This window comes from Pongo abelii, chromosome 14, assembly GCF_028885655.2.
Source record: "Pongo abelii isolate AG06213 chromosome 14, NHGRI_mPonAbe1-v2.0_pri, whole genome shotgun sequence".
Lineage (NCBI taxonomy): Eukaryota > Metazoa > Chordata > Mammalia > Primates > Hominidae > Pongo > Pongo abelii.
This window is the reverse complement of record NC_071999.2, coordinates 99127438-99199526: the sequence shown is the minus strand read 5'-3', so window position 1 is coordinate 99199526 and position 72089 is coordinate 99127438. Positions and strand designations below refer to the sequence as shown.

Here is a 72089-nt window from a genome sequence, read left to right as displayed (position 1 = left end):
CCAAAAAAATAAAGAAACACAATTTTTAAAAATGAAAAAAAAATTCACTTAGATTTTGACTGCTAAGCTCTCTGAGATTTTAGAGAGTAGTTTTAAGGGAGTGGTTGGAATATTGTCCTTATTTAATGGGTTGAAGTTCAAATGAATGTCAAGTGCTAGAGAGAGATAGCAAAATTGTATTTTCTAAAAATATTGCTGTTAATAGAAGGAGAAATAGGGTGATGGCTAGGGATTTAGGTGTGTTAAGGGAGTCATATGTAAGTTCAAGGGAGGTTTTCTTCTCTGTTCACAGTACTGTGCTTGCCTTCATATGATTTTTACTGCTCCTTCTCTCTCTCTCTCTCTCTTTTTTTTTTTTTTGCTGGTCTCATTTCCTAAAGATATGGCAAATTATTTTCATGTAAAATCTTATGTATTTCTCTAGTAGCTCTTCTTTCAGAGTTCCCCCCCACCACCCACCACCATGGCTTTCTTCAATATAAACTTATATCTGCAAAACAAAACAAAACAAAACTCATCTCAAATTCTTATCCTTGATCCTAGCCTGCTTTCATTTTATATTTCATAGTGTGAACTTTTACATTTGGATAATTCTTTTTTTTTTTGAGACAGAGTCTCACACTGTTGCCCATGCTGGAGTGCAGTGACACAATCTCAGCTCACTGCAACCTGTGCCTCCCAGGTTCAAGCGATTCTCATGCCTCAGCCTCCTGAGTAGCTGAGATTACAGGCACGAGCCCTGCTAACTTTTTGTACTTTTAGTGGAGATGGGGTTTCACCATGTTGGCCAGGCTGGTGTTGAACTCCTGGCCTCAAGTGATCCGCCCGCCTCTGCTTCTCAAAGTGCTGGGATTACAAGTATGAGCCACCATGCCCGGCCTACACTTGGATGACATTTTGGCAGTACTAATCTAGTAGTCATAAAATGGAACTTGCCCATAACCCCCAAGATATTTGATCTACCACCTTTGTCACTTTTCTGATTTGGGATAGTAACTATCCACTTCTGCCAAGTCACCAGTCCTTTACTTGTTCTTTGTAATGCCTTTTCCATCTGTCCTGTTTCTATTTTTTCTGTTGTCACTGCCTTATTTAGTTTCTAATCTTCCTTGCTAGCATACTATAATTACCTCCCTGACAACAATCTCAAAAATAAAAACAATCAGAAAGATTTGCTGGCCTCTAATGCATTATTTTGATTATACCTCTTTTTCATTTGACAACCTTGAATGGCTGACTATGTATAGTACTATGTATGTTAAGATTAACCTCAAAGAAGTTAATTATATCCAATGATGAATAAAGGTTTGATAAGTAACTTAATCAACAAAGAATCATAACCTGTAGTTACAGAATTGGGCCCTGGAAGAACAGCAAATGGCTCAAGGTTTAAATAAGCATCTATTTTAAAGAAAAAAATAGATTTCAGGTAACAGTCATTTACCTGTAATCACATTAAGTACAAAGAATTATAAAAATTTCCCTTCTGCTAGTATTAGTATATTTCATTTGATTAATTCATGAAAACCTGCCAGACAATCCTCATTGTCAAAAAAAAGAAAAAACAAAATGAAGTGTTAAAATGTGTGTCTGTGACTATCTGGCTCTTCACTCTTTACTATTTTAAGTTAGTATTCATGATCTCTAAGACACAGTCATCCGAGTTTAGCTTTCAAAAACATCTGGCCAAACAAGCCCATGTCTAGTCGTAGTCACTTCCTCTCCATTCCTACTATTTCCTTCAGACTTAAATTGCAACATCAACTCCTTCCTGGCTGGGTTTCTAGTTTGACAGCTTTCAGACTTGACCTATAAGATTGGCTCTTTTCTGGGTCTGCAGCCTGATGACCTTCAGACTTGAACTGAAGCATTATCTCTTCTCTGGGTTTCTACCCTGCCAGCCCACCCTATAGATTTTGGATATGCCAGCATCCTTAATCACATGAGCAATTTCTTAAAATAAGTTTCTTTCTATATAAATACACATGTCCCATTGGTTCTGTTTTTCTAGAGAATCCCAGCTAAGACAGATTTTGGTACCAGGAGTGGTTGTAGAGAAACCAGTATCTTAGAGATATGTTTTCTGAATTGATTCTAGGTATCTGCATTTGGATCTCTAACCTTATTAGATTTAAACACATTAATGACTCTATTGCAGTCATAAAGAGAGCACTGATAGTCTATAATGTGATGTGGCAACATAGATATGAAAAACGTCACCAAAGAATACTCCTCATCAAACATTCATAAGAGGCAAAGGTATGATTAACAATGTATATGATACCTTTAAACATTTTTGTCACACTAATGAGTAAGGAAATTGACAGCTTATTTCTAATGTTGCTGGAGAAAGTGGAGAAAGAAAATAATAATTTCAGGGATTTGAATTCCTAACTTAAGTGCTGTATAAATGACCTGAAAGCATGTACCCTGAAGGACAGCTTTATCTTCTGTAGCTGCAGGGCTGGGATTGCTGAAAACTAAGCCTAAAATCTCATCTTTCCAGTGGCTAAAGTACAAAATAAATTACATTCCCATCTGTCTTAGTCCATTTTCCTGATGCTGTAACAGATTGGCACAGACTAGTTAAATCATAAACAATGTAAATTTATTCAGCTTGTAGTTCTAGAGGCTGAGAAGTCCAAGAGCATGGCACTGGCATCTGGTAAGGGTCATCTCATGGCACAAGGCAAGAGGCAGAAGTAAGTGCTTGAGACACAGAGAAGCATCAGGGGCTAGTCTTTCTTTTTAACAACTTTCTCTGGTGATAACTAACTCACTCCTGTAGTAACGACATCAATACATTCCTAAGTGTTTCACCCTCATGATAGAGTCACTTCTTATTAGGCCCCAATATTGTTGCACTGGGAATTAAGGCTTCAACACAGAAACTTTTGTGGAACACATGCAAAGCATAGCACCAACCTTGCAGGGTGTCTGTCGTTAAAGTCAGGGCATTGACTGGGAAAGAAGGAGATTCTAAAAGTTGGAATGAAGACATTTGGGAAGACCCTGATGAAACTGCAAATACTGAGCCTCTAAATTCTAACAAGTCTTCTTTGCCAGTAGAAGAAGCCTCTCCATCCATATTTGAGGAGATCAATGCCTCATTGCCTGTGGAAATGGTAATGACTTCCCCTGAAGCAGTTGCCTTGCAAGAGAATGCTGATTCTTCTTAGGTCCACCCCCATAATCCATCCTTGCTTCTAGACCTATAATAGACTCAAGTGTCATCAGGTTCCTACAGTGAGTTACAATGTTTGACCCATGAAGAAGTGTGTTGCATTTCAAAAGATCTACTTTATTTTTCTAATGTATACAGATAGAAATCCTAAAAATATGTATGAGAATGGATATTAAATGTGTGGGATTATGTTGGAAGGAACATAAAGGAAGAACAGGTTGAATTTATTCATATGGGCCCACTAAGCAGAGCTTATGCATTTAACACTGCAGCTCAGGAAGTTAGAAAGAGTTATTGTGTTTCCAGTTTTGTGCAAGATAGTTGTGTCATGTTAGATGGAAATATGCCCTCCCTTTCACAGTAGTCAGCCTGGAAGGCTAGTGCTTTAGTTGAAATGTGTTCCCTGAAAGTTCATGTGTTGAAAACTTAATCCCCAAGGCAAAGTCATACTGTCTTTATCTGGAGATTAAGTATGGTTTAAGGAGATGCATATGAGTGAAAGTTTACAAGAAGTGGTCTTGTAATGGTTAATTTTATGTGTCAACTTGGCGGGGACTTGGTGCCTAGATATGTGGTCAAATATTATTCTGGAAGCTTCTATGAGGCAATTTTTGATGAGATTAACATTTAAATTGGTGGATGTATTAGGGTTATCTAGAGGGACAGAACTAATAGGATGTATGTATCTATGAAGGGGAGATTATTAAGGAGAACTGACTCACATGATTATAAGGTAAAGTCCTACGATAGGCCATCGGCAGGCTGAGGAGCAAGGAAGCCAGTAGTGGATCAGTCCTAGTCTCAAAGCCTCAAAGTAAGGAAACTGATAGTGCAGCCTTCAGTCTGTGGCTGAAGGTCTGAGAGGCCTTGGCAAGCCTCCAAAGTCCAAGAGTCCAAAGTTGAAGAACCTGGAGTCTGATGTTCGAGGGCAGGAAGCATCTGGCACAGAAGAAAGAAGACGGCTGGAATACTCAGCAAGTGTGCTCATTCCACCTTCTTCTGCCTGCTTTTTTTAGCTGCGCTAGTAGCCAGGTGGGGGATGGCACTCACCCAAATTAAGGGTGTATCTACCTCTTCCATCCCACTAACTCAAATGTTAATCTCTTTTAGCAATATTATGCATACACCCAGAAACAATACTTTGGATTCTTTAATCCAATCAAGTTGACAGTTAATATTAACCATCACAGTGGACCTTAAGCAAAGCAGATTGCTCTCCATAACGTGGGGAAGGGGAGTATCATTCAGTCAGTTGAAGGCCCAAATAGAACAAAAAGACTGACCTCCCCTGAGCAAGAGGGAGTTCTGCAGCAGATGGCCTTTGGACTTGTAATACAGCACCAGCTCTTCTCTGGGTTTCTAGCCTGAAACCTACCCTGAAGATTTTGGACTTGCCAGCCTTCTTAATCTCATGAGCCAATTTCTTAAACTAAATAAATAAACACTAAAAAAGTGAAGTGTATGTGTGTCTGTGAGGGCGTGTAATCTTTATCTCATTGGTTCTGTTTTTCTGGAGAACAGTGTCTAATATAGTAAGCAAGAGATTTTGCCACCCAGTAATTGTATACACAATGAAGGTATGCACAGGTTCACCATACTTACAATCTAATTTGTTCTGGGACAATAGTCACAAGATCATGTTTGTAAGTCAAAAATTTTCTGTATTGGTATTTGCTGTATTATTCTCTGCCCTTGCCCTTTCCAGTCCATCTTGCACAATGCAGCCAGAGGAGCTTTTTAAAAGCACAAATATGAAGATTTTATTACCTCCTTTTGTAAAATCATTTAATAATTCCACATAACCTTTTGAAAAATCCAAACTCCTCAGTGTGTTCCACATGGCTGTGTGCCTCTCCTGTCCCTTCTGTCCTCATACCCCATGATCCCACTGAGGAGAGCTATCTGTTGTGTTCTACGTCCACCAATGATGTATTTCCACTTGTAGCCCTTTTTATCTTCCAGCTGTTGCTTTTGCCTGGCATATTCTCCCCTGATTTTTCTACGTATCTTTAAAGTCACAGCTCAAGTAGTCCAAAGGACATCTTTTCCTTCTTGTTTTGGGTAACACTGAATATTTTTTTACTCTGTGTCCCCACAGAGCTGTTATAGGCAACTAGGGCTCATGGCATCTTGATTTCCCTCTCCTATCCTATCTTTCCATATACAACCCTACATCCTGTACTAGAAGTGGTGACAAGTACTTATGTTTACCACTGCCTAGGGACACAATGTGGATACCAGTCTCAACAATGGCTATTTCTAAAAAAGTCTTATTCTTGCTTGATCAAGCAGAGACAATCCATACACCACTGAAACAAACAATAAATTTAACAAAGGCATTCTGTAGGTTGCAAAGACTTATGAAAAACCATGGCAATACAGCAAATAAAAAATGTTTTCGACTTGAGCAAAGAGAATTAGATCATGTTAAGAGAGAACTGCTGATATGACAAAAGAGTTCACAGTGAATTGCAAGTATCTTCAAAGCAGATTCTAGAACTGGGATCTCTGATGATCCTCATTCAGAAAACTTGCAAGTTCGGAGTCATCTGTACATTATTCACTCATATGCGTTGTAAGATTTCCTCCTACTGTTTTTGTAAATAAATCTGTTTTTCTCTAAGAGAATGACGGCTCTCTTACAGGAAAAAAACAGTATCTGAAAAGAAGGATCGTTGAAGAAATATTTGGTGAATAAATGAATGAAATAATGGAAGCAGACAATAAAGGCTTACCTAATAAGTCTGTGGTTGATTGCAATAGTAATTGAGAATCTGCAAAATGAGCCTCAGTAATCTCCAGGGTGGAGAGAATTAAAAGAATGAACATCTCCCTGTCTACTATTGATTGCCTGCTCTTGTCCCGCCTTGGTCAGAGGCACTTAAAGTTATTTCATTTGACCTTGGTAACAAAAATAAGAGGTAAATATTATTACTTCCACTTTATAAACAATGGATATCAGTCTCAGAGGAGCCAAATAACGGCCAGGGGAGGAGACGGGGTGCTATTATTCCCCATATGGCTCGGGCGGGGGGCTGACACCCCTGCCATGTGGATCGTAATGGCCGGGGGTAGGGAGAGGGGGGTTCTATTACTCCCCATATGGTGGGAGGTGCCTGGCCCCCCCTGAAATGTGGATCCTAATAGCCAGGTGGGGAGAGGGGGGTAGCCATTCATCCCCACATAGCGGGGGGTGCCTGAATCCCCCTCTATGTGAATCGTAGTAGCCAAGGGGAAAGAGGGGGCCTATTTCTCCCTATAGGGCAGGGGGTGTCTGAACCCACCCCCCCCGCCCTGTGGATCATTACAGCCAGCGGGGGAGGGGGGCGGCTATTGCTTCCCATAAGGCGGGAGGTGCCTGACCCCCCAACCCCGCCATGTGCATCGTAATAGCCAGTGGGGGGAGAGGGGGCTCCTATTAAGCCCCATATGGGGGGTGCCTCACCCCCTGCCATGTGGATCGTAATAGCTAGGGGAGGAGAAGGGGGTGCTGTTACTCCTCATATGGCTGGGGGTGCCTCAACCCCCTGGCTGTGGATCGTAATAGGCAGGAAGGGAGAGGGGGGTGCTAATACTCCCCATATTGTGGGGGGTGGTCCCTCAACATCTTGCTAAATGGGGAATAATTGTATTCTCTCCCCTCTTGGATATTAGAAACAATTTCATAGGGTGTGTGTACACAGCCTGCTATATTGAAACTAATATCATCCTCTCCACCTCCGGATATTAGGAACAATATCCCAAAACGGCTCTTTGCGAGATTTGGAGTTCTATCACGCTGTGTTTCCCTGAATATTCATAGAAATCTCACAGCGTGGGTGTACACCCACTATTATATTGGGAGTATCTTCGTACTCTACCCCCTGAAAATTAGGAGCCATATCACAGAAGGGGTGTAAAGCCACTGCGATATTTGAAGTCACATCATGCCCTCCCCCGCCACTTATTAGGAACAACATCACAGGAGGGTGTATACCTCGGCAGTATTGGGAGTAATATCATCATCTCTTCCTTTAGATATTAGGAACAGTATCAAAAGGGGTTATACACCCCGTGTATTATTGGAAGTAATATCATTCCCTCTTCTTCTAGATTCTAGGAATCATATCACAGGCAGGTGTACCCCCCTTGTTATATTTTGAGTAATGTTATCTTCTTTCAACCTGGATATTAAGAACAATATCACATGGGGGGTGTACATCCTTTCAATATTGGTGGTAATACCGTCTTTTCCCTTCTTGGATATAAGAAACAATATCACAGGCGGGGTACACCCCTTGCAATATTGGGAGTAATATCACCTCTCCTCTTGTGGTTATTAGGGACAAAATCACAGGGTGGGTGTACACTTCCTACTTTATTGGAAGTAACGTCATCCACTCACCCCCTGGATTTCAGGAACCATATCACAGAAGAGGTGTACACCCCCTGCGATATTGTCAGAAATATCATCCTCTTCTCCACTGGATATTAGGAGCAATACCATGGGCGGCGCGTACACTCACTGCGATATTGAAAGTAATAGCAGCCTCTTTCCCGCTGGATATTAGAAACTATATCACAGGTGTGCGTGTGCACCTTCTGCGATATTGGGAGTAATATAAGCCTCTAGCACGCTGCATATTAGGAACAATATGCAGAGAGAGTTTAGACTTCCTGCGATATTGGGCATAATATTATGCTCTTTTCCCTGTACATTAGGAAATATATCACAGGGGTCTGCACACCTTCTGTGATATTGGGATTAATGTTATCCTCTCCCCCACTGAATATTAGAAACAATATCACAGAAGGGTGTACACTCCCTGCGATATGGCCAGTAATATCATCGTCTCCTTCCCTGGATATTAGGACAATATCACAAGGTTTGTACACCCCCTGCGCTATTGGGAGAAATATTATTCTCTCTTCCACTGGATATTAGGAATAATATTACAGGCGGAATGTAATATCGTTCTCTTTTAACCTGGATATTAGGAAGAGTATCACGGGGCATGTACACTTCTTTCGATACTGGGAGTAATATCATCCTCTCCACCCATAAATAGTAGGAAAAATATCAAAGAAGGTGTGTACACCACTTGCGATATTGGGAGTAAAATCATCCTCCCCTCACTTGGGTATCAGATAAAATATCACGGGGGTGGTATACACCACCTGCAACACTGGGAGTAATATAATGTTCTACCCCCATGGATATTGAGAACAGTATCACAGGGGCGGTGTACACTCTCTGCGATATTGTGAGTAATATCATCCTCACCCTCTGCCCCTAGATATTAGGAACAATATCACAGGCGGATTATACACCCACTGCAACATTGGGAGCAATATTATCCTTTCCCCCCTGGATATTAGGAACAATATCTCATGGGGGGTGCACAGCCCATTCCATTTTGGGAGTAACATTAATTTCTTCATTGCTGGAAGAAACAATATAACAGTGGTGATGTACACACCCTGTGATATGGCCGGTAATATATCATGGACTCTCCCCGGGGATATTAGGAACAATATCAAAAAGGGTTGCATACCCCCAGCAATACTGGGATTAATACAATACTCTCCCCCCCCCCGGATATTGGGAACAACATCAAAGAAGGGGTGTCCACCCCTTGCCCTATTGACAGTAATATCATCCTCTCCCTGGATATTAAGAACAATACCACAGAGTTGGTGTACACCCACGGCGATATTGAGAGTAGTATCATCCTCTACCCCCGGGATATTAAAAACAATATCACAGAGGGGGTGCACACCCCCCGCAATATGGCCAGTAATATCATCGTCTGCCCCACTGGATATTAGCAACAATATCACAGGGGTGTGTAACACCTCCTGCGCTATTGAAAATAATATCATTCTCTCTTACCTTGGATATTAGGAATAATACCAGAGGTGGGGTGTACAAGTTCTGCGATATTGGCAGTAATATCATCCTCTCCCAACCCAGATATTAGGAACAAAATAACAGGGGGGTTTACACCCCGTGCGATATTAGGAGTAATATAATTATTTCCCCCACTTGACATTAGAAACAATATCCCAGGAAGGGTGTACATACTCTGAGATTTTGAGAAAAATATCTCTCCCCACCTATATATTAGGAACATTATCACAGGGGGTGTGTACACCCCTACGATATTGGGGGTAATAGTATCCTCTCCCTCCCTGGATACAAGGAACAATATGAAAGGGGTCGTGTACACCCCCTGTGATATGGGGAGTAATATCATTCTAATCCCCCCTGGATATTAGGGACAATATGATGGAGGGGCTCTACACCCCTTGCCATAATGTGAGTCACATCATTTCTCTTCCCCCGGATATTAGAAAAAATATCACAGGAGGTGTGTCCCCTGTGATATTGGAATTAATATCATCCTCTCCCCCACTGAGTATTAAAAAACAGTATCACAGGGATGTTGTCTACCCCTGCTATATGGACAGTAATATTGTTGTCTCCCCCACTAAATATTTAGAACAGTATCACAAGAGGGGTGTACACCCCCTGCGATATTGGGAGTAATTTCATTGTCTCTACCTTTGGATATTAGGAACAATATCACTGGGGGGGGGGGGTGTACACTCCCCTGCGATATTAGGCATAATGTTATCCTCTCTTCCCCTGGATATTAGGAGCAATATCCCGGGGGTATGGGGTGAAAGTACAACCTCTTCGATATCGGGAGTAATAACATCCTTTCCTTTCCTGGACATTAAGAACAATATCACAAGGTGGGTGTACAGCCCCTGAGATATTGGGTGTAATATCATCCTGTCTTCCCTAGGATATTAGGAACAATGTCACAGGAGGGGTGTACAGCCCCTGCGATATCGGGAGTAATATCATCCTATCTCCCTCTCCATATAAGGAACAATATCCCAGGGTGGGTGTACATCCCCTTTGATATTGGGCGTAATATCATCATCTCCCAACGTGGATATTGGGAATAATGTCACGGGCGGGTGTACACCTTCTTCGACATTGGGAGTAATACCATCCTCTCTCCCCGGGATTGCAGGCAAAATATCAAAGGGGTTTTACAACTCGTGCGAAATTGGGAATAATATCATCCTCTCCCCACCTAGATATTAGGAACTATATCACAGGGGGCTGTACACTTCTTGAGATATTGGGAGTAATATCATCCTCTCCCATCACGGATATTAAGAACAATATTACAAAGGAGGTGTACACCCCCTGAGATATTGAGAGTAATACTATGCTCTCCCCTTCGGGATATTAGGAACAATATCGTAGGAGGTATATACAGCCCCCGCGATATTGCCACTAGTATCACCGTCTCCCTCCCGGGATATAGGAATAATATCACGAGGGACTGTATACCTCCTGCGATATGGGGAGTAATATCTTCCTCTCCCCCGCTGGCTATTAAGAACAATGTCACACAAAAGGTGTACACCCCCTGCTATATTGGGAGTGAAATCCTCTCCTTCCCTGGATATTAGGAACAATATCACTAGGGACTGTACACCTCCTGCGATATTGAGACTAATATCATTCTCTCACCACCTGGATATTAGGAACAATATCACAGGGGTGGTGTACACCCCCTGCGAAATTGGAAGAAATACCATCCTCTCCACCTTTGAATATGAGGGACAATATCAGAGGGGAGGTCTATGCCCCCTGCGATATTGGGAGTAATATCATTCTCTCCCACCCAGGATATTAGGAACAAGATTAAAGAAGGGTTGTACACCCACTGCAACATTTTGAGCAATGTCATCTTCTATCCCCTGGCTATTAGGAATAACATCATAGGGGGTGTACACCTTCTGTGATATTGGGAGTAATATCATCCTCTCCCCCCCGATATCAGGAAAAATAATATTAATAAATATAATGATTAATAGAAATCATTGATATTAATAATAATGATAAAAATTATTATCAGTCATAATGATTACTATGAATAATTGATAGTAATATCATGAATAATAAAATAATATCAGTAATGAATGTGACTTAATTAAATCAATAATAAATAATGTTGATAATAAAATGAATTAATATTAAGATTAATAATTATTATGGAAAATAACATTAATATCAATAATCAATTATAACCATACAGAATCATGTAAGTAAAATAATTAAGTATTATTAATATTATACTAGTAATTAATATTAACATTGATATTATTAATGTTAATAATTAATGATTAATAATTAACATTATTACTCCTAATACCGCAGGGAGTGTACACCTGTGATATTGTTCCTAACATCCGATATTGTTCCTAGTATCTGGAGGGGGAGAGGATGATAATAATTCCAGTATTGCAGGCTGTGTTCACCCACCCTGTGATATTGTTATTAATATCCTGGCAGGGAGAGGATGACGTTACTCCCCATATGGCAGGAGGTGTACGCCCACCCTGGGATATTGTTCCCAATAGCCATGGAGGGCAGAGGCTGATATTACTCCCAATATCGCAGAAGGTGTACATCCACCCCGTGGTATTACTCGTAATATTCAAAGGCCGAGAGGTTGATATTACTCCCGATATTGCAGAAAGTGTACACCCCCGTGTGATATTGTTCCTGATATCCAGAAGGGGAGATGATATTACTCCCCATATCGCAGGAGGTGTACACCCACCCTGTGATATCTTTCCTCATATGCATGGCGGGGAGAGAGGTTATTCCCAATATAGCAGAAGGTGTACATCCCCCAAGCCCCCGTGATATTGTCCTTAATATTCCAAGGCGGAGAGGATGATATTACTCCCAATATCGCAGAGAGTGTACACCCCCCAGTGATATTGTTCCCATGATCCAGGAGGGAAGAGGATGATACTACTTTCAATATCACAGGGGGTGTACACCCCCCAGGGATACTGTTCCTAATTTCAACGTGGGAGAGGATGATATTACTCCCAGTATATCAGGGGTTATAAACACTTCTTTGACATTGTTCCTAATATCCAGGGGGGAAGAGAATGATATTACTCCCAATAGAGCAGGGGGTGTACACCTGCTATGTGATATTGTTCTTAATAGCTAAAGGAAGAGAAGATAATATTGTTCTTTATACTGCAGGGGGTTTATACCCACCTGTGATATTGTTTCTAATATCCCGGGAGGGAGAGCATGATATTACCCCCAGTATCGCCGTGGGTGTACACCCACTTTGTGATATTGCTCCTACAATCCAGGGGTAGAGTATGACATTACTCCCAATATAACAGTGGGTGTACATCCACCCGGGGATATTAATCCTAATATTCAGGGAAGGCAAAAATGATATTACTCCCAATATCGCAGAGAGCGTGCAACCCTTCTATGATATTGTTCCTAATATCCAGAAAGGGAGACGATGATATTACTTTCAATATCGTAGGCTATGTATCCCCACCCTGTGATATTGTTCCTAAAATCCAGGAAGGGAGAGGATGATATTACTTTCCATATAGTAGGAGGTGTACACCCACGCTGGGATTCTGTTCCTAATACCAAGGGCGGGGGAAGCATAATATTACTCCCAATATTGCAGTGGAGGTGCACAACCCCCTGTGACATTGTTCTTACCATTCAAAAAAGGAGAGGATGACATTACTCCAGATATTCGAGAAAGTGTAAAAACCTCGTGTGATATTCTTCCTAATATCCAGAACAGGAGAACAGGATATTAATCCCCATATCGCAGGAGGTGTACACTCACACTGATATTTTTCCTAATGTGCAGAGGGGAGAGGATAATAATATTGCCAAAATCGCAGGGGTCGTGTACCCCCCGTGAGATTGTCCTTAATATTCAAAGGCAGAGGGGATGATGATATTACTACCAATATCGCAGAAAGTATACACCCCCCAGTGATATTGTTCCCACAATCCAAAAGAGAAGAGGATGATATTACTTTAAATATCATAGAAGGTGTTCACACGTCCAGGGATATTGTTTCTAATTTCAACGTGGAAGAGAATGATATGACACCCAATATCTCAGAAAGTACAAATAGTCTTGCGATATTGTTTTTAACATTCAGAGGTAAAGAAGATGATATTACTCCCAGTACTAGAGAGGGTGTACACCCGCGTGTGAAATAGTTCGTAATTTCCAGAAGAGGAGATGATACTCACAACATGGTAAACAGGCTGTGAGTCCACCGTGGATCCTAATAGCCCGGGGGGGAGCGGGGGCTATTACTCCCCATATGGAGGGGGGTGCCTCACCACTTTGACATGTGGATCGTAATAGCCGGCTGGGAGAGTGGGGTGCTATTACTCCCCATACGGAGGGGGGTGCCTCACCTTCTTGCTATATGGGGATTAATAGCATTCTCTCCCCTCTTAGATATTAGATACAATTTCACAGGGTGTGTGTACACAGCCTGCGATATTGAAACTAATATCATCCTCTCCACCTCCAGATATCAGGAACAGTATCCCAAGATGGTGTACACTCTTTGCCAGATTTGGAGTTATATCATGCTGTGTTTCCCTGAATATTCATAGAAATCTCACAGTGTGGGTGTACACCCACTACGATATTCGGAGTATCTTCGTACTCTACCCCCTGAAAATTAGGAGCCATATCACAGAAGGGGTGTAAAGCCACTGCGATATTTGAAGTCATATCAATGCCCTCCCCCGCCACTTATTAGGAACAACATCACAGGAGGGTGTATACCTTTGCGGTATTGGGAGTAATATCATCTCTTCCTTTAGATGTTAGGAATAATATCAAAAGGGGTTATATACCCCGTGTATTATTGGAAGTAATATCATTCTCTCTTCTTCTAGATTCTAGGAATCATATCACAGGCAGGTGTACCCCCCTTGTTATATTTTGAGTAATGTTATCTTCTTTCAACCTGGATATTAAGAACAATATCACATGGGGGGTGTTCATCCTTTCAATATTGGTGGTAATACCATCTTTTCCCTTCCTGGATACAAGAAACAATGTTACAGGCGGGGTACACCCCTTGCAATATTGGGAGTAATATCACCTCTCCTCTTGTGGTTATTAGGGACAAAATCACAGGGTGGGTGTACACTTCCTACGTTATTGGGAGTAATATCATCCTCTCACCCCCTGGATTTCAGGAACCATATCACAGAAGAGGTGTACACCCCCTGTGATATTGTCAGAAATATCATCCTCTTCTCCCCTGGATATTAGGAGCAATACCACGGGGGGTGGGGGGTTGTAACCCACTGTGATATTGAAAGTAGTAGCAGCCTCTTTCCCGCTGGATATTAGAAACTGTATCACAGGTGTGTGTGCATCTTCTGCGATACTGGGAGTAATATAAGCCTCTACCACGCTGCATATTAGGAACAATATATAAGGGGGGTTTACACCCCCCTGCGATATTGGGTGTAATATTTCTTTTTCCTGTAGATTAGGAACTATATCACACGGGTCTGTACACCTTCTGTGATATTGGGATTAATGTTATCCTCTCCCCCAATGAATATTAGAAACAATATCACAGACATATCACAAACATAGCAAAGCTCCTAAGCTCACACTCTTTCCAGTCTGTTTTTAAAGACAGGCCCACACCTGTGTAAAGTCTTCAACTCACGTTGGATTGATCCAGTTAGCTCTCCTTGGTGCTTTTGTATCTACTATTCCCCGCCTCTCTCTTGTCATGTCTTATCTCCTCCATTCTCCAGCACTTTAGTAAAATCCTTTTCATCAAGCAGCTTAGCTTCATCCCTGTGTTTCCCAATCTTAGCATGATTGACATAGTGGGACAGATAATTCCTTGCTGTAGGGAGCTGTCCTGTGCTTGTAGGATGTTCAGCCACATCCCTGGACTCTACCCACTAGATACCAGTTGTGACAACCAAAAATATTTCCAGGTCTTGCTAAGTATCCCCAGGAGTGCAAAATTGCCCTCAGTGGAGAATCCCTGCTCTGGTGTATCTTTCCCTACATACTAAAAAAATATATTTCAGAGGCTTCCTTGAAAACCACAGACTTCATTGGTTATCTCTTATCGGCAATTAACTATATTTACATCCCTAAATCCTCTTTTTCATAATTTTCTTCATAGTTTTAGTTCTTTGTTGATATTTAACTTTTCACGTAAATAATGATCTCTTCAACTTTTCTAAAAGCTTCTTTGAAATAGAAAAAAAGTCCTTACTCAATCTTAAAAAGCCCTTAATAAGCCTGTTTTCTACAGACATTCAACTATTTGATAATTTGATTATGTTGGGGCATGAATTTGGATTAATGTATGATGTGAAATTGTTTAAAACACCTCATGAAGCTCAGCAGCAGCTCAAGTCACATGACAGTATAATGACAAACATCATCCACTCTTCAGTTTCCACCTGTGCACCAAGTTAATCTCTTAAACAACAACACAATTTGGGTTTCCACCTAGTTTCTCTATTGGAAAAAGCAAGAGATAAAAAGTTGAGGTGAGCTAATAAATCCTGAGATGTTTGGTGTTTATATATTAGTGCAAGTGCAAAGTCTCTGTTTGCCAGAAAAAGGTATAAAAAAGACATTTTGTAAATATGCAAAATTTTTTACATTAGATAATGCAAATTATCTTAATAATTTAATTAATTAATAAGTTAATTAATCTTTCAACATTTTCTAACATCTTTCAAGTGCTTGGGTCTTTGCTCTATTTTAGAAATCTTGAGTTTAGGTAGAAATCGTGATATTGTAGTCTCATAAATCACCTTAAATATAGTTAATTTGGTGAAAATTCTTTAAGGGCAGGAATAGAAGACTTCTATTAAGTTTATTTATTTAATTCAAAAATTTTAAATTGTGGCAAAATATACATAACATTTACCATCTTTTTTTTATTTTTACAGTTTTTAATTTCTATGGGTACAGAATAGGTGTATATATTTCTGGGGTCTATGTAATATTTTGATGCAGGCCTACACTGTGTAATAATCACATCAAGGTAAACGGGTTATCTATCATCACCTCAAGCATTTGTCATTTCTGTGTGTTACAAATGTTGCAATTATACTCTTTTATAATCCCATCTTAATAATTTCTAAGTCTGCAGCTCAATAGTGCAAAGTACATTCACATTGTTGTGCAACCAATATCTAGAGCTCTTCATCCTGTGAAAGTACCCATTAAACTCTGTACCCGTTAAACAACTCTCCACTCCTTCTTAGCTCTTTGTAAGTGGCTTTTCTCTTGCACTAGCCCCTACAGATAAACATATTATACTTTCTGTTTCTATGAATTTAACTACTCTAGGTACTTCATTTAAGTTTGATCATATAGTACTTGTCTTTCTTTCTGTGATTGGCTTATTGCACTTATCATAATGTCCTCAGGATTCATCCATGTTGTCGCATGTGTCAGAATGTTTTTCCTTTTTAAGGATGAATAACATATAACACATTTTGTTTGTTCATTCAAATGTTGCTGGGCACTTGCACTGCTTCCACATTTTGGCTATTGTCTGTAATGCTTTATGAACATGGCTGTGCAAAATATCTCTTTGAAATCCTGCTTTCAAATCTTTTGGATAAATAGCCAGCAGTGGTATTGTTGGGATTTATGATAATTCTGTTTTTACATTTTTGAAGAAATGTCACACTGTTTTCCATAGCAGCTGCACCATCTTACATCCCTACCAACAATGCTTAAGGGTTTCAGTTTCTCCATATCTTTGTCAACAGTGGTTATTACCATTTATTGTAGTAGCCACCCTAATAGATGTGAGGTGGTATCTCCTTACTCATTGTGGTTTTGTTTTGCATTTCACTAATGATTAGTGATGCTGAGCTTATTTACATGTGTTTGTTGATCATTTGTAGGTCTTCTTTGAAGAAATGTCTGTTCAAGTCTCTTGCCCATTTTTTAAATTGTGTCATCTGTTTTTTTTGTTGTTGAGTTGCAGAAGTTCTTTATATGTTGTAGATATTGACTCCATTTCAGATGTATGATTTGTAAATATTTTTCCCCCTTTCCACAGGTTGCCTTCTTGCTCTGTTGATTGCTTCCTTTGATGCCCAGAAGTTTTCAATTAGAAGTCTAATTTATCAAGTTCTAATTTTTTGTCTGTGATTTTGCTGTCAGATTCAAGAAATCATTGCCAAATCCAATGTCTTAAAGGACATCTATTAAATTATCTTTCTTACAGAATCTAGAACTCATAAAATACTTTCTTGTCGAGTGACTGAATGATTTCAAAATTAACCACCAACCAAATCATAGTTTCCCTACTACAATTCCATAATCTCTATGCACATTTTTTTAATTGTAAAAACTGGGGGAGTTCTTTTCTTTCCTCTTTCTCAAATGAACTTTCACTCTCTGCTCTAGATATTGTGGTCTTTCACACAGTGCATACTCTTTATTTTCATTTAATCTTTTTATTATTATTATTATTATACTTTAAGTTTTAGGGTACATGTGCACAATGTGCAGGTTAGTTACATATGTATACATGTGCCATGCTGGTGTGCTGCACCCATTAACTCGTCATTTAGCATTAGGTATATCTCCTAATGCTATCCCTCCCCCCTCCCCCCACCCCACAATAGTCCCCAGAGTGTGATGTTCCCCTTCCTATGTCCATGTGTTCTCATTGTTCAATTCCCATCTGTGAGTGAGAACATGCGGTGTTTGGTTTTTTATCCTTGCGATAGTTTACTGAGAATGATGATTTCCAATTTCATCCATGTCCCTACAAAGGACATGAACTCATCATTTTTTATGGCTGCATAGTATTCCATGGTGTATATACGCCACATTTTCTTAATCCAGTCTATCACTGTTGGACATTTGGGTTGGTTCCAAGTCTTTGCTATTGTGAATAGTGCCGCAGTAAACATACATGTGCATGTGTCTTTATAGCAGCATGATTTATAGTCCTTTGGGTATATACCCAGTAATGGGATGGCTGGGTCAAATGGTATTTCTAGTTCTAGATCCCTGAGGAATCGCCACACTGACTTCCACAATGATTGAACTAGTTTACAGTCCTACCAACAGTGTAAAAGTGTTCCTATTTGTCCACATCCTCTCCAGCACCTGTTGTTTCCTGACTTTTTAATAATTGCCATTCTAACTGGTGTGAGATGGTATCTCATTGTGGTTTTGATTTGCATTTCTCCGATGGCCAGTGACGATGAGCATCTTTTCATGTGTCTTTTGGCTGCATAAATGTCTTCTTTTGAGAAGTGTCTGTTCATACCCTTTGCCCACTTTTTGATGGGGTTGTTTTTTTCTTGTAAATTTGTTTGAGTTCATTGTAGATTCTGGATATTAGCCCTTTGTATTTTCATTTAATCTTATAAAACTAGTGTAGCTATTTTGAATAAGGTGTTGTCTCTTTATGCCACAAAAATGCACACAATATTATGGTGTAGATGTTAATAACTCAGTCGAGTTAAATCCAAAATCTGTCACTATGTTAGGACAGGGACTATGTCTGTCTTTTTCACTGCCTGGCACAAATTAAGAGCTTAATAAATTTCTGTTGAATTAATAAAGGTATAAAATGGATAAGATGCTTAACTCATCTAAATCTTAACCTGTGAAGGGACTAAAACTATCAATCTTATGAGTAAAAACAAGTTAATTATACTCATCACCTAAAATTTTTTGAGGATTAAATGGAGAACAAAATGTATTTGTGGCTTAGCAATGTTTGACAATAGTGATTCCTCATGAATTATGTTGATCAATTATTGCTTAATAAGAAATTAGACTTGCAGGGCCCAGAAAGTCCTTAAAAGTTGCAAAACTGATACTAAATATATGCACGACACTGTCAAAAAGAAACCATGTAAGGATGTTACACTCTTCTTGGGAAGACAAGGTTAGATAAAAATGTGTACATAAAAAGAAACATGATCATTGGTGAGTGAAGCAAATATTCATGCCTATTGGAATTCCAAAATAGATTTCAATGGAACTGAATAGCCAGATAAAGCTTCGTAGAGATGATGAGCTTGAGCTGTTCCTTGATAGACAGCTGAATTTAGATGACCACACAGGAAAATAAGGACATGCCAGGACAGGGAACATTTGAAGTGTAGTTTGTCCATCAATTTGTCTTCAGAGTGTGAAAGCCCTTCAATGTCATGCTATGGATTTTGTATGTCATCTTCTAGACTAGGGGTTGGCAAACTTGTTAACTTGTTCTGTAAAAGGCCAGACAGCAAATATTTTAGGCTCTGCATATTCCTCTTTGCTTTTTTCTTACAGCTATTTAAAAATGCAAAAAGCATTTTTAGCTCCCAGGTTGTATAAAAACAAGCCACAAACTGGATTTGGCATAGTTCACCGACCACAAGGATCTATTAAAGATTTTTTTAGCATTTACTTGATATAACTAGAGATACATTCTAGGAAAATGCCTAAAGGAAGTGAGAATCACCTTACTTATCTTTCTTTACCTGGACTATTTATTGTCAGAGAAAACATGTTTTCCTATTTAAATACAGGGACAAAGCTTCATATTTTCTTGTTAAGTATATACAGAAGAGAATCCTACCATCACCAAGAAAATTATAGTATACAGGTTATTTGGATATTTTCATCGCCTTGCAGTCTCTTTTTGCTGGTTAGAGTTGGTATCATAACTGCTATTAATAACACTACAAATGGGTACACTGTAGGCACTTAATGGCTACTTTAAGAATTGAATTTAGGAGGTGAAAAATGCTTTATGAACTCTATAATGAAGTTTTATGGGAGCTAGTTAAGAAACGAATGTTATGAGAAGTGAAAATTCTTCTAGTATGTATCATAAAACATGACAGTCTTTATGCTAGCAACTTAATTCTACAAGCCTTATGTGTTTGTGTTTAAAGGTATTTCCATCAAAATCAAGATATGGAACCAAAGACATATATTGTCTGTTTACTAATCTCCTTATTAATGTTATAAAAGAGAATTGTTTAATTGTTTGGTTTTTGAGATGGAGTCTTGATCTCTCACCCAGGCTGGAGTGCAGTGGCATGATCTCAGCTCACTGCAACCTCCACCTTTTGGGTTCAAGTGATTGTCCTGCCTCAGCCTCCCTAGTATCTGGGATTACAGGCGTGCACCACCACACCCGGCTAATTTTTATATTTTTAGTAGAGACAGCGTTTCGCCACGTTGTCTAGACTGGTCTCTAACTCCTGACCTCAGGTGATCTGCCTGCCTTCGCCTCCCAAATTCCTGGGATTACAGGTGTGAGCCACTGCACCTGGCCTAACAAACAGAACTGTACCAGCCTCCAAGTAAGATTGATTAACTATGTTGTTATATGAACAAATTTAAGTCTCTTCATCTTTTAAAGCAGTATAGGAGAACCCAAATGCTGGGAGTGTATGATGGTTAATGTTATGTGTCAATATGGCTAGACCATCAAACATCAAACATTATTCTTGATGTTTGCGTGAAGATATTTTAAAGAAGAGATTAATATTTAAATGAGAAGAATTTGCATAAATCAGTTTATTCTCCATAATGTGGATGGGCTTCATCCAATCAGCTGAAGGCCTTAATAGAAAAAGAATAACCTCCCAAGCAAGATGGACTTCTACCAGCAGACTGCTTTTGGCCTCCAACTGCAACTCTTCTCTGGGTCTGTAGCCTGCCAGTTTATCCTGAAGATTTTGGACTTGCCTCCACAGTCACATAGCCAGTTCCTTAAAATCTCTCCGTTTCTGTCTCTGTCTGCATGTGTGCTTGTGTGCGTGTGTATGTGTGTGTATATATATATGTGCACAAATATACGTGTCTTGTTCACCGCCTGGCACATAGTAAGAGCTTAATAAATATCTGTTGAATTAATAAAGGTCTAAAATGGGTAAGATGCTTAACCCATTTAAATCTTAACTTGTAAAGGGACTAATACCATCAATTTTATGAGTGAAAACAAATTAATTATACTCACCACCTAAAATACGTGCATATATATACACACACACGCATGCAGAGACAGAAGCAGAGAAACTTTATGTATGTATGTATCTATATGTATGTACACACACACACACACATCCTGTTCTGTTTTGCCAGAGAACCCTAACACTGTGTGTGTGTGTGTGTGTGTGTGTGATTGTGGGTGTGTGGTGTCAGTGTATAACTTGGAATCTCAGTTGTGTGGTATATACAAAGTTAACTTATGGCAATAGGTGAATGAGCTGGTAGGTAAGAAGGAATCTCCCAGCATGACTGAAATAAAGACCTACTGACATGCATTCTGTATATAGAAAGCAAATGGACAAAAAAATAACTGTTTCAGATATAAGTCCTTAGAATGAAAGCCATGTGAACTGATGCAGGAGCATTACAAGCTTTGATATGACACCAGGTATTTCTCATGGAGGGTAACTAAGCCATTTGCTCTTCAGGGAGTAGTGCAAGGATTTATTCATTGATATATTGATGGTTCATGACTCTCCAAAGCCATCCGGTAAACTTAAAATTTTTACTTTCTACACTAACTAGTCGTAATCAGGGCCAAGGGTTCTCCTTTAATTATACACAACTATGGACTAAATTTGAGGTAATTTGGTTAAGTTCAACTAACAGTTATTGAGTAATTACCAAGTGCTATTATTAGGTACTGTTCAAAGATATGTAAGAGGCTGTTCCTTCAAGAAACAGTGTCATTGGGGTTAACAACAGCTCCTAAGGCCTTAAAAGAATGTCAAAAGAAAGAAGGAAAGAGAGAAGAAGAAAGAATATGTGAATAAAGAAATAATATAAATAGTCTAAATACATTATCTTTCCTGGAATAAGGGAGATGCTTATTTTAATCCCAGTGTCACATTGATTTTTAAATAGAGTGCCTAAAAGAAAGTCACTCAAGGTGGAATTGGAATACCACTATCTGACATGTTCTGAGGAAACAAAAGGGCAGGTATGCTTTCATGAAGAAGAGAGACAAGTAAGGATTTAACAAAATGGCATGTTCAGAATAACACAGTGACAAGATCCATTTTGGGGACATCAGGCAGATAGAGATGGATCAAGTCCCCAGACTTGTGAAGGGATGAAGGAGCAGAAGTAGGTGAACAAAATTGCTTCTGGAGATTTTGCCTTCTTTGTGGTCTTGTCTAGAGTCCTTCAAATAGTTTTAATAAGCAGTTACTTGATGAATGCCTAAAATGTCTCAAGAGTAACCTAAGTTATAACTAATGTTAAAAATAGGAGGGTTTTAATTTTTTGCTACTTGTTTCCTTTGAAATGGTCTCTGCAGTTGTGATTTTCCAAGTGTTATCTATTCTTGCTTCTTAGGTGTTATAGTTTTTATTTTTCAGTTAGAACAACTAAATTTCACTGATAGGGTCTGGAACACTTAAGGGATTTTTACCCATAGAACTATCTTGTATACAATAGCCTGAAAAGAAGTAACAGCATTCTGGCATTTTACATTGTGAAAGGAGGAGCAATTTTATTTATTAGAACATCTAAGCTATTGGCTTTCAACACAATCTAAAATAAACTGTCTTGCTATTTAAACCATGGGTACGATGACCTATTTTCTACTTCTGTTCAGAGAAAATTCAAATAATTGTGAAGAAAAAATATTGAATGTCCAAGTGCATTTGCCTTTGCAGAAATAGTATGAGGTGTTATTGATGAGGATCTGCAGATAACCACGATTTTGCACTGTTCAACATTCATAAATAACTACTGGCTAAATCAAGGGAGCAATTTCTGCTCCTATTGTGTCTTGCATGTGAAGTGTACATGTTATCTCAACATCAAAGTGTGTGTAGTACTAGCAAAGAAAGGAATAGGATGATAGAAACATTTTGAGCCACAAGTTATCAGTAGATCGCTTAGTGGTGTGGCGGTGTTCCAACCAGGCATAGTTCCTTTTGTGATGCAAACAAAGGTTGTTCTTTTGCCCATGTTTGAAATCCAACCTGATATACATGATTTGTTCCACTAGGCTACTGGCTGATTTAAGTAGGTACATATTTCTTTTAATTAATATTGAGAATATATAATTATAAATATATTATACATTTGTATATATTACTATATATTACACATATTACTATGAAAAAATATATATAATAGTCTAAAAGTTTGTGCTGCCCAAATTCATGTATTGATATTCTAACCCTCAAGGTGATGGAATTAGGAGATAAGGTCTTTGGGCAATGCTGTGTTCTGAATGTTTGTGTTTCTCCAGAATTCATATGTTGAAATCTAAGCCCCAATGAGTTGGTATTAAGAGGTGAAGGCTTTGGGATGTGAAAAGGTCATGAGGATGGAGCCCTCATTAATTGGATTTGTGCTCTTAAAAAGAGGCCCAAGAGAGCTTATTTGCCGCTTTCACCACGTGAGCAAGAAGCACCGTCTTAGAAGTAGAGAGTGGGCCCTCACTGGACACTGAATCTGCTGACACCTTGATCTTGGACTTCCCAACCTCGAGAACACTGAGAAATAAATTAACAAATTCCTGTTGTTTATAAATTACCCAGTCCAAGGTATTTTGTTCTAGCAGCCTGAATGGACTAAAATAACACACACACAAACACACACACACACACACATTTACTTGTTTTTTTAAACCAGTGACTTGGAGATAACAGTACTTTTCTGACTGTATTCAGAAGTCTAGTTGGTGAGTGGTTGGGGAGAGATTTCTTTGTATTAATCAAATATTGATGATTACTTGTTAAATTATCGTTTTTCATATTTATATTTTGATGTTTCAAGCTGGAAATTAGCAAACACTAGCTGCCATTAGTTAAAATGTTCCTGCTGATGGCCTAGGTTACACCAGTTTAACTCTCCAGCAAATATACTCAACCCAAAGTGGTTTAAGCACATACTTTTTTGGACGGATTCTTGATCGGACCAACATTTGAATTTGAGTGAGATCTCAGATGCTGAAACAGTAATTTTTCTAACCTGAAGCCCCTTTACAAACAATGGTTTTTACTTCTGATTTATTTTTCTCTGTTTTAATTTGTACACATAGTTTTCCAGCTTTCACTGCCACTACTAATGTGAGAGGTTGCTTGAGGCACAGGCTGCAGATCATTGAATAATGTAATTATAGTCTGTTGGCTGGGCTCTTAACTCCTACTGAAGAGAGCCTCCCAAAAGTGATGACTCACAGCTACAGCGCAGTACAGTGGACTATAGAAGGGTCAAAATTTGATCTTAGTATTTGTGAAATACTAAATAGTTTACTTCTTAGTATAGCTAGTATTTGAGCTAAGGCCTCTTATTCTCCAGTAAAAATTCTTAGTATTTGAACTTAGATTTGTGATGAAACTCAAATTTGATAAATTCTATAAATAAGAATTATAGAAGAAGTGAAAAATTGTAGAGCTACAATGTGATATCTCATATTCTGGTATCATATAATTGTTTAGATAATTATAAAGCACCAAAGAATATTTTGATAATGAAAGGATATTTTGGATAAAAATATTTTCTCCAGAAATTCTTGGTAAATTTTATGGCAATCATAAATGTTCTTTTGTAGTAGCTTGGATATATATTGGCAAGAGTGATTCTGAATTCTACTCTCTTTCTTTAAATATTAAATGGGTATTTACTGCATGCAAAATTTTACATATTATATAATGAATTTTCTGCTTCTTAGGGATGAGCTAAGCTTTATATTATTTTCCAATTGCTTTTTCTAATCATCATCTATATATGAAACTATATGGAATAAACTATAAACTATAAACCAAGAAAGGTATCCATGTAAGAAGTTGAAATGGGTAGACTTTAGGGAGAATAGAGTAAATTACAATATTCATAAGTATATAAATACACATAAGTTACATAGTAAGGGCCTACCTTCAAGTAAGTCCCATATAAGCATGCATAAGGGTCCTGTAAGGAGAACTCACCTACAGGGACTAGTCAATATTAATGACTGTAATAAAATTAAATCTAATTACCAGAGAATCAAGAGTTTAGCTTTGATTTAAATGACATTTTTCCTGTTATTCAGTGCCATAGATATTTTAATCTCCAATCCAACACACTACCTACTAGCACACAAAAGTAGGAATCAGAAGGGCCATGCTATGTGTACCACTTCTTCAGTGTTCCTTAGGTGCCCTACTGTTTGGTGGAAAACTATTTTTTTTTACTGATCTTCCACAGTACGTTTCTGCGGAGATACATTTGTATATACATATCAACTTTTGTACTATAGTCTTTTTGTCAGTTACCTTTCTAGTCCTTTTTATCAGTTCTTCATTCCTTCCTGTGTTGGAAACATGCACCATGATGCTTAGTGTGCCACTGATACGAATCTAGTCTGCTACTTGCCTATTAATAACAATATTTTAGGGATAACGAATTGACTGAAAAGAGACAAAAAACAGCATGAATAGGAATCTCAAAATATTCTTAGCTTAAAAAAATTTGATATAGTTTGGATTACTTATGCAGGCCAATGGATTTACATGTGATAACTTCTAAGAAATTCTTTGATTCAAACTACCCAATGAGTTGCTAATTGTGTGCTTTAAAAAAGCATAGCATAATCTAGGAATTATTAGGCTGAGTGAATATAGCTAGAATAACTTCAGAGTTGATTTTAACACCTTACACTTCTAGGGTTGTAATAGAAAAAGGTGAATTGAGAACATTTAAAGAACATGATTTGAATGAGATCATCTAAGAATGGTTCAAAGAAAATCAGACAGCATTGGGTGGTGATTGTAGAGCGAAAGAATGAAATAAAGTTTAGACTATAAAATAGACTTCGGAGTGGATAGCTACTGTACCCCTTAGTAATTTGAGGTTGAAATCTAAAGGACTTTAAAATTTGGAGGTCTGCTTTAATAGCATCAGTCTAATATAATTTAAAGGAAAGGGAATAGATAAAATTTGAATTTTTTTTTTTTTTAATAATCAGGAAGCTAGACTAGAATAAGGAATGCATGAGTCCTCTTTATTTTAGGTGCAAGATACACCAATCAGGAGGGAAGAGTGTGAGATTCAGGAAAGAATTAGGTCTTCTCAGGAAGCGTGTGTATTTTTTTTTGTTTGTTTGTTTGTTTTTTTGAGACGGAGTCTCGCTCTTTCACCCAGGCTGGAGTGCAGCGATTTCGGCTCACTGCAACCTCTGCCTCCTGGGTTCAAGAGATTCTCCTGCCTCAGCCTCCCAAGTAGCTGGGACTACAGGCGCCCACCATCATGCCCGGCTAATTTTTTGTATTTTTAGTAGAGACGGGTTTTCACCGTGTTAGGATGGTCTGGATCTTCTGACTTCGTGATCCACCCACCTTGGCCTCCCAAAGTGCTGGGATTACAGGTGTGAGCCAACACGCCCGGCCATCTTATTCTCTTAAAATGAAACAAGTAAATGTCCTTGGGGAAAGTTTTTCTATCTTAAAAATCATTATTCGTCAATATAATCTCTGCCTTCATGGCTCAGTACATAAAATTGGGGGCTTTATTTTTTGATTTCAGTTCTTTTATCTCTGAGGACATTCTTTCTTTCAGGGATTCACAGATTCTGATCTGATTCTCTGTGAAATATATCATCATCCATGCCAGTTTCATGTGTTTGCATGCTTTGGCAGCGAGAAGTCATCATCAGCTTCTCAGAGGTATCCATGTGCCCCTTACAGAACCCTGCTGTGTAGGACACAGATATCTCTGAGATTATCCAAGCTAAAATAACTACTTATTTTCATTAATTGACCTCCTGCTTTTATCTGTTTCTTAAGAAATTCAAGAAAGCTTTATTATGGCTTCTGAATCTTTTGTGACCAACTATCTCATAGAATGATTATTCTCAATCTACAGACACATTTGAATCACCCAGAAGACTTAAAAAAAAATGTTTCCTGGGTCCCATGCCCAGAAATTCTGAATGAATTTGTATGTGGGGAGGTGGGAAGTGGGGGACAATATTGAATATTTTTAAAAAGCTTCCCTAGATGATTGTAAAGTGCAGCCAGGGTGGAGAACCACTGGCTTAAAATGTTATGGAGCTTCACATTTTAATTAGTCATGATAAATTGACAGCAATTTTGAAAATTAGCATGAAAATGTCTTTCTGTGCTACATGTAGTGCTCAGATTTGACTGGGCAGATAAAGAGGAAAAAAAGTGAATGAACCAGGTTATTATATATATCTGAATGGTTAATACCTACCTAAGTCATCTCCAAAGTCATGGTAAAGCTCAGGTAATATAAGGAACTGTAACTTTTCTTTAGTAAATCCTCTGTAAGTAATTAAATTACTGACTACAGGACAATTAAATACTGACTACAGAAATTTGATTGTTCAGAAGAACCCAATCTAAGCACAAGTATTGAATCATGTATGTTGTTCACGAAATATTCATCAATAAAACACAAGCTTCCCAATCCCTTTCTAAGGAATCTGACCTGTGTTAAAATTAGGTCACTGATGCCTCTACTACAGTTATTTTGAGATTTTAAAATAACATATTTTAAACATAAGTAAGTTTCTTGAAATGTAAATATATTCTTTAATTTCTCTAGTTTTAGTGTTTTAGTCTAAATTCCCCTCCTTCCAGACCTTATGCAAAATCTATATTCATTTTTAAAATTTAACTAACAAGGATTCCTGCATTATGAAGGGTATCTTTTCCTCTACCTCATCCCATTTCCAGTTCCCTTTGATTTTTAAATCAAGATTCAAACCAAGTCTTATTCATTGATGAGCTAAATAAACTGTTCTCTAGCAAAGAGGATGCTTTCTAATTAGCTGTAGGATATAATTAGCACATGCTCTGGGCCAGTAAGAATTGGATTTGCCAGATGCCAGCATCTGACAATCCGAGCAATATTAATGATAACAGGCAGAAGAGTGAATGAAGAATAGGAAAAAGAGAATGTCCTTACTTCAAGGGGATGAGGCTGTCAGCATTTAAGTGTGAAAATTTCTGACAACTTAGTCACTTGTGCTATTAAATATGTTAAAGCTTCCATTTTTAACATGCAAGTCTGTTAGAGCAAAAGGAACCATGGAGGATTCTGCATCAATAACCATGTATTATGGCAATTAGTCCATGAAGTGCAAAGCTGCCATAGATATAAAGCATCTTAACTGAAAACCAGAATCTTGGCTCTACGTCAAAGTTTAATTTTTGATAAAAGCCTACAGTTGGCTTCAGAATTTGTCTAGCACCAGGGCACCATGATACAATTATATTATTTCTTATTAAGAAACCAGACCATGAAATACTTTAACTCTATCTCATTTTCATGAAGTTCCAATTTATCTAATCCAATTGCAGACACATGTATGTGGACCCCAATGAAGATCTAAGAGCTTATTGTGCTATTTTAAGGTCCAAAAATAGAAAGCAGCATATTAGATTTGATTCTGAAATAAAAATCCATTACTTACAAATAGAACAAAAAGTTTCACGTTTGACTAAATCCTTTCAGAAATCTCTTGGGAGCGGAGATGTGATATAAAAAGGGGCATTGCAATTTTACATGAAACAATCCCTAAGGCCCTTCACATCCATTTTACTTGATCTTTTTATCACAAATGGGGAAGTAATAGTTATTATGAATCCTTCAAAATATTCAGAGTTGCCTAGCCTTCAAAGTAGAACAGCAGTATCAAAATGTGTAGGAAGCTTTATTAACTCCACCCCTACTAATACGAAATCTATAAAAATGCATTTATTCAATTCACATCATGTAATTCGTGAATTCTGGATAATCATAAGGTTTTGTTCATATATATATAAACTTCAGTTAGAAGCACTGTAATGTAGGTAATCATAATTCCAGTATTCTGCATAATGAACTAAGGATTATTCAAATTGAAAGATTTGAAAGTGATTCAACATAAAAAATGATTGAAAGATCTTACAATGTTTATCTTGAGGAAGAAAAGACTAGTTAGACCATAATAGCCATCTTCAAATATTTAAAGGACTTTGCATGGAAGGAGCAGTGAGTGCTAAGGCACAGCTAAGAGCAGTAGTGAAAGTTTGAAGCAAGGATCTAAGACTCAGAATGAACTATCCGATCTAATCAAGATGGGGTTGAAACATAGATTGCTTGAATATGTTTCTCGACGTCTTCATTTACTAGTTGTGTGAGCTTGGAAAAGCTACTTTACCTCTCTATGCCTCAAGTATGTATAACCATAAAATGGGGCTGGACTTGCTAGCTAGTGGAGTCTTTGGGAGGTTCAGAGTTATTACTGCATGGTGGACAGAACTTTTGCCTAGCATATGATCCATCCACAGTAGGTGTTTCTATCTTTTATTATCATGCAATTTCATACGACTACCTTAAAAATGAGAAAACCTCATTCTAGAGAATTTAGGGATTGTCCAAAGAACACCCTCCACTTTCTACAACTGTGTCCCTTGTATATTAGTGTTATGGCGTGAATTATGTCCCTCAAAAGATACAGAAAGTCCTTACTCTCAAGATCTAGGAATGTGTTCTTATCGGAAATAAGGTCTTTGCAGCTGGGCTCAAATTGAGATGAGGCTGGTGATTGGGGTGAGCCCTAACTCAATATGACTGGTGTCTTTATAAGTAGAAGGAAATTTCAACACAGACTCAGGAGGGGTAAATATCACATAAAGACACAGACATAAGGAGAAGAATGGCGTGTGACGATGGAGGCAGAGATTGAAGTGCTGCAGCTGTGAACCGAGGAATGCAGAAGAGTGACCAGCCAACCACCAAAAGCTAGGAAGAGGAAAGGAAAGATTCTCTCCTACGCAGAGGGAGTGTGGCCCTACTGACACCTTGATATTGGACTTTTGGCCTCTAGAACAGTGAGAGAATAAATGTTTGTTGTTTTAAACCATTCAGATTGGGGTAGATGATAATAGCAACCTTAGAAAACTAACACAGGGATATTTAATAAACACCTGAAAAATGAGAACCTTGTTACTGGAAGGATTTGTATAGAGACTAACACATCCATCAGTCAGGAATGTTATGGGCAAAAGCCCCACGCCAGATGGGAAAATATACTAAATATATTCAGTGCAATGCTTTTTTGTTGAATGCTCAAAATTAGGGATATAATGTTGAAGTCATTGGACTTGCCCATAATTATTTCATAGTTCAGATGATTTCTAAAGTTCTTATAAATCTAAAATGCTTTTATTATTTTATGGTGATTAAAGTGTATTAAATGTGGAAAATGAAACAGCTTGTCCAATTGCAAATACATTTAACAATAAAACCATACAAAAAAGTGCCCAATAGAATTAGTTTTCTTATAAAGACAGAATTATTGATCCTAAAATAAAATGCTAGGTTGTTAAAAATGAATCTATAAATATGATATAACTTTTCTATATAAGAAGATCCCTTCCAATATAAAATTTCAGACATGTCATTTTATAAAGTAACATTTACAACATAGTAAAGATGTTTACAATGCACAGTTTATACCTATGCAAACATATTGTTTTACTGTTCATCCTTGTTTAAATAAAAGATTTGCATTTTCAAACTCTGTTAACTGGAAAATTGTACATATAGTATGGAGAAAAGTTCAGAATTTAAGTTTTAGAAAATTAATCATTGTAAATTAAACATGCTTTAACCCATTTCATGTAAATTATTTTACTTTTCAATTTTTATCATGAAAATTTCAAAATATACACAGAATTAGATGGAATAATGGAATCAATCCCCATGTACCCATCACCCACCCTCAGCAATTATCAACATTGTGAAATATTTTAAATGGCCACTTTGATTATTCAAGGGCTATGGGCCCAACATCAAAATGATAAAACTAATTTTAATAAATTTGTTGATACTTCAACTTCAGTGTTCCCTTACACAGAACAATGATGGACTCATGGTAGACTCCATATTTTCAAATTAATAATATTGATATAATTCAAGTGAGATTTTTATGTCCTTATATTTTTTATTTATCTATTTATTTTAGAGATATGGCTTCTCGCTCTGTCCCCTAGGCTAGAGTGCAGGGGTGTCATCATAGCTCACTGCAGCCTTGAGCTCCTGGCCTCAAGTGATCTTTCTGATCCTCCTTCTTCAGCCTCCCGAGTAGCTGGGACTACAGGCATGAGACACCACACCCAGCTAATTAAATACTTTTTTTTTCTTCAGATATGGGCCTCACTATGTTGCCTAGGATTGATTCGAGCTCCTGAGCTCAAGTGATCCTCCTGCCTCAGCCTCTCAGGTAGCTGAGACTATAGGTGTGCATCATTGCACCTTGTTTATTTTTGCTTTTTGACACTGTTATGTAGAAAGTTAGGACAGACTGTAGAAAAGCTGGCATTGTGATTACATTCAAAGATCACTCACAAAGAGAATGCAGTCCTTCATCTTAGCAAAATGAAAGACTGTCTTTTTTAGGCAGGCACTTACTCAAAGTATGTTAAAATAATGCAGAACTTTTTTTTTTTTTAAACTTTATTTTAGGTTCAGGGGTACTTGCGCAGGTTTGTTATATAGATAAGTTGTAGGTCATGAGGGTTTGGTGTACAGGTTGTTTCATCATCCAGGTAATAAGCATAGTACCCAATAGGTGGTTTTTTGATCCTGTCCCTCCTCTCACCCTCCGCTGTAAAGTAAACCCTGGTGTCTGTTTTTCCCTTGTGTTCATATGTACTTAATGTTTAGCTCCCACCTATAAGTGAGAACATGTAACATTTGGTTTTCTCTTCCTGCATTAGTTCACTTAGGATAATGACCTCCAGCTCCATCCATGTTGCTGCAAAGGGCACAATCTTATTCTTGTTATGTGGCTGCGTAGTATTCCATGGTGCATGTGTACCATAGTTCTTTATCCAGTCTACTGTTGCTGGAAATTTAGGTTGATTCCATGTCTTTGCTATTGCAAGTAGTGCTGTGATAAACATACGTGTGCATGTGTCTTTATGGTAGAATGTTTTATATTTCTCAGATATATACCCAATAGTGGGATTACTGGATTGAATGGTAGTTCTGTTTTAAGTTCTTTGAGAGATCTCCAAACTGCTTTCCACAGTGGTTGAGCTAATTTACATTCCCACCACTAGCGTATGTGTTCCCTTTTCTCCTGCCAGCATCTGTTATTTTTTTTTTTTACTTTTCAGTAATAGCCATTCTGACTGGTGTAAGATGGTATCTCACTGTGGTTTTGATTTGCATTTCTCTAATTATTAGTGATGATGAGCATTTTTTCATATGCTTGTTGGCTGTGTGTATCTCTTCTTTTGAAAATAGTCTACATCTTTTGCTCACTTTTTAGTAAGGTTTTTTTTTTTGTTTGTTTGTTTGCAAATGTAAGTTCCTTATAGATTCTATATATTAGACCTTTGTCAGATACATAGTTTGGAAAGATTTTCTCTCATTCTTAGGCTGTCTGTTTACTCTGATGATTGTTTCTTTTGCTGTGCAAAAGCTGTTTAGTTTAATTAGATCCCATTTGTCAATTTCTGTTTTTGTTGCAATTGCTTTTGGCATCTCTGTCATGAACTCTTCACCAGGACCTATGCATAGAATGGTATTTCCTAGGTTATCTTCCAGGGTAGTCATTGGTAATTTGATAGGAATAGCATTGCATCTATAAGTTGCTTTGAGCAGTATGGCCATTTTAATGATATTGATTATTCATATTCATGAGCTTGGAATGATTTTCTATTTGTTTGTGTTTTCTCTGATTTCCTTGAGCAGTGTTTTGTAATTCTTGGAACAAGACAAAGATACCCACTCTCATCATTCCTATTCAACATAGTACAGGAAGTCCTAGCCAGAGCAATCAGGCAAGAAAAAGAAATAAAAACCATCCAAATAGAAGAGACAAAGTCAAACTATCTCTCTTCACAAACAATAAGATTTTATACCACAGTCTCTGTCCAAAAGCTCCTGGATCTGTTAGACAACTTCAACAAAGTTTCAGGATACAAAATCAATGTATAAAAATCAGTAACATTTTATACAGTAACAACAACCAAGCTGACAGCCAAATCAAGAATCCAATCCCATTCAGAATAGCTATACAAATAATTAAAATACTTAGGAATACAGCTAACTAGGGAGGTTAGCTGGATCTCTGTAAGTGGAACTTTCAAAAGGGCCTTTATTTAAAAAACCCCTCTTCCCTTCAAAAAACGGTTCATTAAATTTTTTTAAAAAGTATATGAGTTTCTATGTTTAAAAAAATTATATTGAAAATTTTTCTCTATTATCAAAATTATTTTTCAGTCTGCATAGTTTTCCATTGTATGAACCAATCCTTATGTAGGAATTTCCCTGTTGTTGGCTGTTAGCTGTCTTTTCAGATTTTATCTGCTATATAGAAAACTGTATTAGTCCATTTTCATACTGCTATAAAGAACTGCTTGAGCCGGGTAATTTATAAAGGAAAGAGGTTTAATTGACTCACAGTTCAGCACGGCTGGGGAGGCCTCAGGAAGCTTACAATCATGGCAGAAGGCAAAAGGGAAGCAAGGCACCTTCTTCACAAGGCATCAGGAAGGAGAAGGAATGCAGAAGGAACTACCAAACACTTATAAAACCATCGGATATTGTGAGAACTCACTCACTATCATGAGAACAGCATGGGGGACACCACCCCTATGATTCAATTACCTCCACCTGGCCTCTCACTTGACATGTGGGGATTATGGGAATTATGGGGGCTACAATTCAAGGTGAGATTTTGGGTGAGGACAAAGCCAAACTATATCAAACACTGCTATGAAAGTCTTTATATATAGATCTTTCATTGTATTGCTGATTACTTTCTTAAGATACGTTCCTGGAGGTGTAATTATAGGATAATTGACTATTATAAGGCTCCTAAAGCATTATGCTAAATTTTTTTTCAGGAGTGTTATAATACTTTCTCCTCTAACTACCACAACTCTTCAATAGTAAGAGGTATTTTTTAAAAATCTAATTTAAAGAGAAAAATCTATACTTTTTAATGTTTTAGCTTACAGTTTTAGAATACTAGTAAGATAGAACATTTTTCATGTAAACAGAACATTTGTTATTTATAATATGTATTTATTTTTTAAGTTTCTAGGCCATTTTTCTCTTGATGTTTTTTAAATTATTGATTTATAAACAACATTTAGATAATAAAGACATTCACCCAAAGTGTTATTCTAAAGATATTTTATGAGTTTTTATTTTATTTTATTTGTAAATCCTGAAATCATTTTATTGCCAGCAAATTAGCATTCTATGCAATTACCTGTTCATGTGACTCGTCTGTAGTTCCTATAGTGGGTGGACCCTGAAGTTGCCTACTCGATATCTGTCTCACTCCCTCACCCTCCAGCCCCAGTACCCCTGCCCCAAGTGTGACATCTGAGTGATGGAGTGCCACCTCCCACTCCTGGGACAGCCCTGAAGTGTCTAACTCAATCACAGTTGTCTCATCCTCCTTTCCAGTGATTGCTTCAGGAATCTAGATCTGAGCCAATAAGGACATTGGTCTGATAGGAAGAGTTGGTTGTGGAAAGAAAAGTCTCAGGTGAATTAATTTGAGCAAGGGAGATGTGAGTGGGAGTATGCTGGAGGCACTTGGAACTGCTTCCTGAGTCTTAAGAGTGGCATACACACTTCGGGAGGCCAAGGCGGGCGAATTGTCTGAGGTCAGGAGTTCGCGACCAGCCTGGGCAACAAGGTGAAACCCTGTCTCTACTAAAATACAAAAAATTAGCCAAGTGTGGCAGCGTGTGCCTGTAGTCCCAGCGACTCGGGCAGGAGAATTACTTGAACCCAGGAGGCAGAGGTTGCAGTGAGCCGAGATATTGCACCTCTGCACTCCAGCTTGGGTGACAGAGTGAGACTCCATCTCGAAAAAAAAAAAAAGGGGGGGCATACAGGGAGACTATTTCCTTTGCCCTGCATGCTGTACTCTGCGGATGTGAAATCTTTAACAGCAGCAGCTCTTTAACATCCAGTATGAGGATAGAGCCAGGAGATAGCAAGGAGCCAGGATGGAGCCTCACGCAGAGTTGTCATCCCCATAGTCCATCTGATAGCTGGACCTCCAGGTACTAATACATTCCTCAGTGTTTAAGCCTTAGTTGGATTTTCTATTGCTTACAAAAGAGTCTTCTAAATAATATTATGCTTATTAATGTTACCCATTAAATATCATTCCTATGTTTACCTAGGTATTCAAGGCCAGTCTTATCTCCTACTATTATACTTCCTGATTTATTCCCTGTATACTAGCCATATTAGAATACTTACTACACCTTCATGTTTTGATTGCCTAAAATGTGGTTCCTCAATTATATGTTACAAAAGATTAATTATTCTTGAAGTTCCCATTCCAATCTTACTTCTTTTATAGAGTGGCCCATGATTACTTCATGCACCTTTAAATTAATCATATGCACCTTTAAATTATGATACCATTAATTATGTTTTTTTATTCATTCATTATTCATTAATTATGTTTTTTTATTCATTCATTTTCTTTTTTAATCAATGCCTGTTGTTTGTCCCTTAAGGACAATAGTATCCTTTTATTTTTACATCTCATACATTGTTTAGCAACAAGTAACCTATATATTATTTTTCTACTTGTCAAGATTTCCATACATTGAAAAAAATTTCTGTGATATGAGTGTAGCTGCTTTCTAGCTTCTGCTCTAGTTCTTAACATTATAATTTCTTTCAATTAGTTAACTCATTCACTCATTCATTCATTCAATAAATAGTTACCAACAGGCCATGATGTACTAGCTACTTAGCTGTGTGCTAAGTATCCAAAATGAATAAGGCACCGTTTCTTCTCTTAAGGAGCTCACAGTGTAATAAGTGAGGCAAATGTGTAAACTGCTAATGTAAGAAACCCTGAAGTCTATGCTATTCCACCTCACTGTTAAGGGCCTCTAATCTATCATAAATTACCTCTTTAAACCTATTGGTTTTTCTTTCCTTTTCCTCCCAATATATTTATGTCGGTAACTATTAAACTTACATCTGTAGTCCTGACCTCTCTCCTGAACTCCAGACACAAACAGCCTATTCAACATTTCCAACTGGATGTCCAATAGACACTAATCATTTCCAATTAGAACTCCTGAATCCTCATTCTCCCAACCCCAAACCTGCCCCTTTCTAGTCTTTTGCATATCAGCAAATAGTAATTTTACTAACTCAGTTGCTAAGGCCAAATATCAAGCCAACTTTGACTTCTCTCTTTCTTGTATGTGTTATATCTAGGAAGCAAATCATGTTGACTTTACTTTCAGAGTATATTACGGTCTTTATCACCACAACGCTCATCTAGTCCTGGACTGAGACTAAAGCACTGCACATGTTTCCTGCTTCAACTCCTGATGCCCACGGTCTTTTCTCTACCCAAAGACCAAAGAAGTTCATTTAAAAAAAAAAAAAAAAAAAAAAAAAAAAAAAAAAAAAGTTCAAATTACTTTTCAGCTTGAAATGGTTTAACTGCTTTCTATTTCCCTCAAAATATAATCCAAGATCCTTAACTCGCTTGAAAGGTCCTAATCCGACCTCATGTTATCATTGGATCTCATTTTCTTACTCTTTGCATGCTGCTTCAGCTCCAGCAACTGGCCTCGTTGCTCATCCTTGAACAGAGCAAGCCCAAGCCTTTGCTGGGGACATCTTCCTGGAATAATTTCCTGACATCCGTGCAACTTATTTTCTAGCTTTATTCAGGTCTCAGCACAAATATCAGCGGATTACATACGTCTATGACCATCCTGTCTAAAACAGCATCTCTCCTCCCTCCTGATCAATATATTCTGCTTTATCCTCCTTAGCAGTTATCATCAAAAGAAGTTATCATCAATTTATATATTTAAAAATATATAATTTTTAAAATTTTCTGTATTCTCTTATAAAAAATATAAGCTCCGTAAGAATAGAGACTGTTATGGTGAAACCATCCTTATAAACTTTATAAAACTGATCAGGAGGAAGGGAAGGAGAGAAAAGAAAATAAGCCAAGCTTGCAGCACACTCAGCATTGATCTTTAGGCAGCTGGCTCTCTGACCTGCGTCCTCTGAGCTGTTTGGTCTTCATAGCTGTTTGACTTTATTGCCTCGGAATCATGTAGCCCTGTTACAAGATTAGAGTTCTCCATAACTGTTTTGCAGATAACGACTTGAACATTATAAATTATGAAGTTTTCCATTTGAGATATTCTTTCAAGGCCTATGCACCAGTGAAACTACTGATGTCAGCTGGTCTGAAGGACGCCATGAGAATCTGACTCACTAAAGAATGAAGTTTCCACATCCTGATGATTTCATCCCTCTTTCCCCAACCAATGACCTCAATTTTCCAGCCTTTCATCCTCTATGATTACCCCAGCCCCTCTGGGAGATGGATTTGAGGGTCTCCTCCCATCTCCTTGGTTGACTCCCATGATCGTTAAACTCTATCTCTGATGCATCCCTGCTGTCTGAGGGTGTTGGTCTGTTCCTGAGCAGTGGGCGTATGGACCTGTTGGTCCTATAGCAATGACTACGTCTATGAGTCAACTTGGCTTGGCTATAGCAAGCAGTTTTTTAATTAAACATGAGTCTATGTATTACTATGAAGACTTATTTAAAGATCTTGTTAACATCTATATTTAATTCACTTTAAGTAACAGAGACTATTCTTGATAATCTGTGCAGGCCTCATGTAATCCATTGCAAGTTCTTAAGAGCAAAACTGAGGTTTCCCTGAGGAGGAAGAAATTCTACATGTGGACTTCAGCATCAGATTCTCCTCTAGAGTTTCCAGCCTGTCAGCTTATTATAAATAAATTATATTTATATTAATTTATACTTATATAAATTAATACACTTAAATTACATAGGAATATCAATTATATATATTTATATAAATCTGTGTGTGTGTGTCTCTCCATCCTCCTGCTTCTCTGCTGGATCCCTGATACACACACTGTGCTGCTCTTCACTATATGCTATGCCCCAGCATTGACCTGCAGTGACTGTATCAAAGTGGCCCTGTTGCCTTCTAGTTGGAGTTAGCTAGTGGGAAACATTAACAGGAAATTAAGAGATTGGGGCAAGGGCCTATTTATTCACCAGATTTCCTTCTGGCTCGTTACTGCAAGTTGACGGTGAGACTCTGCTGAAGGCTACATCTCTTGTGAGGCAGCCCTTTTCCTTTATCTACTCCCTGTGAGTTTCAGTAACTTCTCCCGCCCACTGTCCCTTCAAATCTAGAAATATTAACTGCTTTCCACTATTGCTAGCCATACAGCATCGTACTATCCTTTGCTGGTTTCCCTAAAACCCACTAGCATCTTTGTAAATAAACCTTTTTATTATGCTCTCCTCTTTTACTCTGTTTGGGTATGCCATGTGCTTCCTGCTGGGGCCATACATAAAATAGGAATTTTGTCTTTCTTTCTTTCCTTTTCTTTCCTTCTTTCTTTTCTTTCTTTCTTTCTGTGCTGTCAGCATCTAGCATAGTAGGATCTCTGTAAATATTTGCTGAATTGATAACCAAATGAGCGTGTAGACTTCATTTTGCTCACTAGCTCATAGCTGTCTTGTACTACCTCAGAAACAGCCTATGCTTAGTCTTGCATACCCCACCTATAACGTCTCTCCTCCTTCCCTCAAATTGTTTCCCAACCACTGAGATCTAGTTTAACTTTGAACTTATTGAAGAAACACTCCCAGTTATTCTCAGCAGCAGTTATTCTTCCATCTCTTCTGATTTTTCATTGAAAGCAGAGTCAGCCCATAAAACAGAATTTAGTGCTTAATCATGCCTAGTCTTGCACTATTAGTTTTTGTTTGCAGGGACTTGTTCTATCCTCCCTAAATGACTGTAAGTTCATTGAGGGCAGTAACCAGTTCTCATTCATGTATTTTATAAAACTTGAATAATGCTGATTGTTCTTTCAAAACAGATTAGAGTAACATACCTGGATGTCATTTCTAAGTGTTGAAATTTTCCCTTATCATTTATCAAAGTAATTTATTCTTTTCTTTTGTATTGAGAATTTAAAAATCTTCTATCTCTTGAATATACATTTTCCTAATTTATATTCAAGAACTAAATTTTATATTAGAATCTAATACTGCATTAAACATTTTTATTAAGGCCAACTGAAGTCTTACCTGTAGTTACACATCTTTCTGTAGTAATCAAACAACAAAACAAGGAGGAATGAATAGAGTGAATTGATGGCATTGACTAACAGCGAAGATAAATTGCACTGTCTCTCCTTTACTATGTGAACTATTATTTTATGAACATAAGATACTACATGGCCTGAAGCTTAAAGGGCTGTAATCTAGATTTCTAATTTGAACTGAGCCACTAAATTTTGATGTGATCCTCAAAAAGTCATTTAATCTTTTCTGTGTTTCCATTAATTTAGCAAGAGAGCAAAAACATCTCTCAAAGCAAGAATCTGTTATACAAAGAAAAAGCCTACTATGAGTTAACAAATCTATTTCAATAATCTTTTAATAGAATTAAAGCCTTTAATAGCTAGTAATTATAGCATTAAAATGGTGGTGTCAGAATTTAACAGATAAACAAAATAGGCATTCTTAAATGTAAGCTCACATTCACATTGAGTAAATAAGGCTAGGAAAAAAAATGCGCTTCTTGTTCATAGTCTAATTTTTTCCACTGTGAATAATAAAATCCCTTCTCCCTCAAAATCATCAGAAGGACTAAGTGCTATGGGTTGATTTGTTCTTTGCAACATGCTTTGAAGGAGAGCAAATGTGCTTTGTCAATTAGCTAGTTACTGCCTCTTTCCTTTTAAAAAGACCATCTTGGTCTGATTAGAAAACTAGAGAAAAGAAACTTTAATGGCAAGATGAGGACATTAACACCAATGTTGCAGAGAACCAAATGGAAAGCATTAGAATGCATTATTGATTGCTCAATCTGGAAAAAATATGGTAATTACTGTGAGAATAGCAGAAAAAACAGACCGAATTGTCTACTGTGTCTCCTCAAGTTCTGTGATCTTACCTAACTCTCTCAGAGTAATAAAAATGTGAATGATACTTTCAGATAAACTTGGAAGCATCCATATCTATGATGCTTGAATCACCAAGGCTTTCAGAAAACAGCACACAAATTCTCTACCTTGGCCACATAGCTTACAAACTTCACATACCTGGCCTCATACATTATAATTTAATGCACAACTAAGTTGAACCTAGTGAAAATCTAAATTATGCATTTGAATACTGATATAGCTGTTTGAAAGTACACTCAAATCAGTTATATTTCTACCTGACAGTCTAACTTGATACCAATATTTCCACACCCATCCTATTTCTTTTTCTCTGTTTGTCAATATAAGAATTTTGAAACTATCAGAAAAATACCGTATATTTCTGAACTCTGCATTTCTATTTCAAGGGCTTGAAATGTCTTTCTGAAGATCTTACATCATTATCCTATTAGATGTCATTTAACTAAATGGGTGGACCGCTAACATGTATTGCAACATTTCCACGTGCAAAATATTTAAGATGTCCAAAGAAGACATTATCAAGTGCTAAACTTCAAATGCAAATTTCTCCTTGTAGTTTCTTCCATAGAAAGCAATCTTTTTCAGTAGTATGTTAGCACATTTTTCTATATGAAGATGAAAAGCTAAATTGTTGGAAACTGACTGATGTTGGGAAAAACAGGGAAACAGGGAGTGCATCTTACTGGGATAAGAGAAAACATTATTGAAATTTTAGTAAAAGAGATCACCAAATTCACTTTATTTCTAGAGCTATCCAAAATAACAATATCTACAGTTTGAGAGAGGGGTTGACTTTGGAATGAAAGGTAAGAAAAGAGAAGAGGAAGAAAACAAATAGATAAGTCCCATAATCTTGGCAGGTCCACAGAGTGATATGGAAAATTCTCCTGAGCTGTAGGGCTTTTAGGCTGACAGCCCTGATATGTCATCCTTCCTGAGTATACACATCCTAATTGGAAGTGTGGCATTTTATGCATACGCACGCATGCAGTCAGCATAAAAGGGCAATCCATGTCTTAGAAAAGATTCATCTTACAGAGATAATATGCCTGGGGACGAAGTTGAGAAAATCACACCACAAATCACCTTTTTGTAGTTCTATGAGTGAGAAAGAAAACTTTCTAATATTGTCTACTGAGACTGAAGAATTTTTGTCCCCTTCCCCATTATTTACCTTTAATACCCATCACTTTATTAGATGAACAAATATACTTTTGAGAAATATATAAAATTAGTTTTATTCTAAAATGGTTCTTGTCCACTGACATATTGTGTTATGTCTTTTCAGTACAGCATGTCTTACTTCCCATTCCTTTTCCATATTGTTTTTTCACAAAGAAAGCTGTAATGTGCTGTGAAAGAACAAAGTTAACACCCTATCCTGGTGACTTTGTTCACTGTCCAGAATGGCATCTTTGCTTCCATCTATGAAAGGGGTGGCTTTGGCATCAGACAAGCTGCTGGGAAAAACTGCAGAGTAGGTGACTGTGTTAGGCTGTTTTTGTGTTACTATAAAGAAATACCTGAGACTGGGTAATTTAAGAAGAAAAGAGGTTTAATTGGCTCATGGTTCTGCAGGCTGTACAAGCAAGGCACCAACATCTGCTTGGCTTCTGGTAAGGGCTTCAGGAAGCTTACAACCATGGCAGAAGGTGAGAGGGAACAAGCGAGTCACATAATAAGAGCAAGAGCAAGAGAAAGGGGTTGAGGAAAGGTCCCAGACTTTTGAACAATTAGATTTCATGTGAACTAACTGGCAAGAACTGACTTATCACCAAGGGAATGGTTCAAAGCCATTCCTGAGGGATCCACCCCCATGATCCAATCACCTCCGGGCAGGTCCTACCTCTAACATTAGGAATCACATTTCAGCATGAGAGCGGGAGGGGACACATATCCAAACTTTATCAGTAACCAAGGGGCTGGATGGTGAAGTCCTGACATTTTACCAGAATCTTCTTGTACAAATGTAGTTACGGCCAAAACCTTGAGTAGGTTTTCTTTTATCTAAGCTACATTGCCCCAAATAGATGGCCAATTATGGTAGGAGGAATAGGGCTTTTGGTTGTAATGTATGCCTGTTCCAATGGTCTTTCCCTTAACACCAATGCTGCCACCAGTAATTCACTTTAAATAATTTGAGAATTATTCCATTGTGTAAGACTTAGTTTCAATTGAATTGAAGATGTGTCCTTAAAGTAGAATGCTTTTAAGAAATGTGATTTTAGTATTATGTTCTGGGCTCTGGTCATGAGTGTTGCTTTATGAGAAAAGATAAGGTGGAAGTTTAAAAACAAAACAATTACTCTAAAAGCAAAATTATGAACCGTCTGGAGAAAGTTTAGTAATATAGGAAAACAATGATTCAAATTACACTGAAAAAATATGTTTTAGGCAAATTAGCAATTTTGCTTTTTTCTGAATATCTGGATACTTGTCATACTCTAGCCAAAATTAATCACTAAAAACACAGTCAGCTTGTATTTTCATGATTACTTTCACTATAATAGTTGCTTGTCAAATGTCAAAATCAATCTGGCTTATTTGCTGACTTTCTACTTTTATGTACCACTCTTCTTTTGTTATATTAATTTTTAGACATGGTCATTTAGATCTGCAAATTCATTCCAATGTTAATTCATTCCAATGTTACACTCCTGAGATTATTTTCTCTGAGCCTTGTAAAAGGTCTTCTTTCTGCTAATTCAATCTCCCAAAAGCATTTTCACAATCAACAAATATGAATCATGCTATAACATTTTGCTAAATCTAATAATCTACATTTTCTCAGTCTTGGATATCACTCACCTGCAATTACCCCACTGAAATGGACTTTTGTAATTTTTACAGAACAAGATAACCAGATTATGTTAATTAAAGTTGGAAGGCAGGGGCCATGTGTTGTGAGCTACAGAACTTGGCTATCTAGAAGATAATATGTTAGGGGTTGATTATACTGAGGCTTCCTTGAAACCTTTATAAAATATGGAAATACTATTTATCCACCCTGTGAATTTTGTGATAAAGTTGAAAAAGTCCTGACCTCAGAATACTTACATGTAGACTTCTTTCCTCGTGTTTCTTTTTTTTACTTATGTCTATTTTCCTCAGTTATTAAGGTATCATAACTTATTTTATTGAGTAGATTAGGTCTTAGAAGCCAATAAATGTAATTTTTCTATGTGAAATAATTATCCTCACTAATCTTCATTTATTTAAAAAGTCTCTCTTTTCTAGGATATTTTGTTCATAAAATATAGAGAAATTCATTTTGCAGACCTAAATATTTCATAGTTACGTATTTAATGAGAAAAAAACCTTCAATACATTTTCCTCACAAATAAAGGTAAGGCTACAATAAATCACAAAATACCAAAAAAAAAAGTAACTTGGATTTTGATTTAGAATTATATCTTACATTTTTGAAGGGTGAACACTGACAACTTAAACAAAACATTATCCTTCACTGCTTGAATTCTGCTTCCTGGGATTTTGTTGAGGCTGATGGCTTTTTGTGTTGAAAACTTGATCTGGGCTTTGTATTGAGAAGCTTAATCTATAAAGAAATGCAGAAACATAACAATTCGAAGATAACAATTCAAAATATTCCAGTAAAGAACAAATTTGCCAGTGGTTTTGCCAGAAACAAACAACAAATGAAGGTGGTGTGTATTTTTAGAAATATAGTTTGCATGCATTCAACGTTACACATTTTCTATACGATATGTGCTATGTAGGCACTGGGCATAAAAAGATTATCAAAAATTGGCTTCTGCCCTTATGGAGTTCAGACTTTCACTCTGTGTACTTGAAAGGGCGGGTCCTTTGCATTAGTCTCACCTGAAGCGCTTGGTAAAAATGCATTCTGTGTTTGAATCTCTGACAATAAAGCCCTGAAATATGATGCATCATTGATATGTTGTAACAAACTCCTTTGGCAATTCTTTAGTGCCGCAGATTAAAGAAATATTGAAGAGATCTGGAATACTGCTGAGGCTGGGGTTAAAAGTGCAGTCCGCAGGCCGGGTGCAGTGGTTCACGCCTGTAATCCCAGCACTTTGGGAGGCTGAGGTGGGCAGATCACGAGGTCAGGAGTTCAAGACCAGCCTCACAAATATGGCGAAACCCCGTCTCTACTAAAAATACAAAAAAATAGCCAGGCATGGTGTCACATGCCTGTAGTCCCAGCTACTCTGGAGGCTGAGGCAGGAGAATCACTTGAACCCAGGAGGCAGAGGTTGCAGTGAGCCGAGATTGCACCACTGCACTCCAGCCTGGGCGACAGAGACTTCATCTCAAAAAAAAAAAAAAAAAAAGTGCAGCCCACAATTCCAACTGGCCAGGATAATGTTGGGAGCATCACTCTGCCTTTCTTAGCATCAATTTTCTTTTCTACTCCATAAAATGAGGGTGAAGGAGCTTGACAGAGATAATATCTAAGGTCCCTTGCCACTGAGGCCTCTCTCAACTAAGGGATGTTGTTTTGTTATGGCAGTCAATGCTGGGCACAATAATACCTGGTTTCCCCTTTTTCTGTATTTTATCTTCCTGTTATTACCTCTGGGAAGGGATGACACATCAAAAATACAAAGAGAATTAGAAGAATCAAATACCTAATATCTGAGCTTCAAAAGTCAACATCCAGGCAGGAAACACTATATTTAAGAGAATATTAAATGAATCAGAACCACTATTTTCTTGAACTCCCTAAATCAAATGAGCATTTCATGGGCTCATAGGATAGAGACCAACTTACTCAGATTAAACCACAGTACCAGGGTCAAATAAGATGCATTCGGTTACAGAAAAATGATATTAAGTTTTATGTATCTTGTATTTGTATCCTGGGATTCAGGACCCATTGTACATTACAAACATACTTCCTTGCGATGTCCTACTCATCCTTCCAGACCCCGGTTAAGAGTTCACATTCTTGTGAAGTCTTCTAGTTCTCCTCTAACAAAACACAGATATTTTCCATCTCTATTCCCACTGCAACTTGTATCTATTTCTGTTATACTATGTACTTAATTTTCTGACAGTTGTAGTTTGGGTGTCTGACTTGCTGTGACAAGATCCTCCATCAGGATCTTGAATCTGACCTTTGTTCTCATTCAGTGCCATGGATGACCACATCATAACTGCTCAGCAAACATGCCTGGGATTTATTGCCTTTGAGTTTGTAAAGTGTTTTGTCATATTGGAGAGATAAAGTGAATTTTTGTAAAATGAAAACAAGGGCAAAATGACAAGAGATGGGAAGCAGAGAAGGCTAATGAAGCTATGGCCATAAAAATCACTTAACTTCCTGGCAGCCAGGGTGAAAAGACAATGGTGCTGAGTTAAATAACTATCATTTGATATAGAATGCTAAATTACTAGAAATGGCCAACATGTCCTAGTTCTGAACTCAGAAGAATTTCTCACGTGGCAGGATAGAAGTTCATAAAAAACCCTCTTGATATATTAACAACAAATAAAGCAATGTCTAAGGTAACATTATTTCACACACTTCTCCAGATACAAGGCAAAGTACATTTTTAAAAAAAATAAATAGAGATGAGGTCTCACTATATTGCCCAGGCTGCTCTTGAACTCCTGGCCTCAAGTGATCCTCTCACCTTGGCCTCCCAAAGTGCTGGGATTACTAGGTAAAATATTAAATTGTAGTTCTGAGAACACATTGCTACACTGGAAGAGTTAATGTAATATAGCACATGTGTATCTTTTTCCTATGATCAGAATGAAAAAAGGTGAAAGAGAATCTCAGGAAATAAATGATCTGTTCTGATCCTTCTGGAGAAGCAATTGTCTCCATGGGTTTTCTAATGGGGATCTGTCAGGTGTAGATGGTTCTGTCTTGTTGATTAAAAGGCAACTGACTTGCTTTAGAATTTAGGCATTTAGGCAGTGAGGCTGACACCTGATAAAATAATTAGAGCTGAACAAGTGTTTCTTATCCCTGGAGGTCTGCTATAGTTAATACCTTCAGGCATGGCCAAGACTTTTCTAAAAGAGGCCTTTTAGAAAGGTACACAGGCTTTAACACAAAGTAAAATAAATCCTAGTGTTTCCTGTCATTAAGAATGGACAAGATGAATTTAGCTGAGGGGACCAGGTATCACAGGTTACCAGAAGGCTGCCATTAGCAATACTGTGACCTCCGTAGAATGTTTCATTCTTCACCACAATTGCACCACCTATGAGTCCACGAATCAGCCTTCTCAATGACAAACTTAGTATGCAGCCTGGGTGACAGAGTGAGACTCCATCTCAAAAAAAAAAAAAAAAAAAAAATAGTACAAGTGGCATTTAGTGACTTCTACTAGCTCACTAATTCTTACAACTAGTTCTTATTTTATTCCTCGAGCTTATATCTGCCCTAATTCTAGAATTTTTGCCCTTTTAAATATATTTTATTTTTGGAGCAGTGTTAGGTTCACAGCAAAATGGAGCAGAAAGTATAGAGAGTTCCCATATACTCCCAGAACCCCCTCCACATCCAGGCCTAGCCTCCCTCACCATCAACATCCTGCCCCTCAGTGGTACATTTGTTGCAAACAGTGAACCTACACTGACAATCATTATCACCCCAAGTCCATCATTATCACCCCAAGTCTATAGTTTACACCCCTGTGTTCACTCCTAGTGTGCCAGGCCAATTCTCCCTGACAATCACACACAGGCCTGTATGACAGTCACACAGGCCTGCATAGCACTTCAGTTACACAGACAAATTTCCACAGCACTGCCTCAACATCGAGCAAATAGTTAAACCTAGGAAATCAGTGCCCAGACATCAAAGCTAGAAATAAAATATTTAGTCAGTAGGAGCCTTGAATGGGCTTCTCCCTAAACAGGAGCAAGCCAAAATAATAGACAGTCTTATATTCGTAGTGCCAGGACCCTTCTCAGGTTGACAAAAATCTGAGACGAGTCAAGGTAACAGAGGCAGCTGTTTGAATAGATTCATTGTGAGTCTAAGGCAGCTCTCCGGACCAAGCTGTAAAGAAGATGAATTAGAAATAACCACTCCGGTACCACAGTAGACAGGCCTTGAAGGTACTGGGGCCTTCACAGCTTAATCAGACTTAGCAACCATTTTTTGGCCTCCGACCTGCTAGTTAAAACAAAATTAGTTACCTATAGACAGGCGAATGCTATACTGCAGGTAGGCACATAACCCCAACCTATATAAGCAGTACGAAAATTGTAACACTTTGAGTTGGTCTGGTGGAATTATTTATCTCTGGCCTTCTCCCTGTATCCGGTTACAGCAATAAATTCCCTTCTTTCCTAGTTTGTCTGCTTCTCATCATTGGGCCTGGAGAAAAATGAGGCTGGACCGGCTTGGTTCTCAGAATACTAGCATTGTATATTTTATCGACTTTGAAAATGTCTAATGACATATATCCACCATTGTGTATCATATAGAATAGTTTCAATATACTAAAAACTTTATGTTCCATTTAATCATCCCTCCCTCCCTCTATCCCCTGGCAACCACTGACCTTTTTACTGTCCTCATAGTGTTTTTTTTTTTTTTTCCCGTCGAATGCCACATAGTTGGAATCATACCTTTCCCAATTAGCTTCTTTCACTCAGTAATATGGATTTCTATTTCCTCCATGCCTATTCATGGCTTGATAGCTCATTTCTTTTTCACACTGAATAATATTCCATTGTCTGGATGTACCACAGTTTACTGATCCACTCCTTATCAAAGGATATCTTGGTTGCTTCCCTGTTTTGACAACGATAAGTAAAGCTGCTAGAAACATAATTGTGCAGGTTTTTGTGTGGACATAATTTTTCAGCTCACTTGCGTGCATACTGAAGAGCAGGATTCCTGTGTCATATGATAAGAGTAAGTTTAGTTTTGTGAGAGACTGCTAAACTGTCTTCCAAAGTGTCTGTACCATTTTGCATTTCTAACAGCAACAAACGAGAATTTTTATGGCTCCACAATCTCCCCAGCATTGGGGTTGTCAATGTTTGGGATGTTGGCCACGCTAACAGGCATGTAGTGGTATCCTATCCCATTGTCATTTGCATTTCCCTAATGATGCATGATGTGGAGCATCCTTTCAGATGCTTATTTGCCTTCTGTATATTTTCTTTGGTTATATATATGTTCAGGCCTTTTGCTCTTTAAAAAATCAGGTTTTTTTTTATTGTTGACTTCTAAGATTTCTTTGTATATTCTGGAGAACAGTCCTTTATCAGACATGTCTTGTGCAGATATGTTCCCCTAGTCTGTGGCTTTTCTTCTTATTCTACTGACAATGTCTTTCACAGAGAAGAAGTTTTTAATTCGAATAAAGTCCAGCTTATCATTTTTTTTTTTTTTTACAGGTTGTGCACTTGGTGTTTTATCTAAAACATCATGCCATAAATGAGGCCATCCAGCTTTTTGCTCATTATCTTCTAGTTTTGTGTTTCACCTTTAAATCTATAACCCATTTTGAGTTCATTTTTGTGAAGGGTGTAAGGTCTGTTTCTAGATCCATTCTTTTTCATATGGATGTCCAATTGGTCCATCATCACCTGTTGAAAAGATTTTTCTTCACCATATTGCCTTTGTCCCTTTGTCAAATATCAGTTACCTATATATTATGTGGGTCTATCTCTTAGCTGTCTATTATGTTCCATTGATCTATTTTTCTTTACTTTTGCCAGTACCACTCTGTCTTTATTACCATGGTATAATATTTTTAAATGAAAGGAAAAAAGTTATGGGGACACAATAAAACAAAAGCCACTTCTGAGGTAGAAATTTTTCCAAGTGTTTGCAAATATTAATATGTAGTTGAAGTTATAAAATGTGTGTATAAATAACCTGCTTGGTTTTCTGTTTTTTGTTTGTTTGTTTGTTTGTTTTTGAGACAGGATCTCACTTTGTCACACAAGCTGGAGTGCAGTGGCATGATCTCAGCTCACTGCAAAATCCATCTCCTGGATTCAAATGATTCTCCTGCCTCAGCCTCCCAAGTAACTCGGATTACAGGTGTACACCACCACACCTGGCTAATTTTCGTATTTTTAGTAGAGACAGGGTTTCTCCATGTTGGCCAGGCTGGTCCCAAACTACTGGCCTCAAGTGATCTGCCCCCTCTCGGCCTCCCAAAGTGTTGGGATTACTGGCATGAGCCACCAAGCCCAGACTAGATTTTTTTTTTTTAACATAAGGCGCAAGAAATTATACACTTCCCTTCTGTCCCACTCACGATCCTAATTCTCTCCTCTATCATACCAAAATTCCATACAACACACGTCTATACTGTTGACTTCCAATTCAGCTCTTCCATTCATTCTTGCTTTCACAACAGTTTATTTTGAAAAACAACAAAATAAAAAAGCTGGAAAAATTGTACAATTAATAAATGTATAGTCTTCACTTAGGATCATCAACTCTTAATATTTTGCTACATTTCCTTTCTCTCTCTCCTTCACACTTATTCTCTCTCTCCATTTTGCTACCTACTACAAGCCTGGGGTAGAAAGTATGATCAAATTTCCTGTGAGGATGGGAATCTGGGTGATAACTGAACCACATACCATTTTCAAAGTAAAACTTGGTTGTGCGGCATCAAGACCTTAGAGTTTTAGGCAGCAGGTATAACCACTGGCAAAAGAATTGTTTAGGGATTTCTACTAAGGAAGATAAGAAAGAGTTTTTCAGAGTTTTGACAGCCCCCTTTTAGCTCTGCATGATCCTATGTGCCTAAAGGGGAAAGGAACCAGAATTAAAACTGTAGCCCAGATGAGTGTAGACATGTGGGTTCCCATGTTTCTGAGAGTTGTGCCAATATTTCTTTTTCCTTTTGTTTTTGTTTTTTTTTTAGACAGAGTTGCTCTTGTTACCCAGGCTAGAATGCAATGGCGCTATCTCCGCTCACTGCAACCTCCGCCTCCCGGGTTCAAGAGATTCTCCTGCCTCAGCCTCCAGAGTAGCTGGGATTACAGGCAAACACCACCACGCCGGGCTAATTTTTTGTATTTTTAGTAGAGATGGGATTTCACCATGTTGGCCAGGCTGGTCTCGAACCCCTGACCTCAGGTGATCCACCTGCCTCTGCCTCCCAAAGTGTTGGAATTACAGGTGTGAGCCACCATGCCCATCCGGGTTGTGCCAATATATATTTTTTTAAAACGGGTTCTCACTCTGTCAGCCAGGCTGGAGTGCAGTGGCACAATCTTGGCTCACTGCAAGCTCTGCCTCCTGGGTTCACGCCATTCTCCTGCCTCAGCCTCCCGAGTAGCTGGGACTACAGGCACCCACCACCACGCCCGGCTAATTTTTTTGTATTTTTAGTAGAGACGGGGTTTCACCAGGTTAGCCAGGATGGTCACAATCTCCTGACCTCATGATTTGCCCACCTCGGCCTCCCAAAGTGCTGGGATTACAGGCGTGAGCCACCATGCCAGGCCTGAGTTGTCTCAATATTTCTTTTCTTGGGTGGGGGGGACGGGGGATGGTGGCGGGAGATGGAGTCTTGGAGTCTCGCTCTGTCACCCAGGCTGGAGTGCAGTGGCACGATCTCGGCTCACTGCAACTTGCAACTTCCGCCTCCTGGGTTCAAGCGATTCTCCTGCCTCAGCCTCCTGAGTAGCTGGGACTACAGGCGTGCACCACCACACCAGGCTAATATTTTGTATTTTAGTAGAGGCAGGGTTTCACCATGTTGCCCAGGCTTGTCTTGAATTCCTGAGCTCAGGTAATCCGCCTGCCTTGGCCTCCCAAAGTGCTAGGATTACAGGCGTGAGCCACCGCACTGGCCAAGTTGTGCCAATATTTCTAAGAGAACGGGTGATCAAAGAATCCAATCGATCAGGATAAGGAAGGAGGAGATAATCACCTAGGACTACAACACAAAGATTAAAAAAATGGTGTGCCTCCAAGAAATCACAAGGGACACCCAGGACTGATTGAGATTCAAGAGAATGGGGCCCCCAAAAGAAATTAATTTTTATATACAGGAAAATAAATTTATATTTGTTGATCATGGGACCTTATGGACTAAGATTTTTATCAGCTACTTTTATCTCAATTAAAGTATCAGTTTATTAAGGAAAGTAGATACAAGTTTTAAACATTGATAGTAAGCATCCCAATAATAAAGGAACTTTTAAAAGAATTCATGTCTCAACATCTCAGTATTCTGTTCTGATTTATGTTTTTCAGATTGTTTCCAGTTCTTGAAGACATACACATATAATTTGACACAGATGTAAACAACGTGCAGATGCTGCATTGAAATCTGAATTTTATCTTAGCTTTATATTGTAAACATTCTACATGATATACCGTTTTTAGATTTATATTTTAATCATTGTATACCAGTCTGTCACATATCAAAATCGACTTAATCACATTTTCCAATTTTTGGATGTTTAGGATTTTGTTTTTCTTATAATAAAGAACGTTGCAAAGTACATTTAGGGCTCTAAAATATTCATATGGCTTATCCTTTAGGAATTATCTTCAGCTTAAATTCCCAGAAAATAACATTCTCCTGATGTTGATTGACTAATGTCAATTTCTACCAGCAACAAATGAGAATTTTTATGGCTCCACATCCTCCCCAGCATTGGTGTTGTCAATGTTTTGGATGTTGGCCGCGCTAACAGACATGTAGTGGTATCCTGTCCCATTGTCGTTTGCATTTCCCTAATGATGCATGATGTGGAGCATCCTTTCAGATGCTTATTTGCCTTCTGTATATTTTCTTTGGTGACATATATGTTCAGGCCTTTTGCTCATTTAAAAAATCAGGTTGTTTATCTTTTTATTGTTGACTTCTAAGATCTCTTTGTATATTCTGGAGAACAGTCCTTTATCAGACGTGTCTTGTGCAGATATGTTCCCCTAGTCTGTGGCTTTTCTTCTTATTCTACGGACAGTGTCAGTAGTAGTGGTAGAAATTTTGTCATTGATATTGTTAGGTTAGTTATGTTTGCACTGAAAAATGTCAATAGTAAGGATTATTGTTTTAAATGTTTCCATGTTAAGTGAAAATCTTTAAACTTTGAGGAAGCTTAAAATCATGCTACACAAAGACACCAGTATTGGTCACAATAGAATAAAAGGAAGGGTGTAGATGAGAAAGCAATGGGTGAACAACATTTTAAGATAAGGAAAAAGATTAAGGCAAGACAAAATAAAATGAATTCAAATGTACATATTTGTTTTTCTAGATGACAGGATAAGAATACCTCCTGCAGGTCACAGTGAAGATTTTTGTTGCCTTTTAAAAACAAGTGTTTGCCAAAGACTTCAAGGAATATGGGATTATGTAAAGTGACCAAACCTTTGACTTATTGGCATTCCTGAGAGAGAAGTAAAAGTAAACAACTATTTGAGAGAATAATTATTTGAGGGAATAATTTAGATAAATCTCCCTAATCTTGCTAGAGAGGCCCAAAAATAATGCTAAAGAAAAAAATCTTAAAGACAGCTGGAGAAAAAAGTCAAATCACCTATAAAGGAAAACCAAGCAGACTAACAGCAGACTTTTCACAGAAGTCCTACAAGTCAGAAGAGATCGGTGGCCTACTTTTTGCCCCTTTAGAGAAAAAACATGCCAAAATTTTAGAATGTTATTTCCTGCCAAAGTAAGCTTCATAAATGAAGGAGAAATAGTCTTTCTCAGACAAGGAAATGCTGAGAGAATTTGTCACCAGTAGACTGAACCTATAAGAAATGATCAAAGGAGTTCTAAATATGGAAACAAAAGGAAAATTTTTACCATCAGAAAAGCATACATATGATGGCCAGGTGTGGTGGCTCATGCCTGTAATCCCATCACTTTGGGAGGTTGAAGGGCAGGCAGATCATTTGAGGTCAGGAGTTTGAGACCAGTCTGGCCAACATGGTGAATCCCCATCTCTACTAAAAATACGAAGGTCAGAGATGCTATAAAGCAATGAAAAACTCCAAACACAATCAAAACTACAGAACAACTAGCTAATAACACTAAGACAGTAACAGAACCTCACATATCAATATTAACCTTGAATATAAAGGGCCTAAATGCCCTGTTTAAAAGATAAAGTAGCAAATTGGATTAAAAAGAAAAGACCAAACCATCTGCTATCTGCAAGAGATGCATGCACTGGCTAAAGATACATGGAGACTCAAAGAAAAAGGATAGAAAAAGATGTATGATGCAAATAAAAAACAAAAGTGAGCAGGAGGAGCCATTCACGTATCAGATAAAACAGACTTCAAACTAACAACAGTACAAGGACAAAGAAAAGCATTATATAATGATAAAGGTTCAATACAACAAGATTTAGCTATCTTAAATATATATGCACCAAACACCAGAGCACCTAGATCCATAAAACAAATACTATTAGACCTAAGAAAACAGATTGATAGCAATCCAGTAATAGTGAGGTGCAATCAGTATTTGGGTGATGGGTATACTAGAAGCCCAATCCCCAGCATGATGTATGTAATACCCATGTAGCAAATAAATACATGTACCCAGCTGAATTTAAAATACAATTTAAAAAAATAAAAACAAGTGTTTGTATCTTACCTCAAAAGTCATTTGGCTCTTGCATCTGTAGAAACAAGGAAAATCCAGTCAGTTGTTTTTTTTTCCTTATTTCTAGGAAGAAAGGTTTATCCTGTATAGTATTTCTCAAGAAAAATAACCTAATAAACAGACAAGAAATGACAATACTCTGTCTCCAAAATTCCTCACTCTGAAATTAACTAATGATGCCCAAAGATTAGAAATACACACTGTACATACGTTATGTATACATATTTATACATATTTTACACAAAAAAGTACAAGTTTAAAAATTTCCCAATCTTGCATGTTAGTCGATTCATACAGATTTTTCGATATTGTTTCTTTAAGTGACATTAGTCCATTACCATATTAGAACATTTTTTAAAATAATCATATTTTCTCCTTGAAGATCTGAGACCATGAAAATTATGGACCTTATCAGTTTAAATGGTTCTTTAATGCATTAGCGATTCAAAAGAAGATTGCCTAGGAAGAACTCAATACTGTTGTTGATCATTATTTGATTTTCAGTTATAAACTAGAAAGGGACACTTTTAATGATGTGGATGCTTCCAAATATTTCTGTGTGATAAATTGTTTGCAATTTCCTCAGCATTTCAAAAGTGAGTGTCTTCAGATTAGAGTTTCTAAATAAATCCCTGTTCTAGGGGAAAAAAACCCCAAATGTCTCAATTTTCTAATTTTGGTCCATATCTCTTGGATAATGTAAAGGGAAGTGCACCTGCTGCCATGTGGCTATAAGTTTTTGTAGCATATTAGAGAGTCAAGCAGTTTGGTGTGCCAAGCTCACACAACCTCATGGCAATAACTCAGCAAGTATGATCACAAAGGCAAGGGTGTGCTTAGTATCAGTGAGGCGAGCCATAAATAACCCAATGCCAATCCTTTGAACACTGACCCAATGCTTTAATTTTGAACAGTAAAATCCACCTGCATATCTACTAGACATACCATCCAGTCTGGAACCCTGATTCTTTCTCCTCCTCAGAAGGAAACCACATTTCTTCTGTGAGTCACTGACCCATGTTGCTAAAGTAAAGCATAAGAAAAGCTGTTCCTGCATAGAATCCCTGTTGGACACATCATAACCCAAGTGATTGTGTCTATGGAAACAGGAGTAAAATCCAGTGGAATGCTCTTTCCTATTTCAAGGAAAGTGTGTTTTCTTGGGTAGTATTTTCCAAGATAAGTAAGTTGAAAACAAACAAATAACAATCAGCCCTCATCCCATTCTTTATTCTGAAACTGATACCAATAAATGTAAGAAATAGTTACTATTTAATATACATAATCAAGTGTATTCATAGGTGAATATGTGCTGCCACATAATCCATCACCTGCTTTACTTACTCGCCAGGACAACATCTATTAAATTTGCATAATTTTTTTTTCCTGAGAAAATGACAAAACATTAAGCCGTGTTGCTTTTAAAGTACTTACTCATGTAAGTAACCCCTATTAAACAGTATTTTATTCTGCAGCTCTATATTATATGAGAACTAAATAAAATATTTTGGTTTGCTCTTGCTGCATAACAAACCACTTCAAATGTTGGTGAACTAAAACAGCTTTTCCCCAGTAATTCTGTAGGTCAGCTGGGCAGTTCTGATATGAGCCAGCTTGGTAAGACTGGATCGTTTAGGAGGGCCCCATTCATGTGTCTGTGGCCTTAGCTGGTTCGGCAGACTTCGCATGCCTTGCTTACCTGGTCTGTCATACTCCAGGAGGCCAGCCTGGGCCAATTCACAGGGTGACAAAAGAATTCCCAGCAGCAAAGAAAGTGAGCTCCAAGGTGCAAACACTGGCCACACTCTGCTTGAACTGTATTTGTTTAGGCCTCACTAACCATAGTAAGTCACATGGCCATGCCTAGATTCCAACGGCAGAGAAGTAGGCTCCATCCCTTGATTGGAGTGAATGAAAAATACTGTGGGTGGTTTTTTTTGTATTTGTTTGGTTTCTAAAAATCTATCACAGAGAAATGCTGGAAGAAAAACAAACAGCTGAGAGGCTACACTTCAACTTTTCCTTAATTATTTATTTAGGCTTTTCTGAGACTAGAACTTTGTGTTGGAGTGGAGAGATGGGGGGAATCTCCAGGTTGCAGCTATAAACAGAGATTCCTGAGAGTCTGAAATCCAATAAAGAACAGAGTGTCCGCTTCTGAATTAGAGCTTCAAATTGTTGCAGTTGAGAAGAAATGTCTCTGCCCCACACAGTATCACCATGTGGAAATTACATCTTCCAAGACATAAAGTTACCCTTCGAAGGAAACATCAAGCCAGGCTTCCAGTGGATTCCTGTTGGTGTGATCAGACCCAACACCAGGTCATGGGGGCAATGAAGTCTGGTGGAATCAAAGGACTGAGAAAAAGACAGTTTGAGAAGTGGGACCAGGAGGCCATCGTGATTGTGGAGGCTGCAAAGGCCCCAAGCTCTGGGAGCCCACACTATTTATTGGTAATCCAACAGAGAAACAGGTGGTGAGAATGTGGGGTTCAAAATGACAGTTGCATGATCTACAGCTGTGATGGGTTAGCATTTATATGGAACATGTTCTGCTGCTTGAGATAATGGGAATACAATCAATCTAGAGCCTAGGAGGGCTAGAAGCAAGGAGCCAGCAAGTCTGGACATATTCCAGAGGATGTTGTGCAAGCCCTGCCTCAGCTTTCTTCCCAACACTCAGCTTTTTCCCAACACGCCCCCCTTCTCTTTTTTGTAAAAGAGAAGGTATCATTATTATTAGCTATCATTATTACTAGCATAAAAGGTGGCCTCTTTTAATTGAGCAAGGTGATTGTAGGCTGTGCGGCCCTTAATTGCCAGTTGGTGATCCAGCTTCATTTTTCTTAGCCCTTATTCAAACTGGAGTCACTCTGGTTTGAATGCTTCCCACATATTTCCCTTTTCCTTTTTACAAGAGGACCCTTAATCCTAGGGGTTGCCGAAGGATGAAGGTCCGTCTTCTGTAACTTCTTCATGCTGAATAGGGGCGATGATATTCCTGCCTAACTATTAAGTTCTCTTGTATTCAGGGTAGAGAGGAGCCGAGTCAGAAAGCACTGGTCCATCAAGCATCGTGACTCCAGTCGGTCCTCGTTCCGTCTTCACATTCAGAGTCAACTGGCTCATGGCTCGTACTAGGGGAACCCGGTCCGTGGTTGGGATCCATGGGTCCCTCCAGTCTCCCATTCCATGGTCATACACATCTTGAGGGCATCCACACGGTTCGTTCATCTCCTGCAAAAACACAAGCATACCCTCACCCTCACCTTAGTAAACCCACTGAAACAGAAGCAAAAACTTTTGTGGCTGTAGCCGGGAGGCAGGCCATTGCTGAAGCATTTGTAACTCAGCTTCTGCCTCGTTTAATTACCGAGGGGTAAAACTTACTGTTGATAACTAGAAGCAGGCCCCTTCTAACAGAAGGCACAGAGAAAGCAAATCGAGGCTTAAAAGCAATCCTTAAACCTTCAATTTGCACTGTACAGGTGGGTCCACTAGATGCTGTGGCTCATGACATATCTTCAGATGTTTGGTGGGCACCCACATGGGTGCCTAATTGTCACCTGGAGAGACACAAGCAAATCCTCTTCCCTATAAAATTATCTTTAGGCAGGGATTGGAGGAAGTAGATTCAGAGGTAAGGAGAATTTGGGGGTCTAATGGCTTCCTGATGTTTGATAGGTGTTCCCACGGAAGTTAGGAATTCCCTTTCTCTCCATATTGCTGCGTGGGCATGGAGGACTAGGTAGGCATACTTAGAGTCTGTATATATTTACCCTTTTACTTTCTCCTAATTCTAGTGTATAATGGCCCCTGCTTTTGCTAGGATGTCTCTCCCTAACAAAGGAGTGGGGCTTTCAGTCATAATTAGAAAGGCATGTGAAAAGAATAAAGTTCCCCAGTCACAACTTAGTGGCTGGGAGAAGTATCCAGTGACTGCCTGTCCTAGGACCCCTCGGATAGTGACACATCTGGAAGACAGTTGCCCGGGACTGCACAGTAAGACTGAGAAGCCCATGCCAGTGTCCAGGAGACAGATAACCTCCTGGCCCTCAATTGTCAAGCATACCTGGGGCTCTGTGAGGGTGATGACATGGGCTGGCGCTTGCCCTGGGCACCCTCAGTCCTGCTGCTGGATCAGCTTCTGACTCAGAGGACCTTCGTCCCCTGGAGCACTAGGCCTTCCAGTGATTCCCTTGACATAAGGGGCATGGATGAGGGGGCGGCTTATTTCTATTCGGACAATCTTTTTTAAATTGTCCTTGTAGACCTTACTGGAAGCAAGCCTTATTAAGCATTCAATTTGCCCAGGCTTTCCCGTTTCCAGAGCCTCCAAAGTCCGCTTGCCTGAGGGCCATGACTAAAGCAGTGGACTTTTTTTTTTTTAATCCCGTTTGTCCCATTCCGCCTGCTCCTCCTAATCTTTGTTATAAAAAACTGAGGTTGCCAAGTTCAATAGGGTTTTTAAGTTTTGTTCCTGGCCTAAGGCGGACTTCTGAAGTTTTTTCTAATGTCTGCAGCTGACAGAGTGATAAACTTATCCTTTAAGATTAGTTGGCCTTCAATAGAGTCAGGTGACAGAGAGTTATGCTTCCTCAATGCCTGCCTTAGTCTCTCCAGAAAGGCAGTAGTATTTTCTTCCTTTCCCTGTGTTATACTGGACATCGTTGAATAATTCATAGGCTTCTTCTTAGTTTTCCTTAGTCCTTCTAGCATGCCAGTTAGCAAATGTCTGTGGCACCCATCTCCATGTTCTGACTCTGTGTCCCAGTGAGGGTCTATACTGGGAACTGCCTGCTGGCCTGTGGGGAATCGTTCTCTTTGCTCTGTTGTCATCCTATCATTGACTTGACTGAGACACCAGGGATCACCAAACTCTCGGGCTGCAGTTATGGTGGCACTTCTCTCATTTGGGGTTAGTGTCTGATTTAGCAGTAACATTATATCTCTCCATGTCAGATCAAAGGATTGTCTTAACCCTTGTAAAACATCCATATATAGCCATCAGGGTTATCTGAGAATTTACCTAGGTCTATTTTAATTTGCTTCAAGTCTGAGAGAGAAAAAGGTACACACACTCTGACTGGGTCGAATTCTCCAGAGTACATCTTAAGGGCGTTTTTGCCTTGGGGGGTATCATTTCCCATTTGAAAAAAAGAAAATAGGGATGCCAGTACCCCTGGTCATTTTCCAATGAGCATTAGTCCTAGAGCGTCCTCTATGGTCCTAATGCTTATTCCTTTCCAGGGTGCATAACCACCCATGGACCTCTGCTTATCGGGTTAGTTACGCTCACCGATGTAGAAGTCCTGCACCTGTTTTCCCACCTTTCTTGACCACAAAGAAAGGGGTCCGGGCTGCTGGATTCTAGTGGTCCTTTACCAGCATGCCCAACATTGCCTTTGTGCTCAGGGGTGAGTCCTAGAGCTGGGCTGGGTTCCTGAGTATTTCACAGCAACCCAGCTGCCCCTTCAAGATGCACTCCCATAAACAGTTCTTATGCAAATTTGTTTCAGAGAGGGTGTAGGTAACCTTTTGGGTCAGGATTGAGATAGAGTTTTTTGATTTTAGTACTTTAAGGCTTAGCTGAGTGCAAACAGCTCGCACTTGAGCAGATCAATTATTAGGCAATTTTCCTAACTCTGCTTCTACAAGAGTTTCCCTATCAATTACTGAATACCCATTGTGTCTGTGTGTGTGTGGTTTTTTTTCCCCTCAGTCACCCAGGAAGAACCATCTATCCTGAAGGGAGTTTCTCCTAGGTCTGGTTGGACCTTTGTATGGTAATTAAGATTTAAATCCTTCACTAGGAAACCTGCTGGGTTAAGGGAATTTTCGGTGGTTAATGTTAAATCACCTTTTTCTAACAGAATAGCCCCATACTTTGAGTTTATAAGCTACCTTTTTGCTTTTTTTACTTAGGCTAGCTCTTAACTGGTGAGGTGTGCTCACAATGAGGTTTCCTGTAAAGGTTATTTTTCTACTTTCTTCTGTTAGCAAAGCAGTTGCCGCTACCGATGGAATGCATTTGGGCCATCCCTGGGTTAAGGGTTTTTGATAGGAAGGCTACTGGTTGTCAGTGGTCTCAGTGCTTTCAGGCTACGCCCTTGTTTACACTGACAACAAGGTAGTATTGGAGTGTTATAGGGTCATGGAGAAGACCTCCAATTATCAATTATAGGTTGTAAATTTACCCTGGCTTTTAAAGGAATAGGGTACACTCTTTTTTCTTTACTTGTATATATCTCTTTCTCCTTTTTAGATGGGTTTTGGAAACAAAGCGGAAGGATGTTTGTTCGTTGCCCCCATTTGCCACTATAGGAATATGTGCCTCCCTTTAATTTACTGAATTTGTTTTCATCCTGATCTATTACGTTGTTGTAGACCCAGTTCCAGCTGTTAAAGTACTAGGTTATCAGTTCTAAGGCCCTGACCAAGGAGCCAAGGCTTGAAGATTGTATTGCAGGGGTGGTAAGCTGGATAGAAATTGGGGAGCAGAGCATCTTAAAAGAGCATCTTATAGTTACGGGGAATTACCATGCTTCAAGGTCTCCCTTGGCTCTAGCCTTTTGAATAGAATTTTGTGTAGCACTACCAATTGCTCCAGGTTTTAATGTTGCAACTACAGGAGCAGTAAGTTTTGTAGCTAATTCATCTTCTCGCCCATTAAGGGGAGAGAGGAGGTGGCCTTTCACTTAATTCAGCAGGTGGAGCCGATGGGCTAGTAAAACATATCGTTTCTTTAAATTTCCTCCGTTTCCTGTTCCTCACATTCAGAATCTGAAGTTAGATTTTTACACTCGTCCTCCTCTTCCTCATCTGAATCTGCCTCATCATCTGTTTGAAATGGCTCAAGAGCTGCTTTTATTAGCGCCCACAGTGAACAAACAGACTGGAATTTTTGCTCCATCTTTATACACTTTTTTAAAAACCTCCTCTAATTCTCTCACATGCATCCAACTCCATAGTCCCTTGTTCTGGGAACCATGGGCAAAACTGCTTTACTGCACTAAAGAGTGAGTGATAACAAATTCTGAGTACTAACTTTCACTCCCCCTTTTCGTAATAAATGCCTTAAGAAATTTAAATAAGCGGAAAGTCTGCTTTCACTTTGTCTCATTGTTACCCTGGTTCTTCCGAGTGCTCAGCTTTCCTGCTGAGTTTCTTTTAGACGTCCTTGGGTGTCCTTTGACAATGCATCCTCCACTTTCACACGCTCTAGCGTTCCTTCACCGGGGTCTTTGTTGCCCCACATCAGGCAGCCAGGAATGTTGGGGTGATCAGATCCAACACCAGGTCGTGGGGGTAACAAAGTCCAGCAGAATCAAAGGATTGAGAAAAAGACAGTTGGAGAAGTAAAGTGGGACCAGGAGGCCATCACGATTGTGGAGGCTGCGAAGGCCCCGAGCTCTGGGAGCCCACATTATTTATTGGTAATCCAACAGAGAAACAGGTGGTGAGAATGTGGGGGTCAAAATGACAGGCACATGATCTACAGCTGTGATGGTTTAGCATTTATATGGAACATGTTCTGCTACTTGAGATAATGGGAATACAATCGATCTAGGAGCCTAGAAGGGCTAGAAGCAAGGAGCCAGCAAGTCTAGACACATTCCAGAGGACATTATGCAAACCCTGCCTCAGCTTTCTTCCCAACACTCAGCTTTTTTCCAACAGATTCCCAGAGGCTCTTGCTGCAAACCACAGGAGCCCACATCCTCTGGTTTTGGCCTATTGCTAACTACGCCATCAAAATAGCTCAGTACTGCTAAATCCATGACTAACCTGGCCACAGAGATCTGGAGGTCATTGGCATGCTTCCACAATGGTCACCTCTTTATAGGAAGGGGATGAGGAAGAGCTGCAACACAGCCAATGAGTGTTCCGCATTATGAGATCTCTCCACCCCTCAGCTTTCCCTGGGTCAGCCTGTAAGGGGAATTGTAAAGGACAGAAACAAAGTGTACAGGATTCAAAGTGCTTTGTGCCTCAGTATGTCTCCAAAGGATACATAAGTGTTTTTTCAATAAACACACACATACAAATACATATATATATTTGTTGAGATGGGGTCTTGCTTTCCGGCCTAGGCTAGTCTTGAGCTCCTTTTCTGAAGCCGTCCTCCCACCTCAACCTCCCAAAGTACTGGGATTACAAGTAGAAGCCACCACACCAGGCCCATGCTTTTGTGTTTTTTTATAGAGGTAGTTGTTGTTACTTCTTGTTTCCACTAAAAAGTAATTCTTGATTGCCTGGGGTGGGAATTGAGTAGAAAAGAGTATAGAGAGAAACCTGACTTTAGAACTTTTGATGTGAAACCAGTCTGGAAAATCCAGATCATGACCATAACAATGAGAGTGGTATTAGCATTTACTGTGTCTCTACTCTGGGCCAGGAACTTTAATTACACAAGTCCATTTAATCTTCCCTATAAACCAGAGTGGAACGAGTGCTCTTCATGGCACATATGAGGAAATAGGTTTGGGTTTTAGCTGGAGTAAAATATAAAGCAGCCACACTGAGGCTTTTACAAGTCAGCCACTGACATTGCCTACCTGTCCTCTCTGTAGGCTCCTCTTCCCGGGGCACAGGCAATTTGACCTGTAGTTTCGGGATCAAGGTTGTCTCAGTTCCAAAGAAAATGTTACTATATCATGTCCTTCGTAGATTTTTACCATAGTCATCATAAATTAATCACGAATTACCAATCAACTATTTAGTAAAAAGACCAAACTTCTCAATCTAGTATCTCATTTCTAGTACCTAGGGTTTTACTTTGTTCCCTCTACCCTGTCTTCCTGCATTTTAATCTATCTAATCCATTGTTCCCTCCATAACGCAATTCCATTATCCCGTCAGAGATGAGTCTCTGTTTTGTCTCTGTGATTAGTCTCTGTGTTGAAATTCAGGATGAGTTACTTGCTCTCAGACTTCCTTGATTTCTCCTGCTTGTTGGCCTTGGTTTCTGAAGAGATCGAGCTCTTCTTCGTCACGTTTTCAGAAACTCTGAGATGTGGTGCATGTCAGACCACCTCTGACAGACTGTTTTCATGAACTATCACTGTTCATTTTATTTATTTATTTGTTTATTTATTAGAGACAGGATCTCGCTCTGTTGCCCAGGCTGGAGTGCAGTGGCACAGTTATATCTTACTTGAACTATAACCTTGAACTCCTGGGCTCAAGTGATCCTCCTATGTTAGCCTCCCAAGTAGCTAGGGTTATAGGTCCATGTCATCACGCCTAGCTCGTTTTTGTTTGTTTGCTTAATTTTTTTCTTTTATTTATTTATTTATTTTTTGTGTGTGTAGAAACACAGTCTTGCTATTTTGCCCAGGCTGGTCTTAAACTCCTGGCCTTAAGAGATCCTCCCACCTCAGCCTCCCAAAGTGCTGGGTGTTTGTGATATTTATTTATCACCCAGATGCCATCAGTACATTTTGTCTGTAGCATGGGATTCTTTCCAGCATTCACAACTTAGTTCTCCTCTTACCTGTCTCATCCAAGTGCCAGGTTTGGAGAGAGGGGGGTCAAAATAATGGGTCTAGGTCCAGTTTGCCCTGTTTGTACTTTATGCAGTTAATCTCTAAGAGAGGGCTGCCAAGATACAGGAACACCATACTTATATCATTACTTGTTCTAAGCAGACAAATGTTGATGGAACCAGGGAGGTATATTTTGTAAAGAAGTGCTATTAATAGAAATAGTCAGTATTTTTAAAAAGAAAATCGCAAAATAATTAGTTTTGAATTATCAAAAAGAAAATATGTTTTCTTCAAAAGTATGCACTAACCCAGCTAAGGTGTTTTTTTCTTTTAAAAGCTTGGATGGAGTATTACAATGAACCTGACCAATTAAAAAACCTTAGAAGACTCTAGCTATTAATGAGCATATATTTTACTTCATTAATTTTGCATAAATGCCTTTTCTGATCATTCATGGCCTGGAGAGCGGTCTAAGGTATTTACAAATTGGATGGATCACTTGCACACCATTAAAATGATCAACGTTGCCTTGACTTCTTTACTTGTTCCCATGACTACCATATAAATTTCCCGAAGCAATCATTTAAATGGTCACATAAAATTTTAGATGATTTCCTTTGGAAGGGTAAGAGACCTTGAATTAATAGGACTACTCTTCTGGATGTTTAGAATAAAAAAGGAATTATTCTCGCTCTTCCTTAACATTATATAACACATTAACATACATGTGTCCTACATACAGTCTTATTAAGAAATTGCAATTGTAGTTTGTGTTTCTTGGATATTTTCTTTTTAACCTTGTAAGAATGGACAAAAGTGCTGAATTCTTTAAATGTGGAGAGATCTATCACAGATTTCACTGAGAAAAAAATTATAATTATGACCTTCTACCTGGTTTTACAGTTATCGTATTTTAGATAAATTAGCCAGCCAAATGGCGCTGCAAAATTTGCTTTTCATTTTTTAGTTACTTCCGTAAAAGCTTATGTAAGCAGTTTAATGTGTCCACAATTTTCTCTAAATTGTGAATATAAAAATGAGTTTATAAATCAGAAATTCTAGTTTTGTAGTATAATGTGTCATTTTTAACCATTTGTAATACTATAAAATTAATTCCTGCTGAACATTTAACGTTAAACAATCAACATATGTCTTGTCATGAATGTTCCAAGATTTAAGTAAAAACTTAGATACTCACAGATTTTTACAATATGAAAAAATATTCTTGTAATGAACACATATGTTAATGCAGACATTTATTATGTGCATGAAATCTCTTCAGAAAAACTTCTATTTAAAAATATTTTGCAAATGTTAGGTAGACTAAATTTTAAAAATAGGACAAAAAAGCATATGACAATAAAAATGATACGATTCAATACAGGACTAGATAATGCAAATCATGATTGGCCTCCTAATTCTAATTATTTTAAAATAAATTCATTTCAAACCTCAACGTTTTTGAAAAAAGTTATTGATCTTAAAATTTCTCAAGCTGTAAATATTTAGGCAATCAACAATGTCTGATATATTCAATTTTATTTTACATAACAGCCCAGGAGATATATCACTATATGTCCATATATTTTCTGAGGCAGTCAGCTGCAACTCCTAGGCAACATAGAATATTAATTCAGTTTAGCCACCTGAATTTAAGGAAGTTTTGGTGCAAACCACATATTATATTTACTTTCTGTTTATGGGTTTAAAGAGTAAATGATTTATTTCTTAAATAGCTGTTCATCTTTTTTTCTTTTTAAAACTAACATTTTATGTTCTATCTATATAGCAAATAATGCAAAGTCAACCAGTCTACAGATTTGTAGAATCATGTTACTCGCTACTGACAGTACTATAGAGTACAATTTACTGCCCTCTATGAGAAAAAAGTGAGATATTTGTTTAATTTGAATAAATTATCTTTATCATTTTGAGAGAAGCAAGAATATTTTGTGATTGGCATACATTTTTACAAAAATAAACCTAAGAAAAGTGACCGTATTTTAAAAACAAAGACACTAAATTAATTATCCTCTTTTGTCCTAACTAATAGATTAGTTACGATAATACAGTTCAAATATTTTACTCATTGATTTCTGTTTGCATTAAGGAAATATCTATTTTCTGATCCTGGGGTTGAGTCATATATATTCTGTGCTTGAGCTGTTCTGATTTGAGAGAGAAGGTGGGAATAATTAGAAAAGAACTGGAGAGGTAGCTGACAAAACTATCCTGGCCTATATTCAGATTCTACCATCAGAAATGTATTTATTATTAATGGTCTTCCTGTAGGATACTTAAGACTGGATTATTTTAACAAATTATTTTCATGATGGTTATTGAGACCAGTTATTTTTATTATTATTATTATTTTTAACTAATGGGGAGTTCTCATTCCCATTTTAGAGAAATGGGAGGTAATTACCAGAGAAGAGTAAATCACTATGCCTTGACAGATGTCCCAGAGTCTTTCTATGATAGAAACTGTGGCTTAGAGTAGGAAAAAGATGGGAGGCCAGCGAATATAAATACTATGTGCTTGACAATTTTTCAAGAACCAGTGTTCTTTTTTGCTCACCTTTTCCAGATTATCCCTATTTCTTGGGTTTTCAACACAGTTAAGACAGGAGACCTTTGGCCCTTCAGACAGTGGCATCCCTTGACAGGGAGAATTTACCGTAAAATATTGTTTTTTTTTCTGTTTTTAATACGCAGAAAAGACTAACATATAGTAAGGCAGGTACAGTGGAAAGAGGTCAGACATTGGGGTTTGAAGATCTGTATTCAAATTTGATCTATGCCACTTATTAGCTATGTTAATGGTCAAGTTATTTAGCTTTCATATTTGTCAGGATGGCTAAGTTATTCACTGGTAAAAAATAATTTCCAAATATCAGATGTATTTTTCTCTCAGGTTACTTGCCACTGGCATTTGCTGCCTTCTGTTTGCCTCAATCTGAAACCCACTATCTGGAATTTGTCAACAATGGAACAAAAGAAAAGAGTTCTGGAGCATCATTTGGTATCAATTAAAGCTTATAACACATTGCCTAGAAGTTATTAGGTGGCCTCACCCCACCAGAGAGAGGCAGTACAGTTTGATTATGTACTTAGAAGGCAAGTACATAATTATGTACTTAGAAGTGCTGATCTTAGAGGGTATCCATTACAGTGCAAATATCATCAGCCCTTGCCTAAATTTGTATTGCAACTGAAACTAATGATTTTTAACTGCAAGGACTTTTAAAAGGAAATAAAACCATTGGAAATTAAGCTGGAGATGAGTGTAATGAGGCTAAAAAACAATTGAAACTATCTTTTCTCATCGCTTCAATATCCTACTTCTCACATTGTGTATCATAACTATTGCCAATAGAATTTACTCAAGAGCAAAATAAGAACAGAGCGAACAGAGATCTATTTATAATGTCAGATAGTGCAGGAGAGACCTTAGCTCCATGCATCATGTCTCCCAATTCCTCTGATTTCAGCCTCAGCTGATGGACAGATTGTTTAAGATTGAAGAGCCCATTCATGCTTCATGGAGGGAAACAAGAGATTTTTTTCATACAACCTCAGTGAAGGAGACGATGAAGACGTAAGTCCACATAAAACAGCAGCTCTTTGGTGAACAACATGAATGATAAGCACACATTTCCGAGCTTCAGTTTCTGCATAAATAATATAAAAACGTGGAGTCAAACATGATAATATATGTAAAACACCTGCTAGAAATAATGCCTCATATGTAATCATTTTAATAAAATGCAATTGTTAGTTTCACCAATTATTATCACTAGGATACTGAAGCCCAGGGGAAACTAAGCATATTCTAATGCATTACAGAAATAAGTTTCATAGAGATTAGCAATCTATGGCCCACAGACAGCATGCGGTCCACCACGAGTTTTCATAAATATATTTTAATTAGAACACAGTCACACGCATTCATTGTGCTTTGTTTATGGCTGTTTTCACCCTAACAGCCATAACAACACCTAATTGAGTAGCGGCCACAAAGACCATATGAAACACAAACATTTGCAATCTGCCCCTTTAGAGAAAAAAATTGCTGATCCCTGTTCTAAAGGAATAGCAAGTTGTTATCAAAGTAACCTGTCTTAGTTTGCGTTCCCTTGAGACAAAGGCCTAGGTGTGAGTAGTTTACATTGGAGTTGATGTGAAAGTAGGGGTGAAAGGGTGGCCGAGGTGAGACAGGGATGGAAAAAACAGCTAACAGGGAGATGTATTATTGAGTTTGTGCCTGTGCACAACATTCACTTGATTCTACTAGGTCCTGTTGAGAAGTGACAGAATGTCTACTAGAATTTCCAAAATTATCACCCTGAGGTCAGGAGGCAGGGGCATTTACTCACTGGCTTCTGTTTCCCAATAGGAGCTTTACTTCTGGCTTTACTTGCATATAGGGCACATGGACTTCATAATGTTGGAGAATGTTCTTGGCAGAAAGTAGAAAGATGTATGGAGTATGCTTGAGGTGAGTAACTGTCAATCAGAACTTGTGTGGCACTGTCCATCAGCTGAGGCTGAAATCAGAGGAACTGGGAGACATGACGGGTGGAGCTAAGGTCTCTCCCGCACTATCTGACATCATAAATAGAGTTCTGATCTCTCTGTTCTTATTTTGCTCTTGAGTAAATTATATTGGCCATAGTTATGATGTACAATGTAGGGAGTAGTATATGGAGGGACTATGAGAGAAGATTGTTTCGAGACTGGCAACTAGAGTCATGCCTATAATCTCAGTCTAAGGGGGTGATAAAAACAAGTGCCCAGAAAGAGTGATGAAAAAGATTATTTACCACTTACAGTGGCAGTTTTTTTCTGTAAAGGATAAGGTAGCATCTATCTGATAATAGGTCTTATATGCTTTGATCCTCTTAAGTCTGATAGTAATGCTGCTGATAAAAAATTTCCTGTTAGGGATAGATATAAAGTGCTGATCTTAGAGGGTATCCATTACAGTGCAGATATCATCAGCCCTTGCCTAAAATTGTATTGCAACTGAAACTAATGATTTTTAACTGCATGGGCTTAAAAAAAGAAAGAAAACCATTGGAAATTAAGCTGAAGATGAGTGTAATGAGAACAAGAAAACTAGATTGAAGAGCCCATTCATGCTTCATGGAGGGAAATGAGAGATTTTTTCATACAATCTCAGTGAAGGAGATGATGGAGACATAAGTCTGAGTCAGATCATTCCAGGCATTTATCTGCTAAATATGGCTCTACTGGTGATTAAAGAAATTATTTCATTCTCTTTTTTAAAATAAAAGGACAGATATCAATAAAATTACATTTTTCCACACTTCTAAATTTTACAAATAGGTGTCTTATAGTCATTTATTTTAAATTTTTAATTTGAAATCGTAATGTAGTAGATAAGCTACAATGAGAAGATGAGAATGCTTTGAATAATTTTGTTCAAAAAATAACTACCCAATTGTCTTCATGGGGGAGGGAGTGCATTAATCTGTTCTTGCATTGCTATAAGGAAATACCTGCTGGGTGTGGTGGCTCATGCCTGGGAGGCTGAGATGGGTGGATCACCTGAGGCCAGGAGTTTGAGATCAGCCTGGCCAACAAGGTGAAACCTCCTATCTACTAAAAAGCCAAAAATTAGCCAGGCGTGGTAGCGGGTGCCTGAAACGCCAGCTACTCAGGAGGCTGAGGCAGGAGAATCATTTGAACTCATGAGGCGGAGATCGCAGTGAGCCGAGAGTGCGCCACTGCACTCCAGCCTGGGCGACAGAGTGAGACTCTGTCTCAAAAAAAAAAAAAAGAAAGAAAAATAAATGAAAAGAAATACCTACGACTGGGTAAATTATAAAGAAAAGATGCCTGAAGGCCTCAGGAAGCTTCCAATCATAGCAGAAGGCAAAGGAGGGGGCAGGCATATCACATTGTGAAAGCAGAAAGAAGGGAGTGGGTGGGGAGATGCTGCACGCTTTTAAACTACCAGATCTCACAAGAACTCGTTCATTATCATGAGGACAGTATTATATCGCTAAAGGTTCTTGCCTTAGCCATGCCAAAGATTTGGTGTGGCGGCAGCCCGCGGTGAGAGAGAGACACGGATCTGACCGAGAGAAAAAAAAGCTGTAGGCTTTATCGAGCAGAGGGGCAGTACAAAGCTTCCACAGCGTGGAAGGGGTCCCAAGCGGGTAGACAGTGTTAGATTTTTTTGATCACCTTTTAAATTCTTTAAGGTGGGAAATACCTGCAGTGGGAAGATGTTACCAGAGCGAGAGACAAAGACAATTAATATGTCTCAGGTCTTGAGGGGAACCGGAATTGTAACTTAAGTTTTATCTACTTTATAACCTTGCGGCAGCATGGGAAACGAGACCACAGGATTTTACAAATTGTGTTTACAAGGGATTGGAACTGGGAGCATAGATAAGGTCTGCTGGTCACAGAAAAACGGGCTTTTAACATTCCTTTTAGTTTCAGGAGGGAGCAAGGGAGAGAGGACACAGGGAAGCTTACAGCAAAATTTTCACTGTTTATAGCTTTCTTGGGGGAGAAAATACATGCGCAGATTCTGATGTTGGGAATATTTTAAGCATATATCTTCAATATTATTCATCCGGGACCAAAGTAAATCCTGATGCAGGAAAGGAGTGAGTTTCACAGCTTTCTGAGCCCCTACTCGACCCAGGAAGCCCAGCTAGAAACTCTTCTCAGTATCAGGGGGGATGGTGCTAAAATATCCATGAGAAATACGTCCCCATGATCCAATCACCTCCCAGCAGGCCCCACCTCACATTTCAATATGAGATTTGGGTGGAGACACAGATGATTCAAACTGTTTCAAGGAGTAAAGAAGATTCAAGGAGTAAAGGGGACACAGATTCAAGGAGTAAATCTGAGTACAGATAAAATTTAAAGAAGATAATTATGCTTTCTAAGAGCTTGCACAAAATGCTTAATATCAAAACTTTGTCTGTAAAAGGACTATTGCTTGCTTAAGTGAATGAATGAATGAGTAGACAGTCTAAGACGATATGCAACATCAAGAAAACCCTGCATAGTTCTCCTCTCTAGTTAAGACCAAAGCTGTTAAGACTTTCTATACTACTTAAATAGATTCTCATTCCAAGCAGGCCGATCTCCCCTCCAGTCACTGGGCGTCAGGCTCTTTTGTAGTCCTGTATGATCTTCTTCCCCTGCAGCATGCATACCTGCCTGTTTCAAAGTCTAGGTCAGTACCACATCTGTAGGAGGCCCTACCATCACAGCTCCTGTCCACACTACTCCAGTTGTTTTGGAAATTAAGTAACTAGTCTAGTCACACATTAACACACTGCATAAAAACTTTACGTTTACCTGAAGTTTTACCTAATGTGTATATATGTTTTATTCTATTAGATTGTTCTAAGCCCCTAGAAGGGAGCAACAATTTTTTTTTTTTTTTTTTTTTTTTGACAGGGTCTTGCTCTTTGACCCAGGCTAAAGTACAGTGGCATGATCATGGCTCACTGCAGCCTTGCCCGCCCTGCAGCCTTGACCTCCTCAGGCTCAAGCAAACCTCTTACCCCAGCCTCCCAAGTAGCTGGGGCTACAGGTGCACACCACCATACCTGGCTAATTTTTGTTTTGTTTTGTTTTATTTTTTAAGAGACAGGCTTTTGCCGTATTCCCAGGAGGTTGGTCTTGAATTCCTGGGCACAAGGGATTAGCCTCCCTGGGTCTCCCAAAATGCTAGGAATTACAGGCTTGAGCAACTATGCCTGGCCTGGAGCAATGATTTCTGTAACTCCTTTTGTATCTTCTGATTCAACTTGTTGCTATATTGAACGCTTATTTTGGCTTCACATATATTGTGTTTATGCTAGCTAGTCAAAAATTATGAATGAATTGGTCATGTCTGAATTGCTACTGTTGCCATGTTAACAGAAGCTTACAGTAAAGTTGTCCTATATTCACATGCAATTAAACAAAAACTGTGGTTTCTGTTCTTTCATTGATAAAAGAATAATTTTTTCTTCTAAAACAGACAAATATACACAGTTGTTTTCTTTCCGTTAATCTTGACTGTCTTTTAAACTCAGGATCTGCTCAACTCTTTCACAAGGCAGCTTGTGGTGGAAATCAGTATTCCCCAAAGTGGCTGCTTGTAAAAGAATCACTATGGAGGCTGGCTTAAAATATAGAGTGCCAATCTCCACCCCAGACCTACTGAATTAGAGACTTTAGAGAAGAGACCTGGAATCTGGATTTTTATCACATACTCACCTTAGTTCTTAAATGCCCACAAGTTTGAAATACGCTTACATAAAAAACTCTTTGAGTATCCCTTTTTAAACACTAAAAGGGACACAAAAATACTCAATGTATAGAATTACACTGGATATTGAATGGCATAAATATGATGAAATAATATACCTAGGGAAAACCCAAGGATCATAGACAATAATTGATAAACTGCAGTTGAGATTTTCCTATTCTCTTATATCATTTTATAAAATCTTATTTTGAAAATAAAAAAAAAAAAACGGGTAACTCAATAAGCATCCCTTTTAGAAAGTCCCAACTTTATGTTTGTTCTACTACTATGTCAGCTTATTGACTCATTCCAACGTCTACTTTGTTTTTTGGTGGAGCTAGTCTTAGTCGGTTTAAGGTAGAGATCGGTGGTTTAAGATAGAGATCAGTTCCAGAGGAGACCTGTGGTTGTGCCATGTCTTTTCTTCTGGGATTTTTAACATCCAATTTTCTAATAAGTCAAGAAGATATTAACTAGTATTAGTCTGTCAATACAACAAGTTATGACATTTTGGGCTGAGTGATTAAAAAATACTGTAAGTTAAATTTTGCATCTACTTTCACCATTTCTATGTCTTGAAAATTACTTTTAATGTGTTCATCTGGGAATTTTCACAATGATTATTTTCCTATCTATATTATCTATCTATCTATCTATCTATCTATCTATCTATCATCTTATCTATCTATCTATATCTATCTAC

The 72089-nt window shown here is 38.3% G+C and overlaps 1 long non-coding RNA gene across 3 annotated transcripts; it reads right to left on the bottom strand.

The window, feature by feature from the left end:
• Positions 1-18883: 18883 nt before the first annotated feature.
• On the bottom strand, positions 18884-67699 carry LOC112128558 (uncharacterized). 3 transcript variants are annotated; one of them, XR_008512955.2, is made up of 6 exons: positions 67473-67699; positions 66671-66767; positions 61397-61540; positions 53600-53624; positions 43471-43608; positions 18884-19307 (listed from the first exon to the last, which is right to left on the bottom strand). It is a non-coding gene; the product is annotated as an uncharacterized LOC112128558 (long non-coding RNA). The 3 variants fall into 3 exon arrangements; XR_010136711.1 differs by lacking the exon at positions 18884-19307 and adding an exon at positions 37080-37144 and having other exon boundaries at positions 67473-67679; XR_008512954.2 differs by lacking the exons at positions 18884-19307; positions 43471-43608; positions 53600-53624; positions 61397-61540 and having other exon boundaries at positions 66492-66767.
• Positions 67700-72089: the final 4390 nt, after the last annotated feature.